General features: G+C 33.5%; 4 protein-coding genes, 1 long non-coding RNA gene and 1 pseudogene across 5 annotated transcripts; 3 read left to right on the forward strand and 3 right to left on the reverse strand.

Moving 5' to 3' along the window:
- The first annotated feature begins 4,943 nt into the window (after positions 1-4,943).
- Positions 4,944-6,521, forward strand: LOC115978352 (1-aminocyclopropane-1-carboxylate synthase 7). The gene is made up of 3 exons (XM_031100371.1): positions 4,944-5,114; positions 5,238-5,527; positions 5,645-6,521. Exons 1-3 carry the CDS (start codon positions 4,944-4,946, stop codon positions 6,519-6,521), a joined length of 1,338 nt encoding a protein of 445 aa, XP_030956231.1.
- A 9,775-nt stretch (positions 6,522-16,296) lies between these two features.
- LOC115974783 lies at positions 16,297-22,442 on the reverse strand. The gene is made up of 6 exons (XR_004088013.1): positions 22,344-22,442; positions 19,653-19,690; positions 19,155-19,287; positions 18,881-19,053; positions 16,720-16,885; positions 16,297-16,522 (listed from the first exon to the last, which is right to left on the reverse strand). It is a non-coding gene; the product is annotated as an uncharacterized LOC115974783 (long non-coding RNA).
- A 274-nt stretch (positions 22,443-22,716) lies between these two features.
- On the reverse strand, positions 22,717-24,414 carry LOC115968200 (pentatricopeptide repeat-containing protein At1g63080, mitochondrial-like). The gene has a single exon (XM_031087515.1). The coding sequence runs from the start codon at positions 23,605-23,607 to the stop codon at positions 22,717-22,719; it is 891 nt and encodes a 296-aa protein (XP_030943375.1). The 5' UTR covers positions 23,608-24,414.
- Positions 24,415-25,846: 1,432 nt separating this feature from the next.
- Positions 25,847-33,397, reverse strand: LOC115976153 (annotated as a pseudogene).
- An 8,746-nt stretch (positions 33,398-42,143) lies between these two features.
- On the forward strand, positions 42,144-45,850 carry LOC115976154. Its single transcript, XM_031097288.1, has 3 exons — positions 42,144-42,284; positions 43,016-43,215; positions 45,394-45,850. Exons 2-3 carry the CDS (start codon positions 43,034-43,036, stop codon positions 45,578-45,580), a joined length of 369 nt encoding a protein of 122 aa, XP_030953148.1. The 5' UTR covers positions 42,144-42,284; positions 43,016-43,033; the 3' UTR covers positions 45,581-45,850.
- A 2,661-nt stretch (positions 45,851-48,511) lies between these two features.
- Positions 48,512-51,120, forward strand: LOC115976156 (probable phospholipase A2 homolog 1). The gene is made up of 4 exons (XM_031097289.1): positions 48,512-48,720; positions 48,877-48,916; positions 49,031-49,150; positions 50,611-51,120. Exons 1-4 carry the CDS (start codon positions 48,613-48,615, stop codon positions 50,787-50,789), a joined length of 447 nt encoding a protein of 148 aa, XP_030953149.1. The 5' UTR covers positions 48,512-48,612; the 3' UTR covers positions 50,790-51,120.
- The last annotated feature ends 4,156 nt before the right edge of the window (positions 51,121-55,276 follow it).

The raw sequence follows: 55,276 nt of genomic DNA on the forward strand, positions 1-55,276 counted from the left end.
TAACAGCAAAACTGCCCCCTAATTTCAAGTTTTAGCTCCGTCCCTACTTACATGTCATGATCTCTCTTAGTTGGAATCCACTTGGGAACTTAATAAGCACTTTCACACCAATGGTTTTTACTTGATTATATTATTTTATGGGTATGACATATTCATTATTTTGTGATTAGTTTAGCTTTTGATGGCTGAAAAAACCGGTTTTGGCAATCCCCACGTTGCACATATTTCATAATAAATTTTATAGATTTACAGTTTAAAAAATGAAAAAGGAAATTGATAAAAATATTTTACAAGATTTTTTCTATAGATAATTACAATATGCTAATAATCTTACAGTTCAAACCCTTTTTCTTCCCCTAGACCACCAAGTATTTTGTGTATGAAAAGGTGACAATTCAACTACAAGGCCAATGAGCAGATACCATAAAAGTATGTTACAAGATGTTTGCAAACTAACATATAAAAAAAAAAAAAAATGTAATTAGTACCACATCAATTTATAATATGTTATAAAATTTATAGTACCTCTAACGTATAAGATGCTTCCTTCACATGTTCCTTCTAAGTTGGAATGCACTTGGGAGCATAAACACTTCTGGTTTACTTTATAATTTTTTTTACAACATACCAATTAATTTTTTTTTTCATTAAAATTAACTTTTGATGAATGAAAAGCTAGTTTTGGTCATTCCCACACTACCACATATTCTGATATTCTCATAATAAATTAACAGCTTTATAGGTAGATAAAAAGTAAATAACAAAACTATCATTAATTTTATTATAAAAAGTTTACAAATAGAAATGATAATGAATCAGATTAACTCTACGTCGATTTGAATGATTTATGTAATAAAATTTATAATACTTCCAACGTCTAGGGTGCTTCCATGACATGCCCCCTCTAAGTTGGAATCCACTTTGAGAACATAAACACTTTTCACCAATGTGATTTAATTTATGGTGTTATTTTCTTCCAACTAGATATCCACCAATTTTTTCATCAATTCATTTAGCTTTTGATGGATGAAAAGTCAGTTTTGGAAATTCCCATGCCGTCACATATTTTATAATAGATAACACAAATTTATAGTTAAAAACAGGAAACTACAAAAAGCACTATTAATTTTATTGCTAAAAATTTTACAAACTAACATAATAATGAATATGATTGATATCATATCAATTTGTGAGATTTATGTTTTAAAATTAAAAATACCTCTAAAATCTAGGGTGCTTCCATGGCATGATCACTATTAATTGGAATCCACTTGGGAGCATAAACACTTTCTCAACAATGTGCTTGACTTGATGATTTTATTTTCTTGGTACGACATATTCAATAATTTTGTCATTAATTTGGCTTTTGACGGATTAAAACTAGTTTTGGCCTGAATCACACATATTTCATTATGAAATAGATACCATTTTGAAAAAAAGAAACAAAAAAAAGAAAAAAAAAAGGGAAGTTAAACTACTACTAATTTTATTACAAAACTAGGTTGCAACCCGTACTTATGGATGAAAACATTCAACAATAGTAAAAATAAGATAGTGTTACCTAGATCAGTGAGGTGATCATCTTAGCCTTCACATTGAATATGAATGGGTTACTTGCACCAAAATTAAGAAAATTAAACTGTAAATATGACACAAAATTAGACAATAATTAAAAATTAATTTAGATTTTCATCGTGCTTCTTTCTTTAATATAATACTAGCTTATGACCCATGTATATATAGGAATGAATGTAGTACATTTCTACCTAATAAGTAATAAACGGTACACATTCATTATTAAATAGAAGCATAACAAATTTGAATAGAGATTTTTTTTTTTTTTTTTTTTTTTTTTTTCATATTTTCATATTTTAGATACATGAACTTGCTTGTAAACATAATTGACACAAAATTAAAGTAAATCGGAAAGACAATTGGCATGAAATTGTAGTGCATTTAAAATACATAACATTTGGCATCAAATAATAGGACAATTAGAATGACACTTGGCATAAAATTAAAATGCAATTAGAATCTAATTTGGATTCTTGATTGAATTTAGTCTCAACTTCCATTTTGACAAGATATATATGATATTATATATGAAAATTACAAATTGACATGATAATGAATATAATTAGTTTCAATTCAACAATATAATAAATAAATATTTGAATTACTCTTTTGTATTCAGTAACACATTAGTTTATAATGTTTATATAATAAATTCATAGCATCTCTAGAAGAAAACTTTTACTTTTTTCTTTCTTAAACCATCAAAAAATCCAAGTTTTTTATATCAGTACTTGTTCTCTAACATTTGTTGTCCATAATTTTAAGTGTGATGTTCATATATATTATTGATGCCCTTGTTTAAAATGTTTATAGACGATGCAATAAGTGCATGAAAATCAATGCAGTATATCTATTTGGTAGAAGACAAAACCTCACTCCCCTATCTCATATAATATAATCTACTAATAGTGTTTTAATTGGGCTACAAGCCGTATAATTAATTCAAGGAGCATATATATATATATATATATATATATATTAACATCAACCACATACTTTCCAACCAATGATTAATTTGAGGCTATTTCTGGTGAGTTTTTTTTAATTAAAAAAATGCCTTCTAGAGTAAGAAATGGTACTGTAATTGCATTGCCATGACCATGATGCCATTATTCAAAAATATGAAACACAAAAATATTATAAAATAGAATTTCCATATCTGGTGAAGACCTTTGGTTGATACTTGTCTCCCCCTTACAGGCTGAGGTTGCCGAACAGTCGTCATCTGAACAATCCTTTCACGTTCTCTTTTTTGCATTAGGATTCAATCTATCATTTCGCAAATCTCATGCTGTTGTAGTTCTTTTCACATGGATACTCATGATCTTGAACCCCACGTCGCTGATCTAAAGAAAGCATATTCTACTCATTATTGCATTTATCTTTTGCTTTCTTTTTTAGGTCCTGGATGTTGTTTATTCTTAATGTCAGTTAGTTGAAATCCATACAAACGACACAATCTTGAAAATAAATCTTAATTCCTACAAATAGCAGCTTAAATAAGAGTAACAGGCTTCCACATTATATGTCCATAGATACATAAATATATACCTACATGTACATATGATGCATGTGTATGTATGCGCAACTTGATTCAGCCATATATATTTATATTTATATACACGTAGCACGCATTATATAGCACATACATTATGCGGCAAACATGTTATACAAGGAAAATGGTTCACTCATTCACAACCATGTTTATGTAATGCATGAATACCTTGGCATCCGGATTTCACAGGCACTGGATGATCTAACATCTCATACATGACTAAACAAACCATAGATAAATAAAATATATATAAGATGAAGATTAGCCAATGATTACTGCATTTGATCAAGAATGAAATAAATCTTGTAAAGCATAATTAGATCATGATGGAGAACCCATTATGGCTACAATCCTCAAATGCAAGTTATAAATTTTGTTGTTTGGAATTGATACATGTGTGGGTCCATCAGATCTGGCCGGAGCTTCTATTTTGTCATAGCTTTGTTTGCAAATCAGAATCATAATCTTGGGTAAATTGGTATCTTTGTCAGGTCATCAGAACTTAACTACTCTTAGATCTCTTCAAACTTTTGAATGTAAAATGCATTCTTAATGCATGATTTGGTTCAGAGTTTGTTTGGAGAAAATTTGATTAGTCATAGATTGGGGAAGTGGGAATGTATAGAGAAAACCCAACAACCATTATTTGGGGAAAATTAATGAGAGATTAATTATATGTAGATAGAGCCTAGAGCTTGGTATAATTTTTTTTCTAATTTATTTAGATTATTTGGTTTATGGATTTTGTTACCCAACATTAGTTAAGAAAGCATCTATTCGATCCAACTTGCATTAAGTAGGAGAAATAGTAAAAAGAACAAGAGTTAATTAAAATATAAGCTTTTTGACTAGAAGTGATTTGACTACCTGTAAAAATTAGTTGGACTACATTAGGTTTGCCAATGGTAAGATATTTGTTAACAAGATGCTTCGTTAATATACCATTAAGATTTTGGGATTCAAATCCTTTAGATGTTCTAAATCTTAACTGTTTTTTAATAATTTAATAGCCTTGATTCTGTCATATTTACATTCCATTAATAATATTTTCAAAATAATAAAATAATATTACAAGTAAAACAATTAAAATTATTGTTAGTGAAATATTAACATGATAAAATCTAGACTATAATCATTAAAAAATAATTAAAATTTAAATAAATTTATTTAGTAAAATACTCTAAAAAAATCTATAAGATTTTGAGTCTAAGAATTTTTTAAACCTTTATTTCTTCTTCTTATTTTTAAGAGCAGTTGTACTTTTATCCAACTTTTTTTTTTAAACAATGAAAGTAAGTTATACGACCAAACACCACTGCATAGTCTATAAAGCAGAAAGTAATTTAAACAAAAAAGAAATTGTTTATTCTGACAAAAAGAACTTGCAGAAGGATTGGGATTATAATGAATAGCACCCACCCCTCATCAACCACCATTATTCGGAATGGATCTCATGAAGATTGAGATAAAGAAAGTTTTGACAAGATGACAGAGGCTAACAGTTGTCACCAGAGATAAAAACGATATCTGTAAAAGGTTAGCTTTGATCTTGCTTACACTACAGAATCAATCATTGATATTTGTTCTTTCACTTATTGTTTTTTTATTTATTTTTTTCTTAGAGATGCGAAGGTCTTATTTTATGTCAAAGACTTCCTATATATAAAGGGGTCTTCGACAAAAGCCTTCATTCATTCAACAACACCTTCAGCAATCTTCTCTTTTCTCTCTCATCTCTCATATCCACAGCAGCTTTCTATGTAAAAAAAAAAAGAAAAGAAAAAAGGCTTCATTATTTACAAGAAAGCTAGTTATGGCTATAGAGATTGAGCAACCTTCTGTTGGACTATCAAAAGTAGCTGTTTCTGAAACTCATGGGGAAGATTCCCCATATTTTGCTGGCTGGAAAGCATATGATGAAAACCCTTATGATGAACTCAACAACCCCTCGGGAGTTATACAGATGGGATTGGCAGAAAATCAAGTAAGTGTGCACAAAGAGTCTATCAAACAGTTATTGCAAAAGCAAAAAGAAGAAACTTTTGTGTTACTGTTTCTCACTTTATATAATTTGCATGTTAACGTTTGTGTGTTGCTTCTTGAACAGGTTTCATTTGATTTGCTAGAAGCTTTCTTGGAAACACATTCAGAAGCCTCTAGCTGGGGAAAAGGAGTATCTGGATTTAGAGAGAATGCATTGTTTCAAGATTACCACGGACTTCTATCTTTCAGAAAGGCAATGGCAAGTTTCATGGAACAAATAAGAGGTGGGAGAGCAAAATTTGACCCTGAAAGAGTAGTCCTAACTGCAGGTGCAACTGCGGCAAATGAACTTTTGACATTCATTTTGGCTGATCCTGGGGATGCTTTACTAGTTCCAACCCCATACTATCCAGGGTAAGAAATAGTACTAGTACTTGATCAAACTTCCATTGAAATAGTTCATTTTATGTTATCTTGTTTATATGAATATATAACCTCGTACTAATGTCAATTTCTATTCTTTTTACTCAGATTTGATAGAGATTTAAGGTGGAGGACTGGTGTGAAGATTGTTCCAATCCACTGTGACAGCTCAAACAATTTCCAGATTACTCCTCAAGCTTTAGAAGCTGCATATAGTGAAGCAGAAGCCATGAACATCAAAGTTAGAGGGGTACTAATCACAAACCCTTCCAACCCATTAGGGGCAACAATCCAACGCTCAGTTCTTGAAGAGATTTTTGATTTTGTCACACGCAAGAACATCCATCTTGTCTCTGATGAAATCTACTCAGGATCTGTGTTTTCATCATCTGAGTTCATAAGCATTGCAGAAATCCTTGAAGCTCGTCAGTATAAGAATTCAGAAAGAGTTCACATTGTTTATAGTCTTTCCAAAGACCTTGGCCTTCCTGGTTTTAGAGTTGGCACGATATACTCGTACAACGACAAGGTTGTGACCACAGCTAGGAGGATGTCCAGCTTTACCTTAATTTCTTCTCAAACACAACATCTACTGGCCTCCATGTTATCTAACAAGGAATTCACTGAGAACTACATCAAGACAAACCGTGAGAGACTAAGGAAGAGGTATAATATGATCATTGAAGGTCTAAGGAGTGCTGGGATTGAGTGTTTGAAAGGTAATGCCGGGTTGTTTTGCTGGATGAATCTAAGTCCATTGTTGGAGAAACCTACAAGAGAAGGTGAATTGACTCTTTGGAACTCCATGCTGCATGAAGTGAAGCTAAATATATCTCCAGGCTCTTCTTGTCACTGTTCGGAACCTGGCTGGTTCAGGGTGTGTTTTGCGAACATGAGTGAGCAGACACTAGAAGTTGCATTGAAAAGAATCCATAATTTCATGGAAAAAAGAGAAAGAGTTAGAAATCTAATCTCTTCTCAGTAAATCTTCAATTTTTTTATGGTTTTACCCATTTTGATTCTTTGGGTGACAAAAACCATTTCAGGAATTGGGCTGGTCCCATTATTTTACTATACTGTAAATCAGATTGAATTGGAAAATATTTTGTTTTCTTGCTTTGCCAAGCAAGTTTCCCAGTAATTCCATTTGTCATTGAAGTAACACTGCAGAATTTTTCTCTCACTTGGAACTTTTTTTTTTTTTTTTTTTTGAGATAAAAGATAGAAACTTGGAACTATTTTATAATTCCTTTGACTTGATTACAATGACAGACCCAAGATTTTAAGCTAACAGGGATTGAAATATAAAGAAAAAATAAATAAACTTTAAATAGGCATCCATATAGACACCCTATTATATATATCAGTTTACTGTAGTTGTAAAAAATTTAGTTTCATCTTCTCTAATAATACATGATTTTTTTGGTTCTTTGATGATAAAATAGTTTTTTTTTATGCTAAAATATAATCACTATTGTGAATATTTTTATTTTTTTATTAAGTTTTTGAGTTTGATAGTTGCTATTTGGACCTAAGGGGGACCTAGGCCCCCTTGGGTCCCACTTAGTTCCGTCCATGCTTGGTCACCACTTAATTCTAAGTAAGAAATGAGTTTGTCTTGGAGTTCGCAACTAAGCATAGTCAACTTTGTGTATATTAATCAACATGCAGGGGACCAAATTTCTTGGTTAGGTTGGAATCTAAACACAGGAAATTCTTAACATTGACATTTGAATTTGATTTTTTGTCATGGTCGTGTCATGCATGATCACATAATAACCTGGCTTGATTAAGATGTAGTAATTAGATAAGGTATGCTTTGGTTTCCACACACTATAATGCTCTATACCAAACAAAAGTCCACCAATTGATATCATTAATTAAAAAGTAATGCAGTGGATTAGAATGAATAAACCTTAATTATGTTAATGTAATGATCAAATAGTACAACATTAGAGAACATATATAATGAAGATAATCTCATCGGCTAATCCTTCAAGCAAGGATTAATAAAAGGTAAGACATACAAGGTGTAATAAGCATAAAATTTTTCTCTTTTTTTTTTTTTGTTGATTAATATTTGGGTTTTTGGTTAACTTATCATGCATTCAGATCACGATATATAAAATATGTTTTATTGTCTATGTCATTACCATAGTGAGGAGTTCGGAACATATTTTTAAATTAAGTTTCCTGAATATTTTTTCTCAAAAAAAAAAAAAAAAGTTTCCTGAATATTTTAGCATTTACTTTAAAAGTTTGATTTGAGTTTAACAACTCTTTCTAAATTCAACTAAAACACAAACTGACAATGATTTAATGATATAATAAGGCATGGTTAACACAAACTGGCAATGATTTAATGATATAATAAGGCATGGTTAAGTAGCTTTTCTCATCTTTCAAACCGACATTACGCAAGAAAACTTTCTTCCATGCTAAAGTAATCACCTAACTTCCTTGTTAAACATGATTTTTAGTTTCCAATTAAGTAGTCAACTGTCATTTGCCTTAATCCAAACTCCAAATTGCTTTAGTTTAGATTTAATTTCTAGGATGTCAGTTTCAAAACTCTTTAACCTTTTTTTTTTCTTTTGGGTCATGAATTCATTGCAGGCCTTTGACTAACAGCCTATACTAATAGGCTAATAGGCTATTAGTATTAACTATCTATTTACTAATGTGAATTGCCTCAACGATGGTCGAGCTTAAATAGCTTACGCTCCAATTTACAATGATTAGGTAGTTTCACACTTCACAGCATTGGACAAAATTCGTTAACATTTTTAAAATTAAAAAGTATACAGTTAATAAAAACTTGGGTAATTGCATTTTTTTTCCCTTTAAATATGAAGTTTGTTCAAATTCGGTCCTTTAATTTTTTTTTTTTTTTAAATGTAACAATTTAGTCTCACATTCTATTTTAACTCTACTTATTGCTTTTCATCCATTTCTTACTTGTATTTTTGTTCAGTTTTAGTCCCTTAAATATGAGATTAGTTTGATTAATAATTTAATAGTGCCTTATAGGTTTAGATTGATTTTGGTCTCTTAAATATGGTGGGCTAGCTCAAAATCCTACCAGTCAACTAAAAAAAACGAATAACTAAATTGTTATGTTTTAAAATTTTGAAAGATCAAAATTGAATATTTTAAAATTGACGGACCAAAAATATAGTAAATCCCAAATTTCAGGTGCCAAAATTATATTATACACTAAAAATTTTAAATTTTTAATGAAAATCTTGTTCAAAGTAGCCACAAGATACCATCAAACACCAACTTATTATGCATCAAATTAGCAACTCAATTTCTTTAAAAGCTTATGTTTCAAGATATGTTTAAAGCAAAAGGAAATTGGGTGAAAAAGGGTTTGCCTTGCAAGTTACATTGAAAAATAAAGTTGTTTGATAGTATAATATTGGGAAGAACAAATTTAAAAATAAACTAAACTAAAAGCCTTGAGTAAAAGTCATTATAAAGGAAAAGAAAGCATATCCTTTCTCACGTGTAAAGGCTAATTAATGTAGTTAAGTTGGGATTTTTTTTTTTTTTTTTTTTGGTGTCTGTTTACGTAGAGTCGTAGACGTAGTAGAGTTTCGTGTTGACATTTTGTTACCGCCAAATACAAATATCCATACGCACCATACCAAACCTATCTCATTGATAGGATAGGAGTATTATCGTCAAAAAATCAACTGCGCCACGTTCATAAAAAAAAAAATCAACTGCGCCACTTTGATTTGATGTGCCCCAAAACACTTTGATATCCAACAAAACAAAAATCAAAAGTAAAAATGAAGCAAGCATTGAGTTCCACGTAAGTGTACCAAGTACAAGTACAACTGCTTGTTTGGATTTTAGTTCGACAAAATGGCAACTTTATCAATGAAAGCCTAAAAGGTTTTTAGTTGCGTGGGGCGGCTTAATGTATTTGAGTGCTTAGGCGAAAATTGGAATTGAGATTTTTTATATATTTAAATATAATTTTTTTTAAATTAGATATTACTTATACTCTATTATTTTGTTTTAAATGTAAAATTACTTCTAATTAAGATAAATCATGTAGATTTTTTTTGAAATTCTATAGACAACTTTTTATACCTGTTGATGTGACAGATTGATAGTAATAAGTAAAAAAAAAATGATGTTTGAATTTAGATAAAAACTAATAAAAGTTTCTTAACTCAACTTGTGAAAAACGGTGTTAGAATCTTTTTCCCTCTCCCTTGTGTGTATGTTTGTTTCTCAAAAAAAAAAAAAAAAAAACTTATGAAAAATGTTGTGAATTTTTTTTTTTTTTTTTTTTGTATTGCTTTTTTTTATAGAAGTGCTACATTCATAATATTTTCACAATAAATCATAGGTGTTAATTTGATACTGGTTCTAATTTGAACTCATCACTGAAATTCATTTTTTGTCGTCAATAATATCATGTAACAACCTACCACTTAAAATTTATTCTAAAAGTGTTGTAAAAAATGTTGTGAGCGTAACTTTTTTTTCTTGTTTTTCATTTGATAAAAAATTATTATTTTATTTATTGGATAATATTTGAATTTAATTAATACAATTATAATATTAATTAAAAAAAAAACCCTATTGGTTAAAATTTGGGGGCCTTTTTTCTACTTGGGGCCTTAGGCGGCCGCATCAGTTGCTTCACATATAGAGTCGACACTGGTTGCGTGATCATTATTGCAACAGAGGGAATCCCATGTGGATTGTTCACATTTGGTTCGATCAAAGCAAAGGCATTTTGGTCAAATGATAAAAAGTTTACTTATAGTTAAAAAAATATATATATATATATATATATTTGGAATCAAATCGCGTTTAAACTTGGGAAAATGAATTAAAATTAATAACCTCATCATACACGTTTGCACATGTAAAAAGATTTTTTTTTTTTTTTTTTTTTTAAAGCAATTAGAGAAAGAGAGACAAAGAGAAAGACAAATGGAAAAAGAAATCAATAATTTATTAAAAACAAATGGTATGTTCATACATTCTTAATTGAGTTTTGACTTTTGAGTGATTGTCTTCCTTTGAAATTAGTGGGAACCTAAGAATAAGGTTGCGTATGGGATAAGCTTATATTGTGCAGCTTTTTTTACTATTTAGCTTATTTTTAGTACTATTCATTGGTCCCATTACATTTTTTGGTACTATTTATGGGTCCCACCGTAGTATTTCAACTAATTTTTAGTTTTATCTACAATACTTTTAGTAAATAGTTTTCAATTTTAGCTAAATAAGTTGTTCCCAAACGGACCTTAAATGTGCATAATTGGATTTGTTTTTTAGAATTTGAAGAAGAAGGTGAAAATATGATAAAAATGGAGAGACATATAGAACTAAGTAACTGCTTGTTATTGGGAGTATAAAGTTAGTGGAAACGTGGGAGTAGATTTGCTCAAGAGAACAAAGAAAAAAACAAAACATGTTCGTAACTTTTTTTAAAAGAAAAACCATGTATTGGTAAACTACTTTTTTAAATTTATTTAAAATTTAGGAATTTTAAAATTAGTAATTTTATATATATAACCCTATTATTTAAACTTTTTAAACGGTATAATTTAAGAGTATTTTGGACATAAAACGTAGGAGTCCAAAATAATAGTATAGAATATTGATGAGAATTTTTTTTTTTTATGGGTCAAAAACTGAGGACCCTGGGTAATGGATTGGGCTTTTATATGAAACAATTCATTTGTAAGAGATCGGTGTTTGGACCAATAGTTGAGTTAAAACAATATTTCAATGTAGAGAACAGAAAAACAACACAAGCTAAACTTATAAAAGATAAAATCAATTATTGTTTATTTTGCCTTCCTCGGAACGTTCGAAGAATGTTTGTTCTAACATGGGAATACAAGACAAAGCTCTACTCAATATTACAAAGGTTTTATTCTCTTTCTCTTTTTCTGGATCAGATCTCTATACATGGGGGTCGTTTCCTATTTATAGCTCTAATGCTTCAATCCTAGCCATCCACCTGTAGAGTGGATGATTCTTCAAGTAAGATACTTGTCCCATATTTCTTCTCCCCTCCTTTTAAGGCTATGCCGAGCAGGTAACTAACTATTGAGACACTATTCAGGAGTCCTTCAGCCATTAATGTGACATGTTTGGTTGATATAGAGCATTTAATGTGGAGAGGACGGTGGCTTCGTCAGGAAGCTTCTTCCTACCCTTGCTCAGACTAGTTATTGTTGCTTTCCTCAGCTAACATCCTAGGCATGGTTCAACAATACTCCATCCCCCTCATGCAATTCCTAACTCCTCTCTTTCCTCAGTTCCTTCCTAGGATTACTTGAGCCCAGATCTTCCACATGAATATTTAGTTGGGCCTTCCTAGACTCCAACTTAGGCCCAATCTCCTTTAATTTATCTTGGCCCACAAATTTTTCATTGTGTATAGCTCATATGAAAGTTTCTTTTTGTTAAAACATAGTGAGGAAGAAAAAATTCATCTTCTAGAAGGGAAGGAAGAGAATTGTCTCCCATCTCATACCACATACACTTCATAAATCTAATAAATCTCTAGATTCCAGCATACCAAAAAACCAAAAAAGGTGCACAAAATTTGGAGAGACACACACAAAACAAAAGTTAGAATGATAATTATACAAAGAATATATGGAAGAATATTAGAAATATAAGCAAATCATGCAGGAAGAGGAAGCATGGGTTGTAAGTCATTTTTCTCAACAAGTGAGAGAGAACAATTTTTTTAATTGGAAACTTCTATTTTGTGAAATGTGTAGTTTCTATATCGAATGCACTATCCTTTAGAAGATATTTCTTTTAAAGAGTGTTACAAGTTATTTTACTTTTCCCTGGAGCTTGGACATTAGTTGCTTATACCCCCCCCCCCCTTCCCCAAAAAAAACACTATACTCATGGGAGTTTTTTTTTTTTTTTTTTTTTATTTTTTTTTTTTTTTTGAGAAACAACGCTCATGGGAGTTAATGGTCCATTTGAATTAAAGGGGAATAGAGTAGAAATGACCCAAAATTAGCTTATTTTTAGCTAACTCTACTCTACTCCTCTCCACTCCTCGTTCCTTCCCCCTCAATCCAAACAGGCTCTAAATCTATTTTAAAAGCTTTTCTTTTTTCTTTTTCTTTTTTTGTTAAAAAGAAACCACAAATCTTGTTGCCAAAAATAAAAATTAGTGTCATGATTCTGTTTCTAGATGTATGATGAAATTTATTATTATATTACTTACAAACTTAATAAAACATGTGGTGTTTATTTATACGAAGAAGAATTGATGTGAGAATCATTTTTTTGATGTGAACTTTATGTAACATTAACTTCAAATCTGCCAGATTTATAAATAAATATTCGTGAAAATAGGTTCAAAGTAGCAACAATAACACAAATGAAATTGTAAAGAAAGACCAAAATGTTAAATCAACTAATAATCTTGAGCATAAAATTTAAAATATTCAAATTCAAAGCATATATAAATTGCTTATAGATTGACTTGTGATGGATTAAAATGTGAAAACTGTTGTTGATGTTGAGCAACTTAAAAGCCTTCATGTAGAATTCTTGAGTAATTCTTTAATGTTTTCATCTACTTGATCGGATGACAAGAAGTTGATAAACATGGTTGTAGTGGTTGTATTTGCTAAGAAACCCTTGGAGATATTTCATTATCCTTGATGTCTCACTATGTTGCAATAAACCTTGGATGATTGTGTTAGATGTGAGATCATTAGGTGAACAACTGTTTTCATCCATTTTCTTGGAAAATTATTGAATACTCCAGGAGTACCGTAAATACATACTTCCCCCCTCACATGAATTATAGGTCCCATCATGAATTTAATTAGTAGGATCCACAATTATGTGAAATGAGGAAATAAGCAGATCACTCACTACATTTACTAACATCTTTTTGCAATTAATGGTCGTTGATTATTATATTGTAAGTCCAAACATTATGTTGTAACCCTTTGGTGGCAATACTATAAAAGAATTTTCTTGCAAGTTTTCCAACATAACACAAACCATCAATCAAGATATTGTAAACCATGATATTGTGGTTCAACTTCTTGTCTTCCATCTCTTTAAACAATGTCATTGTTTCAGCAAAATGTTTGTTCTTAAACAAACAATCTAACAAGACATGATAGGTTTGGGCATTTGTATGTTGGCCACTAGCTCGCATCTTATGAAATAGCTCTAGGACAGCTTGGGGACTCTCCCCTCGACAAAACCTCCTATAAGATGTTATAAGTCACAACATTAAGATTCATTCCCTTATTGGACATTTCTTGAAAGAGACATTATTAGTTCTTTTATTTTTGCAATATCCATGTTAAGCTAAAAATACTAGGTAAATGCAACTCATCTAGTCATCTCAACCTTTGTATTAAATGCTTTAATTGCATCATCCTTTTTCTGCTTTTTTTTTTTTTTTCTCTGCAAACAATACTCATCAATCAAAGAATTGCAAGTGACTGTGTCAAGTTTAATGCCTCTTTCAATCATCACATCAAAAACTCTTTTTTCCTCTTTCAATATCCTCTCTTGGCAAAGTGTGTACGTCCACTAATATGCTGAAGGAACATACACTTGGCATGATCTTCAATTCCTCTACACCATCTCATTCAATAAAGTAGTAACTTCCTTCCACCAGACAAAATTACATAGGCCTTGAATTAAGGAATTGTAAGTACTGATAAGGTATGGCTAAATGCCTCTGCTCCTTATTTCAAACATCAATTACCAATCTATCGTTCAGATAAACCATCTATAATTGTGCTATGGAGCACCACATCAAGAAGTTCAAATTTCCCTTTTTTCCATCTTGAGCAACCTAATAGCTATATTAGTCTCACCAATCTCTTACACAAAGCGTTGTGTTTACCATCGTTCCACAAGTAATTGTATCAGGTTCATACCCTTCCTTCTCCATTTCATCCACCAACCTCACAATTCCAGCAATGTTACCTTGAAGACAAAGCCCCTTGACAAGAGTGGTTAGAGTTATATGGTCTAGTTTTTCAAATCTACACAGTTAAATGGTAGAAGCAATTGATCAAAGCATTGAGAGTATAGACACCAGGAGGGATTCCTAGTGATTCCATATCTCTAATTAGAGTAACCACAACAGAATAATGTTTCATTCTTGCAATCACACCCAACAATGAGTAAAATCCACAATGGAAGGCAAAGGGCGCATGTGAAAGTTAAACAAGCCTAAGGCATGACTAGCATTCCTTAATTAACAAACAATACTTTCTGCATTTAAAAACCCAAACAAAAAGTATTCTGTAATCTGTAATACTTTGTCTCACAGAGTTTTCATTTCCGCTACTTGGCATGGTGATACTTTTACTTGCCCGAAAGATTCAAATATTGGCCCATTAACAAGCAAAATCTTTCTGCATTTAAAAACCCAAACAAAATAAATTACTTGACAAAAATCAATTTTTTTTACTATTGTTTTAATAAAATATTTGATACCTAGTTAATTTTTAAACTTAATATAAATATTTCTAAATTTTTTTAATTTATTTATTATTGTATTGTATTGTTGTTTTTCAAAAAATATTGTCTACCCATATCTCCTCATTTGTTCAAGTGATTTCACATTGATAATATTGGCTGTGAGTATTTTTCAGGTAATCTCGTAAATAAGATAAGTACATCTTTAAATGAGAGTAAATTTAGGGAATGAAAAAAAATAAATAAATAAAAATTAACTGAACCTCATGCACACACACTCACTTGGACTTTGCCCAATCCTAAAAATTGAGGCATTTAGGTGGTAGAATATGCAAACATATATTCTCAGCTTTAAACCAATCATTTATTACCAAATTTTAATAATTTCTAATTTTTTTAAGTATAAATATTATTAAAGAAAACAAATAAGAATGGCACCCTTAATTCGACCAACCCCGTCCTGTTGGTATAGCTAAAAACAAACACTTCCCAATGTACTTAAAAAGCAACAATTTTATTTACTTATTTATTTATTTTTATACAAGATAGAATTTCTACTCTAACCTAATCTAAGTGTATATGTGTGTGAAACTTCCTCCTGCAACAATTTTAATAATTGCTAATAGTGAAAGTATATTCAAATTAATAACTATTGAGAAAAATATTATATATATAACACAGAAGATGTTTGAGGGCCTAAGGCCTCTCCTATACGAATTAAATTTATCATGGGTTCCATTTTGAACAATCATAATGTTTTAGTCAATTCTTATTAATGTTTCACTAAATGCTTTAAATAGTGAAATTCAATTTATAATTCATTAAATTTATGACAATCCTTAGGAGCTTTGTCCATAGAAATACATGTTTTATCATGATTTGAATTTTGGGAAAGCTATTTACTTTTCAATCATCAATAAAATTGTATGCATAAATTTTTTATCTCTTTTTTTTTTTTTTTTGGTCGGAGGCGAATCATATATACAGAACAAAATAAAGTATTATATTAGGATTTTTGGGAAATCAGATATTATATTTTTAAAAATAAGCAGAACAAAATAAATGTATGATTAGGCTATAATGTCACTGACAAGATTTTTAAAATTGATGACCTCATTCGATAGAATCTAATACTATCATTAACTCTCCTTTATATATATAGTATCTTTAACTCTTAAATGCTGAGGATTATTGCAATAGCAAGTAAAAGTTACCAATCTTGAGGATAAGGTGACAAAATAAAAGTTTTTAATGATATAGATGGACATATGCCAAAACTTCAGCTGGAAAATAGCTCAGCAACTTAAAAGTCACTAGTAAATGATTTCCTGATTTACAAATTTCTTATTTTCCTACCTATCGAATGGGTACTGTGGAGTGAACACTGATAAAGCAAGAAGAGAATATAGAAATTTGGCAGGAATTAACAATATTAAACATTTTTCTCATGATGCTTTTCCTTTTAGCAACAGGTTACTGTAGTAGCTTGTTTAAAGTATGCTTCAGCATAAACCAAACCTGAAACAAGAATTAATACATGCGCTTTAGAAGAAGAAAGATGGGTGCACAAAATAGTTGAATGGATTCATTAAATACTGAATCATTTGTAATAGCAGGGAAAAAAAATATATGAATTTTAATGTTGTCATGCAGGGGAACCAATGAAGGTGATCATAATATAGAAAATTCAGAATATAAAGGCTGCTAGCACTTACCAAGTCACATTTCATTTATTATAAGGCTTTTAAGACTTCAGACCACATTGTAGGAGAAACAACTACCTTTTTTGGAATAAATGGAGATACAATCTCCAATTCCCTCGCATCTGGAACAATAGCAAGCTTGTCTAGTAAATAGCTCCAGATAATTCCACTCAACTTGCTAAAAGATGATGGTAATCATTGTATTAATTTCGAATGCCTATGATCAGCATTAACTCTAAATTTGATCTACAAAGTGAAATTAATCACCTTGGATCCAGCTGATTCATGAATTAAGAATGAATGTCAAACCACTTGTGATGGATTAAGTTAATAAGCATTTCTTTCATCCATTTTAGAGAGTGAATTTTATGATGACTAATCTAGGAGAAATCATTCATTCCTATGGGATGAATCCTCCCATAGGAGTGAATAATTTCTCGCTAAACTAGAGCTTTGCTTTACAAGATTGCAATGTATGTCACCCATCTCTTAGTCAACATACAAAGAAGCATGTAGATAATTGTCAGCAACTTCCTTAGGTAGACCACCTAACCAAACTACCCTACTCAAAATTGACTACCAATTCCAACGTTAATACAGCTCTAGAAAGCATATGAAACATATATTCAGGTTACAAACATGCATAAAAAGTTAAATGCATCATATCACAAATTACACTAAAATATTCCTTTCAGCAGAACAACCATGTCATTCTTACAAAACATTTAACATGCAACTCATAAATGTAGTCTAATCAGGTCAAACACTTCAACCATGTCAATCTCCCAAATATAATGTCTGTGCATTAAAATGATGCTTCTGACAAGTGTTTATATGGCATAAATTAAGGGGGGCCTAAATCTTACATTTTCTGGATCTATTTCTAAGAAAGTGTTATTTGTATCTTTGATAGTTCTTAAACAAAAGTATTTACATTTGATTGAAAGAATATACTGCTTGAAATATTACTAATGCATGTAGAAATGAGTATAATTGGTCTAGCATATGTATGGAGTTAGAATTCATTTTCTTCTTCTCAAACCCTTGAATTGGAATCTCTAGTATCTTAGGATTCATATGTTTGGACATGGGTCTGCACCAAATTGAGTTTTGTATTTCTAGATATAAGGTCCATCAGCATAGACATTCCAATATCTTCCAATGCTCTGCCCATTGATCCACACTTGTGACTTGACCCTTTACCATGCTTCTCATGTCCAAAGTGAAGGGCTCTTCTAGTTCTGGTGCATCTAAATGTCTCAACAGGTTCAAGTGACATGTTGCCAACCTAATCAAATAGCATAAAGAAAACACATAAACAGTTGTTACAAAGACTCCTAGGTTCTCAAACTTAAACCATGTCAGTGGTTGTTTCTCTGCCACTAAGGAATATTGCATCCACTCAACTGATGAGACAAAGCTTAGAGAACGTAAATTCAAGGAAGGATCAACAAATACAGACCTTCAAAATCCTTATCAACCTATTCAAATCCTAGTCTTCCAACTTTTCCCCAGCATCATTGAACTCAACCCACGCCTTGGACTTGCAAAAATTCATGAAGAAGTACCAAGCAATCCTAGACAAGTACCAAGCAGAGCACTTATGAAATAGATGTTTTAGTAACCACTGCCATTACATAGACCAAAATCTCAAGACTGAATCAAGCATGCAACCACCAGCCCAGCTACCCCTTTGGAACTGTACATGGCCTTCTGCAACTTCCCACTCGATCAAAAAAATGATGCAAATTCCCATAGTATTAATTAATCACAACAAAGCTAAATAAAAAGAAGAAGCCATACAGGAGCGACTGTTTAGATTCACACGCATTTATATGTAAACAAACATGAAAACGAGGAGTGAGAGAGTAAAGAAGGCAACATCAGAAACCTCTTGTAAGACTGGGTCATATTTAAATCATACTACTGATGTTCCAAGTCTGATAAATAATCTGTTGAGGATCCATAAACGATCCCAAAGTATTTGGACTAAGGCTTAGTTGTTATTGTTGTTGTTGTTGTTGTTGTTGTTGTATATATTTAGTGCATGTCACATCAATATTAATAAAAGCAAAACACTATCAATTAATGACTCAATCAAAGATTGGGAAAACAAACAAAATTTTATTTATCAAATTCACATCAAGGAATGATAAGGGAGTCAAGCATTTACCAGCACCACCATGGAGTCTCTTACAACAATGACCACTAAGCTAACACATGAAACCACTCTACGGCAGAGCTTCTCTAATTTTCCATAGCCTTTACATACTGCCTACCACCTCCAAACTGCTTAATAAATTTCTATTTGGCCCATAACTTTTTTGCAAGTGATTTTGTTGAAGCCTGTGAAATAAAATGAGATTTATTCAAGTTCCAATTTATCAATAGAAAAAAATATATATAAATACAAAATGGAAGAAGGAAAGAAAAGAAGAAGATTTAACTGAAGTAAATGTATAAGGAGAAAGGCTTCCATCTTCCTTCTCAATCTAAAGCAAGACCCTATTACTTAACACAGAATTTGACAATGATAGGTTGGGCAATGTAGCATAGAGTCTCCAAATACTAAAATTTTACCTGAACACAAATATAGGGAAATTTTTTAATACAAAATGTTAATGCATACCCATTTATATATATATAAAAAAAAGGACACTTTAATCAAACTGACAGCTCTGCATGCAAAGTGGAAGCAAATTGGAAATTCATAGATTAACTTGTCTACAACATATTCCATAATGGCAGCCAAATCCAAAGAGTGGGTTTCTTGTAAATAGAGCCACGTACAATTAAAGGCAGGCTGTTTATAAAAACTTCATCCAGAATATGTTTTCATGTCAAAACCAAACTAAAAAATGTTTGAAGGTCAATTTTCAAATCAAGTCCAAATAAGTCAAAGCTAAACTAAAAATTTATGGTGGAAGAAAAAGCATATAGCTGACCTGCCTGACCATTTTTCAATGTTTGTGTTCTTCAATATCTGCACAGGCATGCATCAATTATCAATCTAATAAATATTGAGAAGAAAGTAATATAACTTTGAAGAGGGAAGAGTCATAATGGTGAACTGAATTGAATTGGGAAGTCAAGCAAAGAAGAACAGGAAGGAAAAAAAAGGGGGGGGGGGGGGGGGAAGGGGGTGGTTTACATAGGATGTTAACCACAATAATGCAAAGCAACCAGACAGTTAGAGGCATCTGATGGTTTTCATATTCAATCCATAGTAAATTATGAGCTAGATGAATAGTTAATAGGGAAAACAGGTGCATGCATATTAGAAGCATTGTCAGAATTTGAGAAGTCAATGAAATGTTAGTAGATAACTAACAAAAAAAAAAAAAATCACAAGTTTGGAGTATAACACATATTCTTCTACTTTGATTTTCAAACTTGTTATTTTGTTACTCAAAACAGCAAATGTCGAAATGATTAAATTGTGAAATTATTTGTATTGCACTGCAACCTAAGTTGGTTCTCTCTTAGACATTGCAAGAAGAAGCAGGTAATTATCAACTACCACCTTGAGTTGATAAACAAACCAAGCTACACAAATAAAAATTGTTTTCACAGTTCACTGTACATATAGATCCACAAAGCTTAAAGCACTTGCTGCACGATATAATAGGCAGTGTTATAATGTGCTTGAGCATTATACCTATATTGCTGTCCATAACATTGAACGTACATCCCATAAAAAACAATACTTTGAATTTTCAGGAGTCAAACTTTTGAAAAGAAAAGTTCATTAAAAATAGAAGGATGTGAACAATAACAAAATAGAATTTTTTTTATAGAAAAAATCTCGAATGGCATGTAAAGAAACATCACTTTATAAAAATTAAATATCAACTTCCAATAAATACACATACTCATTGTATGACTAGCTGTTAGATTTTGAAAGTTGTTCTTGATGTTAAAAAACTAAAAGCCTTTTTTTGATAAGTAATAAAATTCATTTAAAAAAGCAGAGAAAAAAAAAAAACACGGGCCGTGTGCTAGAAGCTACAAGGGAAAAAACTAAGTAAAAATGAAAGTACAAAAATCAAGCATATCAAGAAAAGAAATAAAAGTAAAAACACCCGTAGCATTTGCCCAATCAAACAAAGTTTGAAAAAAGAGAAGCTTCAACTCATGAATTGATCTTTCATTCCCGTCAAAGGTACGCGTATTCCTTTCCCTCCAAATGACCCACATAAGACAATGAGTGATCATTCTCCAAAGCACCTTAGATCTGAGTCTGTTGAACTTGTTTGACTAACTTGCCAAAAGTTCCACAACACTACGCAGCATGACCCAATGAACCTCAAATAGCGAATGCACTAACAACTCTTGAGATTCTGAGCAGAGTAGGAGTAAGTGGTTAGTTGTCTCCTCATTGCACATACAACACCAATCCATCACCACCACTTTAAGTTTTTTATTTTTTTTAATTTTTAAACTAAAATCCTTCATTGCTATTGAATTAACTCTTGAAGTGCTATATATGATGGATTCGCAAATAACAAGTCAACTAATATTGTTGTAGTGGCCAAATTCACTGATAAGCTAGGAAGCATGGACACGGACACAGACACAGGTACCGGTACGGACACACGACCAATTTTTGAAAAATTATAATATGAAACAACTGATATGACACGGGTACGACACAAATACAACACCCTAAATGTCGTGTCCGTACTTCCTAGCTGATAAGCGCTTATTAACCATTATCATAACAAGTTCCATATCCTTTGATGTCTCATTATGTTGTGATAACTTTATGTTGCAGTAACCCTGAGATACTTGTGCTATATGTGCAAACCATTCCCATCCATTTTCTCAAGTAGTTCACCCGCTTCATCTATTAGTCCCTCTTTGCAAAGCCCTTTGATCATAATATTGTAAGTTGGAACATTAGGTTGCAACCCTTTGCTAGCAAGACTATAAAAGAGTTCTCTTGCAATTGAAAGTTTTCCATTGTTACACAAACCCGTAATCAAGATGTTGTAAATCGCGATATCGGGGTCCAACTTGGTGTCTTTCAACTCTTGAAACAATGCCATTGATTCAGCAAAATGTTTGTTCTTAAATAAACCATCTAACAAGACATGATAGGTCGGGGGATTAGGATGTTGGCCACAAGCTCACATATTATGGAATAGATCTAGCGCAACCTGGGGTCGCCACTCAGTCAAATCCACCTATAAGAGTGTTGTAAGTCATAACACTAGAAGTCACACCCTTGTTGGACATTTAACAAAAGAGACTCATTGCATCATCAATTCTTTTATTTTTGCAATGTCCATTGATCAATATGCTATAGCTAACAATCACAAATAATCATAATAAATAAATACATAATAATAGTGTCTATCTTACAATAAATTCACTAAGTCAAAATTTGAAATAAGTATTCATGAAAATGCCAAATCTTATGATAGCAATATGTAACAGTAACTTCACATCTTTTAAATTTTGAAATAAATATTTATGAAAATAGGTTCAAGGCAGTAAGATTAACGCACAAAGAAATTGCAAAGTAAGATCAAACGGTTAAAGCAGCAAACAAGCCTGTGCATAAATTTTAAAAGAAATATAATCATGTAAAAAGAATCAAATTCAAAAGGCATATATATATATATATGACTTACAGATTGACTTGTGATGGGTTAAAATATGAAAGTTGTTCTTGACTTTGAGCAACTTAAAACTTAAAAGCCTTCATGTAGACTTCTTAAGCAATTCTTGAATGTTGTTATCTGCTTGATTAGATGACAACAAATTAATAAACATGGTTGCAATGGTTGCACTTGTGGAGAAACCCTTCTCAACCATTATGTGGAGATATTTCATTGCCCTTGACGTCTCATTATGTTGCAATAAACCTTGGATGATTGTGTTAAATGTGCAATCATGAGGTGAACAACCATTCCCTTCCATTTTACCAAGCAGCTCACTTGCTTCATTTATAAGCCCCTCTTTGCAAAGCCCCTTGATCATTATACTGTAAGTCCAAACATCGAGTTACAACCCTTTGGTGGCAAGACTATAAAAGAGCTCTCTTGCAATCATAACTTCCCCAACATTGCACATACAATCAATTAAGATGCTGTAAATCACGATATTGCAGTCCATATTTTTATTTTTCTCTTCCATCTCTTTAAACAATGCAATTGCTTCAGCAAAATATTTGTTCTTAAATAAACCATCTAACAAGATGGCATAGGTTTGGGGGTTTGGATGTTGGCCACAAGCCCACATCTTATGTAATAGCTTTAGTGCAGCTTGAGGTCTCTCCACTCGACAAAGACCACCTATAAGAGTGTTATAAGTCACAACATCAGAAACCAATCCCTTGTTGGACATTTCATGAAAAAAATGCATTGCCTCATCAATTCTTTTATTTTTGCAATATCCATTGATCAATATGTTATAACTAAACAAATCAGGTGAATAATCCCTCTCAAGCATCATATTAAAGGCTTTAATTGCATCATCTATTTTGTTTTGCAAACAATAACCATCAATCAAAGAATTGTAAGTGACTGTGTTAGGCTCAATGCTTCTTTGAATCATCCCATCAAAAACTTCTTTCGCCTCTATCAGCATCCCCTCTTTGCAAAGTGTGTCCACTGATATGTTAAAAGTTTGCACATCTGGCACGACCTTCCTTTGCCCCATCTCATTCAACAAAACAATAGCCTCTTTCCATAGACCAAAACTGCATAGACCTTGAATTAAGCACGTGTAAGTGACAATATTTGGCCGAATGCCTTTACCAATCATTTCAGATAAAAAGTTCAAAGCCTCATTTACCAATCTAACCTTACATAAACTGTCAATAATTGTGTTATAGAACACTACATTAGGTTCAAAATACCTTTTTTCTGTCTTCCTAAGCAACCCAATAGCCATATCAGTCTTACCAATCTTACAAAGACCATTTAGTATGGTTCCACAAGTAATTGCATCAGGCTCATAACCCTTTCTTCTCCATTTCTTCCACCAACCTCACAGCTCCAGCAATGTTACCTTGAAGACAGAACCCCTTGAGAAGAGTGTTTAGAGTTATATTGTCTGGTTGACAGAGAACCCGAAATCAACACGGTTCAATTGACAGAAGCAATTAATCAAAGTATTCAGAGTATAAACATCGGCAGCGATACCCAATGACTCCATTCGTTTAATTAGAGTAAGCACAACAGAGTAATGCTTCATTCTTGTAATGGCACCCAACATGTGATTAAAATCGTCAATGAAAGGCAAAGGGCGTAAGTGAAGCATTTTATCAAACAGGTCTCTAAGCCATGAACAACATTCCTCAAGCTCCGAGATTTGCACTCATGTCTCACAGATTTCAAGAATTGTTTGCGATTCGGATTCTGATTAGGGGTTTTCAAGTTTTCTTTGCCACTACTTGTAACAGTAGTAGTAGTAAGAGTAGAATAACAACAGCAAGAAGAAGAAGCATGAAGTTGAAAAGGAAGCGTTATTAGTCTAACAATGAAAGGATTGAATACAAAAGCAATAAGGTTTCTTGATTTAACTGAAGCCGTACGCATTTCCTGAACAAAGAGAAGCAGCAGCAGCAAAAATCTGGTATTCCTCGTCGGATCCAGATAACAATTCGAGTCGGGTTTTCGGTGCTAGATGTGAGACCGAAGCGCTGAGTTTGAGAGAGAGAGTGAGAGAGGGAGACAGTGGAGCAAAGAAGACAACCACTGTCTCTGTCCTTTTCTCGCCGTCCTCCTTGACATATGGAGTTCATTAAATAAATAAATGTAGCTAGTGTTTCTGATTTTTTTTTTTTTTTTTTTCATATTTAAAGTTTCAAACCTAGGTTTTGATTACTTTCTCAAAAAAAAAAAAAAAAAACCTAGATTCTGATTCTAATTATAACAATAATGTAGCTAGGTTACTCTTCTGTTGTTTTTCAAAAAAAAAAAAAAAAGTTTACCTTCTGTTTTTTTTTTTTTTTTTTTTTTAAGAATTAAAATATAATTATTAAACCTTTCTCCTTGGGGGAAAAAAAATTAATTATGGATTCTATTAAATGGGTGTTTTTGTGCACTTTTTTTTATGTTGATTTGCTTAGTTTTTATTTTTTAAGTAAAACTTTTTAAAACCACATTTTTTCTCCTTTTTAAAAAATTTTCAAGGAATAAATATACTTTAACACATTTTCAGCAAAATGTTTTTAATAAATAATTAAATAAACTATTTTCAAATAGACACTTTTAGCGCAACAGTGTTTAGCATTTTTTAGGAAGTCAAGCAACTTTTTTAGTGCTTATTAGTTTTTGCTACTTTTCAATTTTAGTGAGAACCATTTGAAGCATGTGTAACAGCCAATGACTAATAAGTGCACATGGGCACCATTAAGTAAAGTCTTTTAACTATACTAAAGACCAGTCATGTTGTAACTAGTAACAACATTTATAAAGACTTGAATATGATGCCCTTCTAAATTTTTTATCCAGAGGAACAAAAAGGAGCTTGTAACTTGTAAAAGAGCATTCTCTTTTGGTTATTAAAAAAAATGCATTTTAACTCATCAAAATGCTTATTTGTAAGTACTTATTTGTTATCTATATGTTCATTTTGTCAAGTGAAGTCAAGTCAAATGCATAAAAATGGGGTGCTTCTGCATAAGTGCCTCCTAATTATTATAACTGCAATCTACAATTAGCAATATGGCTTTTCTCTCGTGGATGATAGTTGATACTACTATTTAAGACAGACAGCTAGAGTTTAAGATAGACCACTCTGTTCCTCAAAAAAAAAGAAAAAGGAAAGACCACTCTGTACCAATTTCATTCACACAGTTTCTAGATTCTGTCTTATCTTCTCTAGCAAACCATCCGGTTTCACAAGGATAGTATTACGTGACTCTATACACATGTAAAAGTGAAAAGCACAGAAGACCAGTAATGCATTGCAATAGACCAAATGATATCTTAATCTTTTGTATATGTATCCCTCTCCCAACTATCAAATTATTATAAATAAATAAAAACTTTTTCCTCGGTTGATATTTTCATCTTTTGTATATGTATTCCTCTCCCAACTATCAACTTATTATAAATAAATAAAAACTTTTTCCTCGGTTACTAGTCCAGAGCTCTTTTCGAGCTTGCAGGTATGTTGCAACAATCTCTTTCATTTTTCATTTTCCAATTTTTTTTTTAATATTCATAGTCAAGTACAACATCAGTTGGCAAAAATCAAAAAGCAATAGTGGTAGCTACACATGACAATGCCAACTAAAAAAAGGAAAATTCCTTTTCTGCTACTGCAGCAAGATCATCCTCTTCCATTTGCCAATGTGTCATACATCCTCCATGACCAATTGAGTTTGCCATCTAGGAAGCCTCGTGTTCTGATATAAGGCCACTGCTTAAGCATAGCTACAAGAATAATTACCTTTTTAAATCCTTTGTTTCTTGCTGCGTCCCAGGCTTCTTTGACAGCTAGAAAGATGATTGCCACCTTATCCAGAGACTCCCAACTATGGCAGCCAGCTATGAATCTATGATCATTTTGCCTTCTTCATGTCCGCCAACAAAACCTGACCCTCCCCATCTTTTGTTCTTTGCTCTTCTATCTGCCACTAATAGAATACCTTGCCACCTCAAGTAGATTTCTGTGAAGAAATATGTTGATTACCAAAGGCTTCCCTGCAAGTCCAAAGAAAATTTTTAATTTTTTATGCACAAGGTTGGGAGAGCTTCAACATTGATGCTCATTCCCTAGATTCCACAAATTCACCTGAAAAAATGAATGAAAAATCAAGATATTCCTTACAATTATCATTACCCCATTAATCAGCGTTATTCTCTGCTGCTGTATGGATGGAGGTAATTTACAATAGTTATGATAGAAATCTCCAAGCCAAACCACAAGGCTCTAGCTAGGGTCAAGAAATGATGATATGGTCAAGCCTCGAGAGTTTTTTTTTCATTATCACAGAAAGGACAACAGGTATTAGCATAATTTTTCCTTCTTGCCAGTTCAGATGTAACAACTAGTGCCTATTTGACAAAAATTCCAAATCAAATAACAGATTTCAACGACAGCTTCAACTGTTGAACCTCCACAGCCATTTTCACCCAATACAATCCCCAACTATGGTCTGGTCTTAACCTCCCTAGTCAATTATAAGACCTAGTCAATTATCTACACAGAAGGAAATAGCCTATCCTAACTTCATATTATCATTTTCTAGAATAAGGACAGATCTACTTATCTTGCAAGGCCATTCTAGGCAAAGAAATCTTCAATATTTCCAGTGCACTTTGACATTGGTAGGTCCTGTCAACTAAATCCCCTTTCCACCTATTGCTTGTATAATATATAAGAACATCCACAATACGGATCACTAGAAAGTTATTCAATATGCCTTCATCTCTTACTTTGTTACAACAACTACTGATAATGGAAATGGCTTCACCCTTAACAGCCCTCCATTTTACGTCCATAAGAACCATTTCCTTGCCAGAAGAATACTTTTCCAGAACTAGAAATCAGAAGGTTTAACCCAACTGTCAAGGATTGAGTTATTCCTGCATTATTGTAATGCTAGTGTAGCATTACAATATACTTCTTACTAAGGATATAAGAAACAGAAGGAATCTATGCAAGGAAACGGATCAAATTGGATTCCTCGATACAAGTAGGCTATCATGTAAAATTGTAAATAGCATTTCAGAAGTATTGGTACCTATTATCTTGTGCACATCTACAAATAAGGAATTCTTAAGAATTTTTCCCTATTTTACTTCTTTTGTGCCCTTTAATATAAATTGAAATGGGAAATCAGTAGCTTCAGAAAGAATAACGTTCTCTAAAGCATATGACTGCAGGCATATCTAGGTATTAAGAAGAAAAATGAACCATATAACGAATGTACCTCAATGAAAGAAACATGCATCAGGAATTTTGTTTGATGCTTCAATGTTTCAATCTTGATGAATAGTAAATTCATAACAAAAGTAGATTAGCATATCTTGCAACAGTTTCAAATTCATTTCTCTTTGATTGAAACAAAAATACAAACAAAAAAAAAAACAAAAAAATACAAAATGAAGAAGAAAGAGGAAGATTAATAATTCTATTTGGGACAAATTCAACCAGTTTTATATATTCATGTGTTTTCTGTTTTGAGAAACACTAGATAAATTAAAGTGACCAATAAAAACTAAGAAAACAGAATATGCACCATTTGGTGAAATGGGGTAAGAAAATCATATTTACATCATCTAAGAGCATTAGTTCATTGTGCTGCACACTTGCACATGTCATCATTAGATCCTACTACACAAGCTTAATTACCCTATAGAAAGCATACATCATGGTAGAGCTAATTGGTCAATCACAGCATTAAACTTCACCACTTAGTTGTTGGGCTGCTTAAACAAATAATCCACCTCTAAGATCATATTCCAAACTACATTATCATCTTAACAGATTCCCGCTAAAATGGGAGCAGCTAACCTTGGTCAGAAATTAAGTTATTCTATAATGTAATTGCACCAACAACTCAATAAGTTCAGCATCTAACTCTGTACGATCAGATATTTTGATCAAAAGTAAAATGTAGTTACAAATGATTATTTAACCAGAAAAATTGCTGATTGCAAGAAAACTCCATCTCTTCAGTGCAACTCACTCCCTCTTTACAGAGTCTTTCAAAGCCCAAACCACCATGATTTATGGTACACCTAAACAAAAACAAAAACAATATATATATATATATATATAACATATTAGACAAAAATCAACATCTTCCAGAATAATTTATTATAGAAGTAATCATTTCAAGACTAATTTTTTTTTTTTATAAGTGACGAAATTTTTATTAGAAATAAAAACAAACCTAGTACACCGGCGGTGTACTAAGAGAGAAGTACTATCAATTCAAAATACAATGATCAAACAAACGTGAGAAAAAAAAAAAAGGTGGAGAGAGAAAAGCAGCACTCCAATCCAACAAAGTACGAAGGAAGAAGGCTTTAATTTCTAGGATATTCCATTCGCATCCCTCAAAACTTCTAGAATTCCTTTCTTGCCAAAGACACAACATAATGCAATTTGGCACAGCCTTCCAAAAAGCAATATTTCTATGTTTGCAAACATATCAATGGCTCTCATTGGCATAACCCAATAGAGGTCAAATAAACAGAACACCATAGTCCACAGCTCCAAAGCTATAGGAATTGGAGGAGGTGATCCATAGTTCCCCACATTTTTTGCACATGCAGCACCAATCCAAAATCAACATGCCTCTCTTCAAGACTAATTTATTATGGAAATAATATCTTCAAGGCCATCTAAAAAGCAAAACGCATAAAAAATAAAAATCAAAGATGACAGAAAAATTCATTAACAAATATATCTAACCCATATGTTCAATTACATCCAAGAACAAAATCCACATAAAAGAGTCCAATCATGCTGTAACTACAAAAAATATATAATCAGTAACATAAAAATCATGAACAGCACATATGAGTTCAAATATAATTCAGTAGCCTAGTAACTTCCCAAAATCAAGTTATTTATCAACCAAAAAAAAAAAATCTTCAACAAATCAAGTTGTCAAGTTGACCATATACCTACAAATATTCTGTTAAGTGCACCACACTTCTTGTTGTGGCTCCCTATGCAACAAGTCTATAACAAAAAATCAAATTTTAAAATTAAAATCAAAATTAAAAATTTTGGGCAAATTACAACTTACCCAGTTTAGCTGAAATTTAAGTTGTTTACCTGTGATTTAAAATTTGACACTTTATCCACTTGAGGTTTGACCAAAATTTAAGTTAGCTACCTGTGGTTTGAAATTCTACAATGCAAGTGTTGTGATAGATAATTTTTTTATCTTATTTGATCTTGTATTTTTCTGTGTTTTGTGTTTTTGGAGAAGAGAGACATAAAGTGGAGCAAAACTACATATTTAGCTCTATTTTTAACAGAGGTGGGTTATAGAAATCTAACTAACCAAACCTCAGGTGGGTAAAGTGTCAAATTTCAAACCACAGGTAGGTAACTTAAATTTTGGCAAAACCACAGGTGGGTAAATTATAATTTACCCAAAAAAAAATTTTTAAAAAAAAGAGAGAGGAAGAAAGAACAATCATAAAGCTATTTGATTTGAATAGCATGTTGATAGAATATGGAAACCATCCATTTTAAACCAATACAATCAGCTTCTCTACACAAAATTCCAAACAACGATCTCAAAACCATTGTTAGCAACTATACCAACTAATTTATGTTCAAAATGTAGATTGTCAAATCATAATTATTTAGGAATCACTAAAACTAACATCATACATTATTAGAAATCTTAAACAAAAACAGGAAATGAGATGCTTAAAACAGAGAACAAACCCAACTGTCCCTCCAATGAAGAATTTTTCAACCCTACATAAAACAATTTGATCTAGATGAAGTGTTGACATATGTCAATAGAATTGGATATCGAATACATACTACACTTTAATGGGTTACCATTTCCCATCTAGTGGATGGACAATGGACAATAGGATTGCAACTGCTACCAAAGTCAGCAGGCATATTAGCATAAACTAATAAAGCTACAAGAGTACGCCTTTATTCAATGATCCTCTAGTAGAATAAACTATTGTATGTATACTTACCTACACTTGTACATACACACATGTATAGAAAACATATGATTTTAACTTAATCAAGAAGGTAGATTGAGGATTGACAGCTGTGTTAAGCCTTGTACTGGTCAGTTAGGTGAGTTACCTCCATTCTCCACGCTTCAATCATTCATATAAAAAAGCTTCAATTTGTTCTCAGTTTCGAATTAGTTGGCCTAACTTGCATTTAGGGCAGGAATTAGCACTCGTCCTATTCATTAATCTTTCCGGCCTAAAGGCGAAAAGGAATGTTGTGGAGTAAAAATTACTTTATGACAATCCTTGCCATTCAGTTTTCTTTTGCAATAACAATTTGAAGTCATCTGTAGTGAAGGGATGAGAATTAGGGGAGAAACAAATGACAGATTTCAAATTTTTTAACACAATTACTTATTTACATAGCCATTTACTGCATGCTGTTGGTCAGCTATATTCAGCCACTTAGGAAAATCTTTTGTAGGCTCAGTTTTGTTCCTTACTTCATAACAAAACTTTATCTAATCATTGATTCCCTAGAATTCTCAATGATCGATCAATTTTGTGATCAACATAATCCAATTAAAACCTAATAAAAAAACATAGATATGTAAGAACCAACCACAATTTTGTGAATGCAAAAAAAGAAGATGTAAATCTATAACAGGAAAAGAAAAAAAAAATAGAATGAAAAGATTACATATCATGTCTAAAAGAAATTTCATCAAATATATGGCATGCACCAATAATAAATAATCATAATAGTATAATAAATACAAAAAAGAATAGTGCAAAAACTTATCCAAAAGTCCATCTTACTGTAGATTGACTAAAGTCAAAATCTGAAATAAGTATTCATGAAAATGCCAAATTTTATGAGTACAATATGTAACATTAACTAACTACACATCTTTTAAATTTTGAAATAGATATTTATGAAAATAGGTTCAAAACAGCAACATTAACACACAAAGAAATTGCAAAGTAAGATCAAACAGTTAAAGCAGCAAACAAGCTTGTGCATAGAATTTAAAAGAAATATAATCATGTAAAAAGAATCAAATTCAAAAGGCATATATATGTCACTTACAAATTGACTTGAGACGGGTTAAAATATGAAAATTGTTCTTGACGTTGAGCAATTCTTGAATGTTGTTATCTGCTTGATTAGATGACAACAAATTAATAAACATGGTTGCAATGGTTGCATTTGCTGAGAAACCCTTCTCAACCATTATGTGGAGATATTTCATTACCCTTGATGTCTCATTATGTTGCAATAAACCTTGGATGATTGTGTTAAATGTGCAATCATGAGGTGAACAACCGTTCCTATCCATTTTCTCAAGCAACGCACTCACTTCATCTATCAACCCCTCTTTGCAAAGCCCTTTGATCATTATATTGTAAGTCCAAACATCAAGTTGCAACCCTTTGGTGGCAAGACTATAAAAGAGCTCTCTTGCAGCCATAACTTCCCCAACATTGCACATACGATCAATTAAGATGATGTAAATCACAATATTGTGGTCCAGATTTTTGTCTCCCATCTCTTTAAACAATGTCATTGCTTCAGCAAAATGTTTGTTCTTAAATAAACCATCTAACAAGATGGCATAGGTACGGGGATTTGGATGTTGGCCATAAGCACGCATCTTATGGAATAGCTCTAGTGCAACTTGAGGTCTCTCTACTCAACAAAGACCACCTATAAGAGTGCTATAAGTCACAACATCATAAACCAATCCCTTGTTAGACATTTCATGAAAAATATGCATTGCCTCATCAATTCTTTTACTTTTGCAATATCCATTGATCAATTTATTATAACTAAACACATCAGGCGAACAACCCCTCTCAAGCATCATATTAAAGGCTTTGATTGCATCATCCATTTTGCTTTGCAAACAGTAACCATCAATCAAAGAACTATAAGTGACTGTGTCAGGCTCAATGCCTCTTTGAATCATCCCATCAAAAACTTCTTTAGCCTCTATCAACATCCCCTCTTTGCAAAGTGTGTCCACCAATATGTTAAATGTTTGCACATCTGGCATAACCTTCCTTTGCCCCATCTCATTCAACAAAGCAGTAGTCTCTTTCCATTGACCAAAATTGCATAGACCTTGAATTAAACACATGTAAGTGACAAGATCTGGCTAAATGCCTTTACCTATAATTTCAGATAAAAGGTTCAAAGCCTCAGTTATCAATCTATCCTTACATAAACTATCAATGATTGTGTTATAAAACACTACATTAGGTTCAAAATACCTTTTTTCTATCTTCCTAAACAACCCAATAGCCATATCAGTCCTACCAATCTTACAAAGCCCATTTAACATCGTTCCACAAGTAATTGCATTAGGTTCATACCCTCTCTTCTCCATTTCTTCTACCAACCTCGCAGCTCCAGCAATGTTCCCTTGAAGACAGAGCCCCTTGACAAGAGTGGTTAGAGTTATATAGTTTGGTTGACAACCAAGTTTCAACATTGTTGCTAAGACAGAGGACCCAAAATCAACACGGTTCAAATGACAGAAGCAATTGATCAAAGTACTCAGTGTATAAACATCGGGAGCGATACCTAATGATTCCATTTGTTAGAGTAACCACAACAGAGTAATGCTTCATTCTTGCAATGGCACCCAACATGTGATTGAAATCGTCAATGGAAGGCAAAGGGTGCAAGTGAAGCATTCTATCAAACAAGTCTAAGGCATAATCAACATTCTTCAAGCTCCGAGATTTGCACTCATCTCTTACAGATTTCAAGAACTGATTCCGATTCTAATGTGGGGTTTTCACATTTTCTCTACATCTACTGCTACTATTAGTAACACAAGTACTATTAGTAGAATAAGAAGTAAGAGCTCTATGAAATGGAAGGCTTACTCTCATAATCAAACGATTGAATATATAAGAAATAAGAGAATTTGTTGATTTATAAGCAAGACCCATTTCCTGAATAAGCAAAAATCATCTAGCATTCCGTCTTCTTTTTGTAGATAATAAGAGATTGATTATTGAACGGCTCAATGTATGTGTATGTTAGAGAGAGAGACAGCTAAGGAAATGAGACGAGTTGTTTCCTTTTTTTCATTTTAAATATTTTTATTGGGTACGGACATATACTAGATTTTTTTTTTCTCCTTTTTTATTTAAAATAATTATATAGAAATCAAATATAATTATTAAGATTTTTTTTTCCTCTTAAAATATATATATATATATATATATTGTAGGGATGCAGACCCAAATGTATATTAGGCCTTGGGCCTTGTCCGAGGAGGCACAATGATCTGAGAATAGATCAATAATAAGGAAGAAGTAAGACTTTGAACTTCATGAGCAAGTTATGACTATAAAGACTAGGAGAGGTAGGCCGAGAAGGAGTATCTCCTTAGCTAAACCAAGAATGGGTCAGAAAGTGTGTTCTATAGTCTAGAATGACGTTCCAAAAAGTACTATTGATAAGGATATGTACTACGAACATACAGGACAAATGGAAGCTAAGAAATATCTAAGAAAAAGCTACTATTACTACATTGAATGTTCCACGGCTAACTCTCTGACCACATTTATGTGGAAAAAACCCCTGAACAGTGCTATCTTGATCACCCCAACTCATAAAGGGCTTGTAAAAGCGTCCGATGGAACAAGCACTCAAGTAGTGGCTTGGACAATCGACAAGTGAAGGGTTAAGATCATCCAAAGGGAGATATATAATGTAAGAGACCCCTGAGGAAATGGGGATTGGAGATAGAAAGAGAAACACTGTAGCAATCAAGAATTGATCTCCTCGGACTGTGCTGAGGACAGTTTTCTTTAGATTAAACTAGTCTATTTACATTTTCTTGTCATTTGAATCTACTTTATTTGTTGATCGATTCATTAAAACCCAGTTTTCCAACCCACTCTCTACAAATTCATTGTATTGGGCTTTTTGGGCCTAGGTACATTTATCCTTTGGGCTAGAGACTTAAATCTGGTCCTTACAATTGGCGTCGTCTGTGGGGAATTCTCATGTTTTAGTGAGTTTGACATTCAACTATGGTAGGTTCAGATCCAAACCAGGCAGAATCTATAGGGTCTCAACTTGAAGACTATTTTGTTAACCTTGAGCGAAAAAGGGATCAGGAGGCTAGTGTGCATACCACCCATACTAACAGGAGCCAGTCTCAAAATGGGAGCCACTTTTCTCATGAGGAGGATACTAGAGCCCTGTAGCTAGAGATTAATCATTTGAAGAGAAAACTGTGCCAAGAACGGCGAAAGCGAACTCCCTCCAATTTGGACTTCTCTTCTGATAATGAAAAGGATGGCAATTATAGATACAGATCAAGAACTCCTCCTAGTGAGTCTTTCTCACAAAAATAGGAATTCATCTTCCAAAGGCTTGGAAAATGATACGATAAACAGAACGCTCAACCAAATTTCCAAATCACCTTTCGTGCACAGAATTGAGGGAGGAAGACTTCCTCGACAGCTCACCCAGCCCACGTTCACCATGTACAATGGTCGAACATACCCTATGGAACATGTAAGCCACTTCAACTAGAGGATAGTAGTGCATTCCAAGAACGAAACTCTGATGTGCAAGGTATTCCCATCCAGTTTAGGGGCTGTGGCGATGAGATGGTTTGATGGCTTGGGAGCAAATTCCATTGACTCCTTTAAGGAGCTCACTCAGGCCTTTGGATCTCGTTTCATTACATGCAGTAGGGTCCCTCGACCCTTAGACTCTCTATTGTCTATGGCCATGCAAGAAGGGAAGACCTTGAAAACGTATTCAGACAGATATTGGGAGATGTTCAACGAGATAGATGGTGACTTTGACAATGTAGCCATCAAGACTTTCAAGGTTGGCTTACCTACTAAGCATGGTTTAAGGAAATCTTTGACCGGGAAACCTGCTACTAGTGTGCGCCAGCTCATGAACTGAATCAATAAGTAAAAGAGGGTTGAGGAAGACCAACAACAAGGCAAGGGGAAGGGTAAGGTTATCCCTCAAGAGATGAGGGATTTTAGGTCGGACTATTACAATAATAACAGACCCCGAAGAGATTTTGCTGGGCAATCTGGGTCTACGGCCTCTCAAGCGGTTAACACGGTGTTCCGAAAGCAACTGCATCAAATCTTGGAGAAGATCAAGAATGAGTCATATTTCAAATGGCCAAACAAGATGGGAGGAGACCCCATGAAGTGTAACTAAAGTCTTCATTGCCAATACCACTAGGAATGAGGGCACATAACTGAGGACTGTAGAACTCTGTGGAATCATCTAGAGCAACTAGTCAGGAATGGAAGGTTAAAACAATTTTTATATTGGCCTAATGGACAAGGACATCAAGCAGGGTCGATGGCTCAGGGGAACGCTTATTCAAAGCCCCCTTTGGGTACAATTAATGTCATCTTTACTGTTCCTGGGAGAACTGGCTTGCAACCCTTCAGGATGATGTCTGTAGCCTAGCCACCCGCCGAGGACTCTAACCCTGAGCCTAAGAGGGCTAGATCGAAGGTCCGACCAACGTTGAGCTTTTTGGATAAGGACAAGGTTGAAACCATACAGCCACATGATGATGCTTTAGTGGTCACGCTCAAAATATGAAGGTATGATGTGAAGAAAGTGTTGGTTGACTAGGGCAGTGGTGCAAAGATTATGTACCCTGACTTATACAAATGGCTAAACCTGAAGCCGGAAGATTTTACAGCATATGATTCACCTTTGGTAAGTTTTGATGGAAAAGTTGTCATTTCAAAGGGCAAGATTAGACTATCCATACAGGCAGGTTTAGAGGTAGTGGAGGTAGACTTCATTGTTGTGGATGCTTATTCTCCCTACACGGCCATTATGGCAAGACCCTAGCTCCATGCCCTGAGGGCTGTTTCATCCACCCTGCTTTTGAAGGTAAAATATTCTTTCGGGAACCAGGTCGAAGAGCTTATTGGAAGCCAATCCATGACTAGGCAGTGCCTGGTGACTGCAATTATACACCAACTTGTAGCCAAGTTCTCGGTCTCTACTGAGGGGAGCTTATAGCAATCAAGGATTCCGATCCTATCCACGGATGCTGTATCGAAAGGGGTAAAGTGTGAGAAGCTGGAAGAAATTGTGATAGATGGTGATTCAGAGAAGTTCTTTTAGGTCGGAGCTCAGCTGCCTCCTCGGGAGAAAGAAAAGTTGATAGCGTTTCTTAGAGAGAACGTTGATGTATTTGTATGGAACGCTTACGAAGCTCTTGGGGTGGATCCAGACTTCATTTGCCATCATATGAATGTTAACCCAATCGTCCTCCCTAGGAAGCAACCATCTTGGCGTTTATCTAAAGAACATTTTGATGCCGTCAAGGACAAGGTAAACAAGCTTAAGCAGGCTGGGGTTATTAAGGAAGTGTTTTACCCTGAATGGTTGGGCAATACGGTGGTAGTAAAGAAGAAATGTGGAAAGTGGCGAGTATGTGTGGATTTATAGACTTGAATAAGGTTTGTCCAAAGGACCCCTTCCCCATACCTTGAATTGATCAGCTAGTGGACGCAACGGTAGGCCATCCTTGGATGAGCGTTTTGGATGCCTTCTAGGGGTATCACCAAATACCACTGGCTTTAAGTGATCAAGAGAAAACAACTTTTGTCACCCCAACTAGAAATTACTATTACAAAGTGATATCTTTTGGTTTAAATAATGCGGGAGCTACCTACTTGAGGATGATGACCAAAATGTTCAAGCCACAGCTAGGAAAAAATATTGAGATTTATATAGACAACATGGTGGTCAAGAGTAAGTTAGAATCCGAGTATGTTAACGACCTTGAGAATATCTTCAAAATCTTAAGGAGAAATGCCAGCCGTAGGATCTACATCTCACCATAGGATACGAGGAACAGAGCGCTGCTTGGATCATTTAATGAGACTTCATGGGCTTCGAAGCGTTAGGAATAGTTATGGGACACGTGAAACGACACTCTTACGTGTGGAAATTAAAGGAACAGGTGGGATTTATTTTTCAAACATCAAAACCCCACTTTTCTCCTCGGATAGGAACGGAAAATCGGAGTTTTAAGGGGCTATTGTGGGGACACAGGCCCAAATGTATATTGCGTTTTGAGCCTTGTCCGAGGAGGCATAGTGATTTGAGAATAGATCAATAGTAAGGAAGAAGTAAGACTTTGAACTTCATAAACAAGCTATGACTGTAAAGACTAGGAGAGGTAGGCCGAATAGGAGTATCTCCTCAGCTAAACGAAGAAGGGGTCAGAAAGTGTGTTCTGTAGTCCAGAATGATGTTCCAAGAAATTCTATTGATAAAGATATGTACTGTGAACGTACAGGACAAATGGGAGCCAAGAATTATCTAAGAAAAAATTTCTATTGCCACATTGAATGCTCTACAGCTAACTCTCTAGCCGCATTTATGTAGAAAAGAACCTTAAACAGTGTTGTCTTGGTCACCCCAACTCACAGAAGGCCTATAATGGCGTCTGATGGGACAAGCACTCAAGTAGTAACTTGGACAATTGACAAGTGGAGGGCCAAGATCATTCAAAGGGAAATATATAATGTAAGAGACCCCTAAGGAAATAGGATCAGAGATAAAAAGAGAAATAATGTAGCAATCAAGAACTGAACTTGTAATCAAACTTGAGAATTAATATATAAGAACGGATCTCCTCGGACTGTGCCGATGATAATTTTCTTTAAATTAAACTAGTTTATTTACATTTTCTTGTTATCTGAATCCACTTTATTTGTTGGCCGATTCATTAAAATCTAGTTTTCCAACCCATTCTCTACAATTGTATTGGGCTTTTTGGGCCTAAGTTCATTTATCCTTTGGGCTAAGGACTCAAATCTGGTCCTTACACACACACACACACACACACACACACACATATATATATATTTATTAATAGCCAAAAACTTAGAAAAAATCTAATTAGATTTTAGATTTGATTCTCAATTTTGCGCCATGTGCGCTATTTAATTTTTAATATTGTACCAAGTGAATTATTGAGTATAAAAATCAAAAAGTCCAAATCTAATTAAATTCTAAATTGAATTTCAATTAGAGTTTAATTTTCCGTCATGTGTCCATCTAAATGTTTAATTTTTGTGATAAGTAAATTATTGAGTACAAAAACCAAATAGTCTAAAACCAATTAAATTCCAAATCATATATATAATGAAAAACCATTACATTGTTTAGAAATGTATGATTTAAAAAAAGTGTAAGCTAATACCATGTATAACTTGAATCTCTTCTCAAAAAAATGTATAATTTGAACCATATAATTGTAATTATTTTTAATTGTACCCGTGTATATACATGAAGCTACACACTAGTTATTATAAAAAGCTAGTACTTAGCTAATAGCTTTTATGATAAAAGTTTCATTTTTCTATAAAAAGTTTCTTAAAATAGTTTACTAAATTAGCACTTAACAAAATATTTTAAAAGATAGACAACGGCTACTAACTAATTTAATATTATTTGAAAGAATCCGAATTTGGTAAAGATGTAGTGTAAAATTCATGTTTTATATCGTCTAATAAGAGATTGTCATATTAGTTTTTATCTAAAACTTAATACATCCTACTATACATAATAACATCTTAATAAACTCCCAATTGAGTTGGATTTTCATATGAGTATTAAAATTGATTGAGTGTGATTATATCTATTCTTTAATATGTGATATGATAATATGACATGTTGAAATTGGAAGGTGTAAAAACTGGATTTTACTCCACATCCTTATAAAATTTAGTCTCTATTTGAAGATTCATATACAAGAAAAAGTTTACATTTGTTGCATTGATTTAGACATTTTTGAACTTATAGACTACAAAAAATCATTTTATTGGGGACTACAAAAACCTTACTCAAACAAAGGAAGTGATCTCTGCGAACTACTTCTTGATACATGAAAGCCATTAGCCATACATAGTTCAGAAACTTGTTTTCTTTATTAGTAGTTGGATTCCTCTCTTAATTGACTTGGGAGGATTCTTTTAAGATTTTAAGATTTCTTCCTCGTAGCAGGGTCAAGACTCGTGACCTTGTTCTAATAACAAATTAGAGATAAACATTAGATCAAGTGATTTCCTTACTTTCTTTTCTCTCCATTCTTTTTTGTCTAACCAAACATAAGGACTATTTTCCTTTCCCTTTATTCTTTTTTGTTATCTCCATTTTCCTTTCAATTAAACACTGTGAATGTAAAGCTTCTAACAATCCCAAATTAGAGCATTCACAAGGAGCTCCACAAATCCTAAATTTTTCCCCCTAGTTTTGGTGAGCAAAACTCATTTTCTTTCGTCTCCAAAGAGCTTGCCATTTCCTCAACATTTTTTTTTTCTTCTTTGTCACGCTAACTCAACAAATTTGTTGAGTATTGTAGCTTTACTAAATAATTTGACACCAAATTTGTATTTCATCTCAAAAGATGAATCTCTATGTCTATCCATTTCCCCCCTAAGAAACAAATTTCTCTCTTGCTCTCTTTAAACCCTCTCAACCGAGATTTCCTCCCACCACCCATTTTTTTGTTCTCTCTCTCTCTCTCTCTCTCTCTCTCTCTCTCTCTCTCTCTCTCTCTCTCTCTCTCTCTCTCTCTCTCTCTCTCTCTCCTCTCTCTCTCTCTCTCTCTCTCTCTCAAGCATCATTAGAGGAGCATCACCGCTGAAGCAACAACATTGTGACATAGCAAAGTCATTGATGCTAAGGTCTCTATAGCTGTCATCGCTAAGAATGGTGACACAAAGTTGAGGGGTACATTATGTTGAATGTGAGGCCCTTTAATCCTTAATCAAGCATCATTAGAGGAGCATTACCACTAAAGCAACAACATTGTGACATTGGCAAAGTCATCGATGCTAAGGTCTTTAGAGTTGTCGCCACTAAGAATGGTGACACAAAGTTGAGGGGCACATTGTGTCAAATGTGAGGCCCTTTAATCTTAAATCAATGCCTTTGTATTTTATTTTATTTTATTTTGGTATTTCATTCTATGGTTATGTTTGATGATGGGGCTAACTGGCTAAGTGCATGGATGTGGAATTAGGTTTAACGATTTGGGTGAATTTGTGTAGTTAAAGATTTGAGTGAATGGAAATAGGTTTGGGTCAAGGGTGAAACCACATAGAAGATAGGAGGGACCAACTCAAACTTCTCAGATGTTAGGGTTTTACCCCTAAATTTACTTAAAGTTTGGCTCTCCAAGTTTCTCAAATATTGGATTTTTACTCCTAAATTTACTTAAAGTTTTCAAAAATATAGAAGGTTGGTTCCCCAAATTTTTCTTATTTATTGTATGACACTTTTATATTGATTCAATTTATATATTTTTTATAATTTTGACCCCCTATTCTTAAAAGTCTAGTTTCGCCCCCAGTTTGGGGAATTTGTATGAGAATTAGAGTGAAATATATGGCCATTGGTTAAAATATAATATTTGAATGGAATAAAGAAAAAATGAGAGAGTTTTGTTGGGGAAGTGAATGCAAAAAGTTAGATAACTTAAGAATTTTTTTTTTTTTTTGAGAGTTTCAACTTATGTCGTCTGCTCTAATAATAGCTCTTTATCATTAGACCAAGACACCAATCAATTTTTGGTATTTATCATTAGATCAAGATACCAATCAGTTTTTGGTGTAGATAGAAATTGAACCTCAAATTTCTTGTTCAACCATTAGAGACTTATTCAAGAGAGTTTTAACCTAAGGCGTCAAATCCTATAATTGGATTTGTCTTTAGGCTGTATTTGTTTTGGCTTCAAATCACTTTTGGAAATACTTTTCCGTAAATACGGGTGTTTGGTTGCGCATGGAAAATAAATTTTCCGAAAAATATTTTCAGTTGACTGTGTGTTTTAGTGGCTTTGATCCGAAAATTGGTTTCAATCAAAATTTTCACTTCAAACCATTTCCGGACTCACGCACAAAGAGAGAAAGAGAGAGAGATAGAGAGAGAGAGAGAGGAAGAAGAGAGAGCCCAGATCACGCCTTCGACTTCGCCGACGAACCCAGAGCCCAGATCACGCCACGAACCATTTCCACTCCTCACACAACACGATCTGAACTCTCTCACAACAACGCACTTCTCAGACCGAGCTCCAGTCCAATAACCCACACTCCACCGATCTCATCAATCACAGCACCGCGCCGATCGCACCAGTCTCGTCAATCGCAGCACCGTGCCGATCGCACCACACCAATCAAGCAAAGATCGACTCCAACGCCACTCGATCTCGCCTCTGCCACGCGATCTCTCCTTCGCCTCCGCCGTGTGATCTCGCCTTCGCCTCCGCTGCGCGATCTTGCCTCTAGATCGAACCCAGTCGCCTCTCTCTCTTCCTTCTTCTCTCAATTTGACCAGATTTGATGACTTTTTTTTCTGGGTTTTGTTTCTTTTGTGGGTCTATTTGGTTGGAGGGAAAATGTGAGTGTGGAATTGGGTTGAATTGGATTACTCTTACTTTCCCATTTGATGTAGTGGAATGGTTAATCAAATTTTCTCTTCTCTTGTTTTTTCTATTTTGGTTGCAAAGCTTGATTTTCCGTAAAACGGAAAGCATTTTCCGTAAAATGTTTGAACGAACTAAATAATGGAATTGATTTTCCGTAAAACGAATTCCAAGACAGCCAAACAGTCTGAATACATTTTCCTTTCCCAAAAACAGCATTTTCAAAAAATATTTATTTTCTGAAAAATATTTTACATGAACCAAACAAGTCTTTTACCTTACCAAGTAAATTTGAAAAGCCAAATTTACCCCACTATAAGAAAAATAAAATGCACCCACAGCTAAACTGCCTAAAACCCACAAACGATTTCTCTCTCTCGCTCGCACTGCTCATACTTCGCAGCGGCGAGAGAACCAAAAGCCGTCCTCTTCCTCTGCTTCTCAATCTCTTGCTCTTTCGTCTAATAGATCAGTAACAAAGGTAAAGCCTCTTTAATTCACTTCGCATGTACTCAAGATTTCTAATTTCCTTATATTCTTAATTTTCTTTACACGAAAAAAAAAAATTTAATTCTATCTCTTGGGCTTTTGTTTTAGATCTTCTGCTTTTTGACAGATCTGCTTGTGTTTTTGCTCTTATAATTTTTGGGTTTAATTTAATGGGGTTTGTTTAATGTTAAAGTTGTGCGTCGTGGTAATCTCTGACTTTGGAAACACAGTGTGAGAACTATGAAAATATATAAGTGTGGCTATCAGAATCTTAAAATTTTGGGTTTTTGATCGAAACCCATATTTGGTTGAACTTAAATTTTGATTATATGAATCGAATTTTTTTTAATCATTTTATGTGCTTGGTATGAAAGTTGGTATTTTTGCCGTGAATGGCCAATGAATTCAAGCTCAAATGGCACATCTTCCCCTTGTAAGAGCAAGGTGGCCCTCTTGGTGATTGTCTAATTACCAATTAAAGGAAAAAAATATTTTCTGTGAATGGTTGTGAGTTGTGAATGAATGATAGTCAATTGTTAGTACTTAGTAGTATATGTCTTCACTATTTCTTGTTAATAACCAGAATAGCGGTGCGGTTGTGTTATATGTGCATTCTGGCCTTCTTTTCTAATTTGGAAATATGAAGTTGGGCTCCAATGTTAAACTTGAGTATTTTGTTTCATATTGGTTTATTTATTTTTATTTTTATTTATTTATGATTAGGCTTAATTTTGGAAGTTGATGGCGTCGAAGTTGCATCAGTTGCAGTCTAAGGCTGTCCAAGCTTCACAGTTTGTTTCAAAGCATGGAGGTGCTTACTACAAGCAGCTGTTGGAGCAGAACAAGCAATTCATTCAGGAGCCACCCACGGTGGAGAAATGCAACCTCTTGTCCAAGCAATTGTTTTACACTCGTCTTGCTAGGTTATAGTTCTTTTCCCCGTATCATATTGACATTTGAAATTAATTTTTACTTGGTTTTGGTGGGTTTTTTAAAATGAATTGTGTGGAGTGGTATTATCTTATAAGAACTTAGATAGTTTGAGAACACGTTAAATATTGGGCACCATATATTTAGCAATAAGCATTCTAGCTCTAAAGTAAAACGATTGCAAGAATGTTGTAAATAAGCCTAAAATCGATAATGTGCCTTGATGAATATTTGACAGTATGAATTATTAAGCATATTATAGTGGCTCTAGTGTAGACCATGTGCAATGATGCATATTTCAATAAGTAGGTGTTTGGTGAGTTTATTTTACGCAAGATAAAGCCTTAATGGGCTCCGATACTATTGTTGCTATAGGATATTTTGAATTTTGGCATGAAATTAGGATTCCTGATGAGATCTCAAAGGGTTCTTAAATAGGTTTTGTTATTTAAGGGTTTAGGTAGGGTTAGGTAATAAAAGATTGGATCTTGATGAGTTTGATGCTCTTTTGGTGTCAAAGCAGTAATTGGAGAGAGAAACAAAGAAAGATAAACCTAGGAAATAACACCTAGGTTCACTAAGCAATCACACTTAAGAAAGAGAAAGCAATCACACCCTCATATAAAAAAAATAAAAATAAAAGCTTTTGGAATTTTATTAAACTCAATCTCTTTATCTGAATCTTATTGACTACATTGAAGCCTTTATATAGGCTATTGCCAATCCCTTTCTTAGATAGACTGGGACTCCTAAAAAGGGAACATTAATTTAGACTCATGGCCCTTTGATATAGCTCATTCCAAAAATATGGAATTACCAAACTACCCATAGGTTTAAGAAAACCTAACTAGAACCGAACCAAAAACTTTCTAACTTAAAAAAACTTATTACTAAGACTCATAGATAACTAAAGTTGCCTATCTAAGGTGTCGATGAAGTCCCGCATCAAAACTAGACCATAATTCTAGAATATCTTGTTATTTGATCCTTTTTTTTCTTTCATTGAGCTCTTTGCTTGCTGCATCCAGTAGAGCATAACAATGCTCTTGTAACATATTGTATGGATATAGATTGCTCATGGTAGATGCAAACTTAAAAAGGTGCTTTTTATTGGCTTTCTAAGGTATTTGTTAATAATTTAAAATTGCATGTGGTATTGTTCTGCTTGTGATGGGCACTAGAGTTATGCAGGGAAGGTAAGCATCTCAATATATGCTTTTAACTTACCTCCAACAGCTGTTTGGACAAGTTTTGAACTCTATCCAAAGAAAACTAGAAAAGTGAAGACTTCCATTGAAAAGTAAAATTTACTATTAAAGATCTACATTGCGAAGTAAAGTTTGCTATTAAAAACCTACATTGGTCTAACAAGCCTCACCATGTGTAAACTATCATATCCTTTAGAACACCTTTGCTTTAATTAGTATTGTAGAAGATCTAATTGGTAATAAAAACTTCTTAAGTGAAATAACTTCTGCTAGAATAATAATGAATAAAAATTCCATTGCTTGTGGGCTATTTGAGTTATTAGGGTTAATAACTTGAAGAAAAACTGTGCACATATTACTGTTGCTACTACTAATATATGAGAGTGTTGGAGAAGTAAAAGTAGTTGGATTGTCGCAACTTATCATCTCTAGTTCCTGTTCCACATCTTGAACTTCTAAATCAAAGCCTTTTCATGACCATACACTTTTTAAAATTCTGTTCCTTTGGTGATAACATTAATAGGGATGGCAATGGTTTGGACTTGTGGTGGGTTTTGGATTCTTGTCCCTACCTCATCATGGAAAACCCACTCAAACCCCTACCTCATTAAAAATTATGTCTAGCTCTACTACTTTTTGGGAAAAATTTACATCACCTTATGTTTGTACTCATTGTGGTGAAGGATGACCAAAAATAACATTAGTAGTAGTAAAAAAAGGACATATCAATTAAGGAAGTACTAGAGAATGATTATGGATAGAATCAAATGGTGAAAATAATACATGTGGCCGATTTTGACTAGTCTGTTGAGGATCCATAGCTGGCCCCAAAGTTTTGGGACTAAGGCTTGGTCATGGTTGTTGTTTGTACTCATTGTGGTGAAGTGAACTATCATGCACAGCTTTTCCTTCAGATTTATACATCTGCAACTTCATTGGACTTATTTGTTCTGTTCTGTACAGTATTCCTGGTCGTTATGAGTCATTCTGGAAGGAACTTGATTATGTCAAGCATTTGTGGAAGCACAAGCAAGAGTTGAAGGTCGAAGATGCTGGTATTGCTGCTTTGTTTGGGCTGGAATGCTTTGCCTGGTTTTGTGCTGGTGAGATAGTGGGAAGGGGTTTTACTATCACTGGTTACAAAGTCTGAGGATAATTACTGTTTAAGGGGCTTGAATGTGTAAGCTTCTCATGTCATTGCGTGATCTGAAACATGAGAACCCCGATTTTAAATTTTTGTTTCTTCTGCAAAATTTTTGAAGCTGAGAAATCAGTTGGAATCTCTGGTAGCCTTAATAATCCATGTACTTGAAAGTAACTTCGTATGTACCTTGCTGTTACTTTGTTATTGACGTTGAAAGCTATTGGCACCGCCGCTGCTGAATGAATCATAATACTGCAAATCTGCATTGGTTTACTATTTTTCTCCTCAATTACTATACGTCTGCTGGTGGTATCCTGATCAATCACTTGAATCCAATTTGGTGTGATTAGCAAAACTCTTAATACAATTTCACAACATCTTTTCCAAATTTTTATGTCTGATATTTTGCAGTGGTTTGTGGGGATATAAGGATTCTTATGCCAGTGGTGGGGAGAATATAGATGTTGAGGTGTTAATACCTTTTAGATTTTTTATCTTTAAAAATGAGTTACACTTGAAAAATTCCCATCATCTGATAATATCACTTTGTAACTGTGTTTGTTTCCTGAGGTTTGTGAACTGTGATCTAAGCAACTGCTTGGCTACCCGACAATCAACATGCCTGAAGGCTGAAGCCAGAATTCCAGTTGCACTTGGCTGTTTTGATGGTTTTATTTGCCATACCTTTGGATTGCCTTGACAAACGCATCTGTTGATTCTGATATTTCATCATCAAGTGTATTTGCTTGATCACTGTTTAGAGCTTTTGAAGACATGTCCTACAAGCTATATATATTTCGAAAATGAACCAGTCATTAACCCCACTTGAAAGGCTTCTGTGGATTATCTCTATTACATCTGATCTGGTCAGTTCATTTGGATGTAGTTTTTGATTGAAACTGTGAGTTGGTTAAAGCATAGTTGTAGCTAAAAAATCTAAAAGGCTATACATAATTTAAAAAATTAAAACACAAAACTATTGCCAAAACACACTAAAAAATAATGAACCATTCAAGTTTTGTAGTACAAACAGAAAACACAAGGCTACACTAAAAAACTAATGAACCATTCAAGTTTTGTACTTCAAACAGAAAACACAAGCCTTCACTATTTGGTAACAGAAACTCGCCCGTTCCAACTCTCAAATGCCATCAATTAGCAATTCTGCAATCGGGCCTAAATTACATTCTCTAATTCTTTTTATTTTTTATTTTAAAAAAAATTTAGATATAACATATGTGAAGTTGAAAAATCAAATTAATGCTACTTGTCACATATCCTATTAAAATTGAAAGAAATCTAACCTCATATTGTAGTGTTGAAATGAATTTTTTTTTTTTTTAGGATAATTTTCTTTTATAAATAGTTTAAATTTATAGAATCAGCTTTTAATGATTACTTTTTATCAATAAATACGACAACAAAAATTTACCGTTTGTTGTAGCTGAACTGTCTAGAGCATTAGAGCATTAGCATTGGAGAATGCTAATGCTATATCTAAGACCAATTTGACATTTTAAGCTTTAAAATCCTTTGCATCAGACAATGCTAAACTCAACTATTGCAAATTTTTTTGCAATAGTGCTACAGTACAATTCTAAAGTTAGAATTGTACTGTAGCAAGTATTCTAAAAAAAAAAAACTTTTTTATTGCCTTATGCCCAACGGACCCTCCTTCAACAACAGGACTTCCTACTGTCCAAAATCACAGAAAATTCCAGACCATGCCCAACGGACCCTCCCTCAACAACACCGTTGGACTTCCTACTGTCCAACAAAATCACAGAAAATTCCAGACCAAACTCGCTGCCTCTCTCTCTCTCTCTCATGAAACCAACATAAAACCCCACTCTCTCAACCCAACTCCATCACAAACAACCCAAATCAATAACCAACGTCCTCCACTGCGAGCTCCGCCACAAACCCAACTTCAGCTTCAAGCACAGAACCCAATCATCGATGAAACCAACGTTTAAGGCTCAAGCACCAAACCCAATCGCACCACCAAGCACCACAGTGGCTCAGTTTTTCCGGTGGGTTGCAATCCGGCGGTTCTGTGGTTGCTTTTTTTTTTTGGGCGTGGCTGACGGCGTGGGTCACTGTGATGGTTTTTTTTTTTTTTTTTTTTTTTTTTGCTGTGACAGGTGCCTAAAGGGGTTGTGGGTCATGGTTGGGTCCGGTGATGATTTTTTTTAATGGGTTTGCTCCGGTAGGTTTCAAATCGGCGGCATGGGGCGGCATGGGCTGATGGGTTTTTGGTGCCGTGGCTGTGGTTGTGGTTGTTGATGGTTTGAGGTGCCGTGGCTGTGGTTGTTGATGGGTTGAGGTGCTGTGGCTGTGGTTGTTGATGGATTGATCGGTGGCTTGAGTTGATCGGTGGCTTGGGTTTTTGGTGCCGTGGATCGGTGGCTTGAGTTGATCAGTGGCTTGGGTTTTTGGTGCCGTGGCTTTGGTTGTTGATGGCTTGTGTGTTGCTAGAGGTTGAGGGAGAAGTAAAGGAAAAAAAAATGGTTGGAAAGCCTAGGAAATATGGGTCTGAAAAAAATTGGCAGTTATAAAGAAATAATAAAGAAATATTAAAAATTAATATTTTAATAGAAATAGAGTTTTGGGATGTAGAAGTATTGTAAAATAAGATGGTATAATGATAAAGTGGATTTTTAGAATGGTAAAATAGAATAGCATTAGCATTTTCCAATGCTAATGCTCTTATCTGCCCCCAAAATCTTTCCCCGAGTGATAGAGGGTGAAAAAAGAAAAAGAAAAAAAAAAGTCCATACGACGTGTTACGTCCAATCATAGCGCGCGTGATGGTTATCTTAAAAAATAAAATTCCAGAAAAACCAGCATAATACCGTTATAAATTCTGGACAACTCTTGATCCTCTTCCTTACGCTACAGGGGCAGTTTTGTAAGATAATATTTTTTCTGTACCACTCCTGGAAGTTTCCGAAAAGAGTATTTTTATAAAAATAGAATATTCTAGAAAACGCAGAAGAATACGATCATCACCAGCATTTTCCGAAAGGTTAAAAAAAATGCAGCGTAGTGCCGGCGTTCCCGTTCAGACACGTGGTGCCGCCGCATTCGCCTTCGCTTTCACCTTCCTCACCGTCGTCGCCAACTGCTCTATCAACAACTCCGAGGTAACTTAACGTCCCTCTCTCTCTTTCTCTCTGTCTGCTTCCCGAGAAAACGTAGGAAAAAATAAATCGTTGAATCGAAGATATTAGTGATAAAAATTTTCCTGGATCTTCCAAAATCCAAATCTCTGAAAATTTTCATTTTTTCTTCAATGACAGACAACATGCAGCAGAACCTGCGTTGCACAGAATTGTAACAGTAAGCTTAATCCAATCCTTCTATTACATTACTTGCATTTCTTGAAAAAAAAAAAAAATTGTTACTTTGTTAATGTATTTAATTGATTTTTTTTGTTGTTGGAATAATTGTAAGGTGTTGGGATACGATACGGTAAGTACTGCGGAGTAGGGTGGACCGGTTGTCCAGGAGAGAAACCGTGTGATGATCTCGATGCCTGTTGCAAAATTCACGATGAATGTGTTGGAAATCACGGTACGCTGTTTCTCAATCTCAATGTTTTTATTTATTTGTTTATTAAATGCTCCATTAATTTCACCATGGGTGAACATGATTTTTTTTAAGTACTCTAGAAGCTTTCTTAAACGCCAATTTAGCACCAACTCAAAATTTCACAACCTTTTCTAGTGTCAAACTGTAATTTAAGCAAGAGTAAAGTCAAAGGCACAAACTATTTTACAATATTTTTATAAATCGTTGATATGGGAAATTTTTACTAGTTCTCGTATCCACCGCTAATATCATCTTTTTATTTACCAATAATTATCCATCACATCAGTAGTTTGTAATATAGTTTGTTGCTTTAGTAGATTTCCTTTAAGCAATATCAATTTGAAACATTTTATAAACTTTGGGCTATTTTATGTAATCTCCCCTTGTTTTTATTATACACCAATCCCAATTGGGCATGTTAGTATTTGTGAAAATTTTGGTATTACTACATTTATTGGGTGAATAAGGGCATTACGCGATGTTTACAATAGCACAAACGCTGAAAGAGGAAATTAATTTACGTCCACAATGTGCTCTATCATCATAGACGCTGTAGAAATATGTTATTTCAAGTGTAATGTAGTTGTGGAATGCTTTATCACAATTGTTTCATCTAATTGATTGGCATTACTTGTACTTATAAAAAAATTATTACCATTGCTTGTAAGACTAATATGAATTAGATCTTGGAATGAAAAGGAGAATTGAAAAAAACAAATCAAATTAGATGTACTTGGTTGTGTTGTATATAGATGTTGATAATGAGTAGTCTTGTAAGAGAAGGATGTAATGTTCAATATTAAGAAGAGGACAACAGGATAGGTTCACAAGGTAAACATTTATATGCCTGAATTTGTGTTTAACTGATTCTAAGGGAAGTTAACTTTTGGATTTTATTTTTTTTGGGCCATATCATATATTCTGTAATAAAACAAATTTGCATGCTGAAGTTCGAGTCGAGGGGTTTATGGTGGACGGATATGTTGGTTGTTTGATCTTGGTGTGTTTTGAAAGTTGGGGGTTGCCATATTTTTCAAGAGCCATCATGTTAATTATCAAGAAAGGAAAGATTGAAGGGGAACATTTTGCAACCATCATTGCTGATTGGATATTCGGTGCCAGTTTGCCCTCTTATCAGCTACTTAATGGTTAATTGCTTATAACACAAAAAGAGTAGACAAGTGAAAATATGATTACATTATATGGTGAATCATATTTTCAAGGATATAAAATCACATCTCTGAGTAGAAACCAACAAGTTTGCTTCCCTCTTGCATTCTCCCTTTTTCAGGGGCTTTTCTTTGTGCCTGTTTGTGAATAATGGAATATTGTTATGATTCTGGTAATTGTAGATCTATTTTACTTTTGTCCAGGGGGTTGGGTTTGGTGGTTGTGTTGTTTCTTTAATCCGATCAGTGATTAATGAAGCATGGGTTTTGCAGGTGTGGCCAATGTGAAATGTCATGAGAAGTTTAAGAAATGCATAAAGAGAGTACAGAAATCTGGGAAAGTTGGATTTTCTTGGGAGTGTCCTTACGAGACAGCTGTGCCTACAATGGCACAGGGTATGGATTTGGCTATCTTAATGAGCCAGTTCGCTAACGTGAAGGATGAACTCTGACTTGCCAAATTTTGGTATCACCTGGCAAATTTAGAGACAAATACAGAAAAGAAAAAGGAGTGATTCTCATTTTTCAGAAATGGAACTTAGAATTATTAATGTGTGGATCCTATGATCCAACTAGGTTTGTGTTTTTTCACTAGCTCTAATGTATAAATTATTCACCTTTTTCTCAATGAACTCTGATTTCAAAGTGTGTCTGATAATTGAGATGAATACAACTAGTGCCCAAAGGAAACCCGTCTTTTCTTGATGTGAGGCCTTCCTGTCAAGATGTATGTATGAGAAGCTTAATTTCAGTATACAGGAGATGTTTGGATCTCTTTCTTTAGCTTGACAGAATCAAGTTTTTGGATTTAAATGCAGTTACTGCACTGTTTTTTTACACATAAAATGGCGTGTATCCTGTGGAAAAGAGAAGAAACGTAGTTGAGCACAATCGAAAGGCATCTAATTTCAGGCTCTCCGTAATGTCCAAATGCCCTGTTATTCCCAAACATCATTAGTAGTTGTTTCCTTAAAATGGACTATTGGAAATTATTTCCCAAACAGAGCGCATTTTCCATTTATCATTGTGAATTAAGCATTACAGTTACTGTGGGTACAATTATTGATTAGGATCCTCTCAATCTCTCTTCGAAATGGAGAATGTCTATTTTGTGGCCACGATTCATTTGAATGAAATCTATGGTCTACAATATGACAACTCGTTTAAAAGCCTCTAACCTAATACCAAACTTAAGTGTGGTTAGTAACCTTAACTCCACTGGAAAAACTAGCGAGAGAGAAGCAGGGGAGGAAAGACAAAGTGGTTACTTTAGTTTAATCACAGTTAAGTTTGGCATTAGGTTAAGTCAAAGGCTTTTAAATGGCTTGTCTAAGAGTCCGTTTGGATTGAGCTTATTGTTGCTGAAACTGAAAATTGAAAACTGAAAACATTGTAGCAAAATAATTTTTAAATGTGTGAAAAGTACCGTGGATCTATTTTTAATATTTTTTAATGCGTGAACAGTGTTACTACAGTACATGAACAGTATTGCTACAGTGCAAAACAGTAATTTTTGTCCACCAAAGTTAACATGTGCGGGCAAAAAAAAAAAAAAAAAAAAAAAAAAAAAAACACAGTGATCAAAACGTGGACGCAAGAAAACGTGGGATCCAAACGCCCTCTACCCTAACCCTCAGACACTCACCATTTTAAGTTAATCTAGACCATAACCCTCACACACTTACCATTTCAAAGAGAAATGAAGAGGATCCAAATGAAACACCAGATTAAGCCCAAATAAGTTAAAGGGCCTTTCTCTCCATTTCGGCCTAGACGAAGGGAAAAGTTCTGTTGCACTAGAAAGCAATTAGTGACACACTAGGAATCTGGTACGAAACGAATAAGAAAAACCAAAAAAAGTGCCTCTTCACCAAAGCAATTCTTTTTGTGTAAAAGTACAATTACCTAGTTATTTAAGCATCTAGATGAGTGATACTCAAGTTTTGAGAGTAATTTGTCGGGGCTTGTTTTACATTTCCAAGTAGGGAGTGGATGTTGATTATAGTATTTAAGTTAGCTTGGGATTTTTGTGATGGACTTGGGATTTGCACTTATAACTATAAAGGCGTTCATTTACTCTCAAGCTTTTCTCCTCAATTACTTGGAAAGAAAAAAAAAAATTGCAAGGACATCACTCTCTATTCTATTTTTTTTTTTTAAAGAAGAAATAAAAGAGAAACCTCAAAATAATTAGTTAAATTCATTTGAGTTTGTATTCCCCGTTTCTGAATAGGAAATAGGATACTAGGGACAAGGAAGAGTCTAAAAAGAAAGCAGGTTAACATAATCTTTTCATAAAAAAGGCACTGCAAACCTAAATATAAAAGCTAAATGTAAAAGATCCACGAGCATCAAGACATTAATGCTTCGTTTTCAATGATAGAAATAGCTAATAAAGTCTCTAACGCTTTGGATGCTTGCATATGACCAAACTAACAAGAGAAAACAAAAGATTATGAAAACGATATTTGCAACATGTAGGACTTACCGACTATACTGCATATAAAAGAAGACGAAAAGTGAAAGATTTTCACAAAGAAATGAGAACGACGCCTCAGCAAATTGCATTATTTATGTGAGTGCATTTCTTAATTGCTGCTGCTGGGTCAACAGTCAACACGCGTCTAAGACGTGCAGGATTGCCCTAACACCAAAGCAACGACCAACTTTTTTAATTCACGGTTGCATTAAGAAACTCTTAACTTTTGTTTGTAAATCTTGCCCCACAAATCACTTCTTCGTTACGTAATGTCGTGCTTTTGGGGGTAAAAACAAAAAAGTTATGACCAAAAAAAATATTGTTAGAACAAGTAATAATATTGCTCTTAATTCTTAATGTTTATTGGCTTAAAATGACACTTTTTCAATATTGTTAATCATTTACTCCTTTCGAGTTTTGACCCACGCATAATAAATCATTAACGCCTTTTGGCGTACATGTAAATCCTCGCTTTTAATTAATGTCATTTCTCCGTAAAGATTTCCTTCGATCATGAATTTCCTCTTGTCAATTACCATTATCATTAGGTGACTTTTCGATGACTATACATGTTTATTCTAATCATATCATCCATTAAATTCTTTTGTATATGAATAGTAATTTAAAATGTTAGTTAATAATGTTGGAGTATTTTCTTTCAAATAAATTAGAAGGATTTCTAGTTTGGTCATTTATGGTAAGAAAAATGATAGACAAATGTGGAAAATTATTGTATACTCTCGGAATATTATAAATGCATATTCTCTCCTCTCATATAAATGATGGGTCCCACTAATTAAATTCATGGTGGAACCTATCATTTATATGAGAGGGGGGGGAATACGTATTTATGGTACTTCGGGAGTACCTAATAATTTTCCGACAAATGTAGAAACATAGCATTAAAATTAGAAAAGAAAAAGAAGAAGAAAGAAGGTTTTTATGAAATGATTTCTTGTCTTACATAATTAAATTATGTAATAAAACTTTTGTATAAGTTTTTTCTTCTATGCATATAGTATATCGCTTTTATACATAATGTCAAATTTTTGTTTTTTGACACCTTTTATAGGGCAATCTGTCAGTTAATTTTTAATTAGCTCAACTTCTTTAAAAAAAAAAACCATTAATGTATTTGATTGATGCTAACAAGTAACAAGTAGACAAAACCGCAACTTCAATAAATTCTTTTTTATTTTTATTTATATATAACTTCAAAATCTATCCTATCTAAATATAAAATTGTTGATTATTTGGTCAAGTACAACATTTTAGGAGAGCTTTTTTTTTTTTTTTTTTTTTTTTTTTTTTTTTTTTAATTTTATAGTTTAATTGAGTTATTCAATAATTGAGAGAAGGAGGATATGAATCATGAGTATTTTAGTTGAAAATACCACAAAGTGACAATTTGATTATAAGACTTCATATTTTCCATTAAAAAACTAAACACATCACTCAAGAGCTCATGAATGTTTTCAAAATACTACTTATTACTTAGTTATTTATAATTATTTCATTCAAGCTAAAAAAAAAAAAAAAAAAAAAAAAAAACCAAGGGTTATGTTAACTATACTGAATAAGACATTAAATATATTTCAACTTGTGTCTTGAGAGCAGTGAGCACACTTATTTTTTTATAAATATCTCTATATATTAAGAAGATTTAGAAAGTTAGTTATAACTTCAAAAAATGTGAAAATACCTAGGGGTGTTCACGGTGCGGTGCGGTGCGGTTTGGTTTTAGGCCATTTTTAGCACCGTACTTTGCGGTACGGTTTAGCTAAAATAATAACTGCACCGCACCTTATTTTTGTAGTCACATGTGCAGTGCAGTGCAGTGCAGTGCGGTGTGGTGTGGTTTAGAATTTAACCAAAACCATAATTGCACTGCACCTCATTTTTACAGTCACATGTACGATACTATGTATAAGATGCGGTTTGAAGTTGATGTATTTTTCAAATTTTGGGCTTTTCCTACTCAGCTCAAAACTAATTTTTCCCTTTTTTTGGGCCAAATTTTTAATTATTGAGTTAGTTTTTCTTTATTTTGGGTTGGCTTTTCTAGTCAACACTTGCCAGGATTATTAAACTTTTTTTTTTTGAAAACTAGGGTTATTAAACTATTAATAATATATTTAATATTAAAATAAATAAATATATTAATATATAAAGAGGGTGCAGTGCGGTGCGGTTTGTGTGGTTTTTTTATTATAAAATCGCAAATTGCACTACCGGTGTGGTGCGGTGCGGTGCGGTTATACCATTTTACGGGTGGTTTTGATGCGATTTTTGCAATTTGTGCGGTTTATGCGATTTGGTGAACACCCCTAAATACCCCTAATTTAATTACATAATCTTTATTCTTAAAAAAATAAAAATAGAGTTAAAATTGTAATTCCACAAAATTTAAAAATAAAAATAAAACTATTAGATAAACTTTTTTTCCTAAAAATTTGCATA

This window comes from Quercus lobata, chromosome 2, assembly GCF_001633185.2.
Source record: "Quercus lobata isolate SW786 chromosome 2, ValleyOak3.0 Primary Assembly, whole genome shotgun sequence".
Classification (NCBI taxonomy): Eukaryota; Viridiplantae; Streptophyta; class Magnoliopsida; order Fagales; family Fagaceae; genus Quercus; species Quercus lobata.

What these genes read in the sequence shown, in the direction of transcription:
- LOC115978352 (XM_031100371.1), top strand. Translation starts at nt 4,944, where the DNA reads ATGGCTATAGAGATTGAGCAACCTTCTGTTGGACTATCAAAAGTAGCT. An exon ending in TGGGATTGGCAGAAAATCAA is followed by an intron (nt 5,115 to 5,237) that starts GTAAGTGTGCAC and finishes CTTCTTGAACAG; the next exon opens with GTTTCATTTGATTTGCTAGA. An exon ending in CCAACCCCATACTATCCAGG is followed by an intron (nt 5,528 to 5,644) that starts GTAAGAAATAGT and finishes CTTTTTACTCAG; the next exon opens with ATTTGATAGAGATTTAAGGT.
- LOC115968200 (XM_031087515.1), bottom strand. Translation starts at nt 23,607, where the DNA reads ATGGCTATTGGGTTGCTTAGGAAGACAGAAAAAAGGTATTTTGAACCT.
- LOC115976154 (XM_031097288.1), top strand. Translation starts at nt 43,034, where the DNA reads ATGGCGTCGAAGTTGCATCAGTTGCAGTCTAAGGCTGTCCAAGCTTCA. An exon ending in TTTTACACTCGTCTTGCTAG is followed by an intron (nt 43,216 to 45,393) that starts GTTATAGTTCTT and finishes TGTTCTGTACAG; the next exon opens with TATTCCTGGTCGTTATGAGT.
- LOC115976156 (XM_031097289.1), top strand. Translation starts at nt 48,613, where the DNA reads ATGCAGCGTAGTGCCGGCGTTCCCGTTCAGACACGTGGTGCCGCCGCA. An exon ending in GCTCTATCAACAACTCCGAG is followed by an intron (nt 48,721 to 48,876) that starts GTAACTTAACGT and finishes CTTCAATGACAG; the next exon opens with ACAACATGCAGCAGAACCTG. An exon ending in TGAATGTGTTGGAAATCACG is followed by an intron (nt 49,151 to 50,610) that starts GTACGCTGTTTC and finishes TGGGTTTTGCAG; the next exon opens with GTGTGGCCAATGTGAAATGT.